General features: G+C 42.0%; 3 protein-coding genes, 1 long non-coding RNA gene and 3 other non-coding genes across 44 annotated transcripts; 4 read left to right on the plus strand and 3 right to left on the minus strand.

Moving 5' to 3' along the window:
* Window positions 1-17,967: 17,967 nt before the first annotated feature.
* LOC125588065 lies at window positions 17,968-18,074 on the plus strand. The gene has a single exon (XR_007324461.1). It is a non-coding gene; the product is annotated as a small nucleolar RNA R71 (small nucleolar RNA).
* A 3,144-nt stretch (window positions 18,075-21,218) lies between these two features.
* Window positions 21,219-26,282, minus strand: LOC125587762. 38 transcript variants are annotated; one of them, XR_007324140.1, is made up of 10 exons: window positions 25,418-26,280; window positions 25,117-25,257; window positions 24,949-25,029; window positions 24,765-24,824; window positions 24,571-24,689; window positions 24,267-24,473; window positions 22,627-24,168; window positions 21,677-21,800; window positions 21,527-21,574; window positions 21,219-21,444 (listed from the first exon to the last, which is right to left on the minus strand). It is a non-coding gene; the product is annotated as an uncharacterized LOC125587762 (long non-coding RNA). The 38 variants fall into 38 exon arrangements; XR_007324142.1 differs by having other exon boundaries at window positions 21,553-21,574; window positions 22,641-24,168; window positions 25,418-26,278; XR_007324141.1 differs by having other exon boundaries at window positions 22,641-24,168; window positions 25,418-26,276.
* A 2,953-nt stretch (window positions 26,283-29,235) lies between these two features.
* LOC125588071 lies at window positions 29,236-29,342 on the plus strand. Its single transcript, XR_007324466.1, has one exon. It is a non-coding gene; the product is annotated as a small nucleolar RNA R71 (small nucleolar RNA).
* Window positions 29,343-34,910: 5,568 nt separating this feature from the next.
* Window positions 34,911-35,017, minus strand: LOC125588078. The gene has a single exon (XR_007324474.1). It is a non-coding gene; the product is annotated as a small nucleolar RNA R71 (small nucleolar RNA).
* A 5,313-nt stretch (window positions 35,018-40,330) lies between these two features.
* Window positions 40,331-43,235, plus strand: LOC125587271. Its single transcript, XM_048757499.1, has 2 exons — window positions 40,331-40,949; window positions 41,344-43,235. Exon 2 carries the CDS (start codon window positions 42,330-42,332, stop codon window positions 43,233-43,235), a length of 906 nt encoding a protein of 301 aa, XP_048613456.1. The 5' UTR covers window positions 40,331-40,949; window positions 41,344-42,329.
* Window positions 40,621-41,748, plus strand: LOC125587270 (RISC-loading complex subunit tarbp2-like). Its single transcript, XM_048757498.1, has 2 exons — window positions 40,621-40,662; window positions 41,344-41,748. Exons 1-2 carry the CDS (start codon window positions 40,621-40,623, stop codon window positions 41,746-41,748), a joined length of 447 nt encoding a protein of 148 aa, XP_048613455.1.
* Window positions 43,236-62,255: 19,020 nt separating the features above from the next.
* On the minus strand, window positions 62,256-64,190 carry LOC106345891 (UPF0725 protein At1g23950). The gene is made up of 6 exons (XM_013785103.3): window positions 64,052-64,190; window positions 63,633-63,785; window positions 63,335-63,527; window positions 63,077-63,231; window positions 62,899-62,985; window positions 62,256-62,802 (listed from the first exon to the last, which is right to left on the minus strand). Exons 1-6 carry the CDS (start codon window positions 64,127-64,129, stop codon window positions 62,470-62,472), a joined length of 999 nt encoding a protein of 332 aa, XP_013640557.1. The 5' UTR covers window positions 64,130-64,190; the 3' UTR covers window positions 62,256-62,469.
* Between the last annotated feature and the right edge of the window lie 7,326 nt (window positions 64,191-71,516).

A 71,516-nucleotide genomic window follows, 5' to 3' on the forward strand; every position in this document is an offset into this window, starting at 1 on the left:
CTGTAAGTTCGGAATTGAGAACTTAGCCTTGAGGGTATTGGGCCCAGAGGTCTTTTGGAGACCCCGAGGTTTTATTTTTGGATCCTGAGATCGTAGTCTGGCCTGGGGGTTAATAAGAACCTGGAGGTTTACTTTTTCCAGGCCCTGAAGAAATTTGTTTTCGGACCCGGAAACTGCATGGGGACCCGAAATTTCTTAATAACCCGGGGTATTCAGTTTCAATTTTAAGGGACCGTATTCTGCCATCCTAGGTGAGGCCACTACCGGTACCTGTTGGGATTTCGCATTCTACCGCTCGGAACCTGGTCACTATCGAGTTCCCGTGCTGCATGCTGGTTTCTGTAGAAAGCCACTATCAGACTTAGAGGGTGCTGGTGTGGGTGAAAACCCAAGTGTCAGGCTTTGCTGCTTTCCACGTATGGAGAAGTAGAGTATTATGTGGTGCTCCCGGACTTTTGCACTTGCTCAAGGGCAATTATACCCCGTTTCCCCTGTATTATTCTAGCCCGTAGCGTTCTAATACAGGTACTTTCACATTTTTGGTATTTTTGTTTGGGACCCCGATATGCCTGAGGCTATACAGGGGTTTTAGGTAGTATTGACGGCATACTCGGGCTTGCGCAGACCCATTCCTACCTTATGTCTCATACCCATTTTGTTTTTGCGTGGCCGTACCACTTGTCATTAAGGGTTGGCCAGGTTCGAAGGTCTTTTGGACCTGATCCAGCTCGTTTGCCCCTTTAAGAATTATGGCATTCTTACTACTCTTTTATAGTCGGAACTATTTTATTATATAAGCTTTGTCCGGAGACGTTTCAGCGTACATAGGATTAGGAAAACATAATGCTTAAATAAAAGGTAAAATAATTAATAGAAATCATGGTCCGGAGACCGTACAAAATATCAGCTTGCGAGGTACCCCGGTGGTTAGGCCATGTTTTACCTCTTGTTGCTAGGTGATCCTCAGGGTTTGACTTGCTTTTGGGACGAGCGTCCTTGCTGGAGGGTTCCTCCTTCTTCTGCAGGGTTCTGCCTCTTTCTTGGGTCTAGGGACCGAAGTCGAGACTCATTTCATGCCCCGGCCCTTAGTGTTCAGGGACCACTGTCTCCTGTTGATGAAGGTTTCCAGCACTTCCATGAAATGTGTAGTCACATTCATCCACCGGAGCGACCAGGTTCGGAGGTCTCTTGCCTGGCTAAATGTTTCCATCATGTGTCTGCGAGGCGCCCTTTGCTCCCGATCCGTCCGATGTACCCTCTGAGGAAGTCTCCTTGAAGTACTCATTCCCCACTTGTTTATCTGCGAGACCACGTGCTGATATCTGATAAAGTTCTCCGCAATTTTGTCTATGTGAGGCAGAGGACGAAGGTCCTGCGAGGACCAGGTCTTGCGAGCAGATGCAACTTTGAAGGACTTCGGAGGAGACCATGCGGAGCGGTCGACATAGGTTCTTTGGGAATCCCTCGGGTTCTTTGAATGATTCAGGGTCCGCCTTCTCTGGAACGATCCCCAATTACCTGTATCATTGACCTCTGATCCCTAGGTTCTCGGTGTCCGAGGTCTTCTCTGTAATTGCTATAAGACATTGGTCTTCCCCTTCAGGGTGGTCTGGTAGCAGGATCGAAAGTTCTCCTAGTCTCCCCTAATTATTCTGATGCCCCAGGGTGTAGGGAACTTCACCATCTGATGAAGGGTTGAAGGGACTGCTCCCATGGCGTGAATCCAGAGTCGTCCCAAGATCATGTTAAATGCCGATTGGCAATCTACGACCAGGAATTTGGTAGACATATTGACCCCTTCAGCGTATACTGGGAGGATAGCCTCTTTGGCGGTTTGCTTGACCTCGCCGCTGAATCCGATGAGTGGGGTTACCTTGCACGTTTGGGTGCTCTCCTCCAGGAATAGATCTTGGTACGCCATCTGGAAGATAATGTTGCTGGACCTTCCGTTGTCTACTAGTATTCTTTTTACCAAGCAGTTTGCTACGGTAAGAGAGATAACTAGAGCATCATGGTGGGGATTTAGGATCTTCTCTTGCTCCTTAGCTGTGAAGCTTATCTCGTCGGTGCCTAGAAGTAGGCGCTTTGGTTCGGTCTTTTCCACACCATGCTTAGCGTTATGGGTGCTTTTCTTTGCGGCTGTGTGGCTCACTCTGCTTACTTCTGAACCTCCGGATATGACATGGATCACCCGATCTTGGCGAGGTGGTGAGGTTGGTGCAGCTCCTTTGGATTACCCTGATGTCTCTTTCTGAGGTGGGCCTTGGATTTCTCTGAGAGGAATTCTCGGAGATGCCCCTTTTGGAGTAGTTCGTTGACCTCGATCCTCAGGGCGATGCAGTCTTCGGTTTTGTGGCCATGATTGCGATGTAAGTCGCACCAAAGTTCCGGGTTCCGGAACGAGTCAAGGGCTTTCATCTTTGGAGGCCACTTAACCTGTTGGCCCATCTGTCTCAGTGCGTTGACTAGCTCTGGTGTTGATACTGAGAGATGGGAGATATCGGGCTAGGTAGATACCGACATCCCTTCTTCCTTCTCTTAAGGCCGGTACTGGAACCTGCCCATGTTCCTACTACCAGAGTCTTTGGATCCTTTCTGGGAAGATCTTTCCTCTCTCCTCTATCTGATCGGGCTGACCATTGGTCCTGCTTTGGCTGAGCCTTGGCACGTCTAGCAACATCTTCCTCCCACTTCACCTGCGCCCAGTCTCGGGATAACACATCTTCCATGGTCTTGCAAGGGTACATGGTCAACTCTTTGTATTGCCCCGCATCTGGAAGTAGACCTGTTTTGAAGGCAGAGATCGCGGTAGGGATGCTGCATTTGGGGACCACCACTTTCTTCTGGTTGAAGCGGGCTATGTAGTCTCGCAAGGGTTCCACTCGATGCTGTAGGATCTCGTAGAAACCATCTGAAATCTTCTTCAGGCTCCTACTGCTTGCGAATTGCTCCACGAATTTGTCGCTCAGGCTTGCGAAGGAAGATATGGACCTGGTAGGGAGATTGATGTACCATTGCAAGGCAGGTTCGATTAGAGTGGAACCGAAACCTTTGCACATCGTGGCTTCGCGGGACTCCTTAGGGAGTGCAACCGCCAACATCCTTTGCTTGTACTGCGCAATGTGATCGTCGGGTTCGCAAGTACCGTCATACATCTTGATGCTAGGGAAGGAGAAATTTCTAGGAATCTTGAATGAGGCGATTTCCTCCACGAAGGGGGTATTGGCGTAGGAATCTGGGTTGCTCCTCCGGAATCGCTCTCTTCCAGATCGTGGATTTGAGGATTCTTGGTCCCTTCCCGAGTTGCCCCAGCTACCCCAGATGGAGGAGGCGTGTCGAAGGTACCTCCTCCGGTGCTGGGTGTGTTCATATTTCCCATAGGTCGAACCCGGGTGTTAAAGCGACGCTTCTTGTTACCTGCCACGTTGAGGGTTTGAGTCTGGTCCTGGAGGACATTGTTCTCCGACTGAAGCTGGCCTAGCTTCTCGACGCTTTGCTCCAGCTGTTTGGAGTGTTCGTCACGTTTCTCCTTCAGATTTTGAACTTCTGAAGAGAGGTCGGGGTTTTCTCCGATAGTCTATCGGTGCATGTCGGTAATTTCGCTTTGCAAGCCGTCTATTTGCTTTTGAAGCTCAGCTGTTGTTTGAGCAGCTTCAGTTGGTTCGCCATGGTCATCCACCGCCATCATCACGTAGTTAGATTACTCCCCTCCTTCTAGTGCCAAACTGTTAGGGGATTTTTGTGTAGGCTCTTTATGAGTACTACAGAACGATGGACAAGCTAGTAAACCGAGGGTGTTGGTATGTATTTCGTGAGGATTTTGATAGGATAATAAAGAGATAGGCTTGAAGAGACTTTTATTAGATAGAACAAGCAAGAAAAAGCGAGGTTACAAGGTATTGGGTAAAAACCCTAATTCTAGCCGTCTAATTCTAGTCTATAAGCCTTGGAGAAGTCGATCCCTTGGTTTAGGGTTTTAGTAGCTCTTATATAGTCGTCCAGGAGTCGGTTCCATTAGGTTAAACTCTTCCAAATTCGAAAATATGGAAGGTTCTCCTTATCAGAAGTTTTCTATTTCTTGGAAGGGAGCTCGGTTCCAGGGACCGAACTTGGGGTTCCTTCTAGCGGGGACCTGGAGAATTCCCTTATCGGAGACCCGAGGGTCTGGGTCCTGCCTGGAGGCTGGAGGAAATGATACCGGGGTATTTTTCCCCAACACCGCCTATCAGAGGGCAGTCCTTCAGGAACCGTGGAAGGTGTTTTGGATTTATAGCTGCATCCTTCAGTGGGGATTGCCTACGTGCCCTTCAGTGGGGGATCAAACCGTTCGTAGTTCATGTATTGATGGAGGCGCGTGGCCGGAACAGATGGTGGAGTAGTGGGCACATGGCCTAAGGAGCACGTGGCTCCGTAGGTGATAGGAATCATCTGTTCTAGGGGGCGCATGGCCAGAACAGTTGGTGGAGTAGTCGATATGCTGCATGGAGCATGGAGCATGGAGCTTCGATATGCTTTGATGAGCATGGAGTGTCCCTGTCGGTGAGCTGGAGATCGTGGCATGGGCCAGTATGTGAAGTTGTAGACGTTCTCCAGAGAGGATAGGATGTCATCTTCATGGTAGTAATCGCCGTGATCAGCCTGTCATAGACCTTCAAAGGAGAAGGTCTTCTCGGGGTGAAATATAAGCCTTGGCGGCTGTCGAACTCGTGAACTCTGGAGCTGGATGTTTTCTCTCATAAATTGACGTGTTCCCCCCCCCCCCTTCTTTTGGTTTAGAAACCTATCTTTATAGTGGAAGTCGTGCCTTTCTCTTAGGGTTTGGAAATATTCCATATCCTTAGATAATAGAATATTTCCATTCTTCTCAAGGGCAGCTTATCATATTGGAATACTTCCTCTTTCTCTTGGATTTAGGAAGTTTCCTTCTTCTCTAAGCTGGTTACCTGATAAGTGGAAGATTTCCATTTTTCTTAAAGCAGGAGAAATCACTTTGCCTTGAAGAAGAAGGAAGGTCCCAGACTCGGGGACAGGGCCCCGTGACCGGAGATAGGACCCAGACCTGGGGGCAAGAACCCGGGACCCAGAGGCAGGAACCCGGACCTGGGGGCAGGGACCTGGGGGCAGGGACCTGGGACCCGGACACTGGGGGCAGGGACCTGGGACCCGGACCCTGGGGGCAGGGACCTGGGACCCGGACCCTGGGGGCAGGGACCTGGGACCCGGACCCTGGGGGCAGGGACCTGGAAGACGGAAGCTGGAGTAATCTCTTCATGAAATATTTTTCCCCAACAGGTAGGACCAGAGTTTATGGACGAAAGAAACTGGATCCTAGATACTTAGGTCCGTTCAGGATCATAGAGAGGGTGGGTGCAGTGGCATACAAGTTGAACTTGCCATCGACAATTGATGCATATCGTAATGTATTCCATGTATCCCAACTCTGGAAGTGCTTGACGGATCAAGATATTGTTTTGCCTGAGATTCCTGCTGATCTGGGTAAGAACCTAACCATAGAAACAAGGCCGGTTCATATCGTAGATCGGTCAGAGAAGGCAATGAGAAAGAAGACTGTTCCCATGATAAAAGTGGTGTGGGATTACAATGGTAAAGACCTCATCACTTGGGAAACGGAAGCAAGGATGAAAGCTGAGTATCCAGAGTGGTACAGACAATTCCTTCCTGAGGAAACACTTAACTCGGATTCGAGGAGGAATCCCACGTTAGTGGGGGAGACTTGTCATGTCCCTGATCGTAGATAGGATCGTCCGGACGGACCATGGTGCGAGGAGACACACCAATCAGGTCGTAAGACCTTCAGACAAGCGTACTATGGTCCAAAATGAAGGTTAAGGGCATCAGGAAGCTGAGACTTAACCAGAATATGAGGGAAACAAGTAATAAGGAACTGGATGAGTGAGCCAGAAGCTGTATGAGGTCCGGATAAAGCTCAGCCAGCTAGGTGCAGCTGGAAACTAGTTCACCAGCTCACATGAGCTGGAATACTAGCTCACTCAGCTGGGAACAGTTGGTGGTCAGCTCATCTCAGCTGGGAGGAGTGTTCCGGTCCGAACCAGTGTGGTCAGGTCCGAGCGGTTACGGACCGAGCAGGTGGTCCATGTGTGACGGTTGGATCAGGAGTATTGGGGATCGAACCAGGGAGTGAGAAGGCTGAGGTTTCGTTTGAAAAGGAAGGAAAAAGAAGAATAACCGCCATGGGCAGTTACTGAGCGATGGTTATGGGAAATTTGCCCCTTTTGGTATCTCTTTGGTTAGTGCTCGTCCATGCAGTTATGGGGGAGGTTATGATCGAATTCTTCTTCATTTTTCCCTTGTCTCTGTCGAAAATATCAGAGGAGAAATGACAGAAAACTCAGAAAAAACTTCCAGAGGGAAAGAGAGACAAACCGATTGTTGAGCGACCGATCTGTGGTGGTTCTTGGTTGTTTCCGGTGGAGTTTTTTTTGTGAGAGCAAGAGGATGAATACTAGGAAGAAAGCAAGGAGAAGGAGATTGATAAGGAGAAGGAGACAGCCCCTGGAGATCGTAACTCTAAGGTGAGAGGTGTGGCCAAGAACCACCGGACATAGCCGGCAGATGAACCATATGTGCCTATGGATCAGTCTGGTTAGTTTGGTTACACCTAACTCTGATCTTATACTCTGACTTTCATCTATTTCTTGTTGTGGTATTGGATGTTGATGTTTCAGATATGGAAGCACATATCCTAGGCCTTGGCCGGATCAAAGAACTGATGAAAGTCCATGGCTTTGTCCGGACTGACCATGATCAGGTTCCATATGTTCTGGGTCGAATCTTTGGATTCTGATTATGGAAATCTCTTAGTTATGCTCTATCATGAGTTTTCATGAATTTTAATCAATTTTTAGAAATTGATTTGATGATGTTCACTTTGGCCCGGTTTGACTGATTTTGGTTGAGATCTATAGGATCGACACTGGTTCTGTAAATTCTGATTTTGGCATTCTCTTAGTTTGGAATTATCATGAATTTTCATGATTAATTAATTTTTGGAGTACTTTTGAAATTGGTCATGTTTTGACCTGATGAGTAATTTTGATGATATATATGATTCCAGCAATGATGTGTGATAGATTCTTGTTTAATAATCTGACCAGGAGTTTGTGTTTTTGCCGTGTTGGTCTCAGGTACAGACTTGGACCGTGGTAAAGGAAAAGCACCATGAGGACTCCAGCCATAGGAATATGTGTGGTGAATGGGTCATACCTAGCTGTGTTGTTATCTTAGTAGTCTATTGTGAAACATGTGAACTTATGCTAGCCTAATGTGCAACTTGTTTATGCTTAACGAATGAATGATGTTTGATTCTGTTTATCTATCTATGAAGTATCTATTTGCCTTATTGATTCTTGTTGGATTTAAGTGTGTAACAATGAACCTCAAATCACTGAGAAATACTTAGAAAATATTGTATTTGAATCGGAGTTAATGGAATCAAACTGGTTAGGATTGTTTGGTGAGACTGCGGTCTGGTTGGATTGAGGAATCCAGGATCGGGTCTTACCGTTCCGGTCCGAACCAGTGTGGTCAGGTCCGAGCGGTTACGGACCGAGCCGGTGATCAATGTCTGACAGTTGAATCAGGAGTATTGGGGATCGAACCAGGGAGTGAGAAGGCTCAGGTTTTGTTTGAAAAGGAAGGAAAAAGAAGAATAACCGCCATGGGCAGTTACTGGGCGGCGGTTATGGGAAAACTGCCCCTTTTGGTATCTTTTTTGTAACTGCTCGTCTAGGCAGTTATGGGGGAGGTTATGATCAAATTCTTCTTCATTTTTCCCTTGCCTCTATCGAAAATATCAGAGGAGAAAAGACAGAAAACTCAGACAAAACTTCCAGAGAGAAAAGAGAGACAAACCGAGTCGGTTAGACAATTCGATCTGTGGTAGTTCCTGGTTGTTTCCGGTGGAGTTTGTCTGTGAGAGCAAGAGGATGGATACTAGGCAGAAAGACAAGGAGAAGTAGATTGAGAAGGAGAAGGAGACAACCCCTGGAGATCGTAACCCTAGGGTGAGAGGTGTCGCCAAGAATCACCTGACATAGCCGGCAGATGAACCATCTGTGCCTATGGATCGGTCTGGTTCGTTTGGTTACACCTTACTCTGATCTTATACTCTGACTTTCATCTATATCTTGTTGTAGTATTGGATGTTGATATTTCGGACATGGAAGCACAGATCCTAGGCCTTGGTCGGATCAAAGAACTGATGAAAGTCCATGGTTTTGGCGGGACTGACCATGATCAGGATCCATATGTTCTGGGTCGAATCTTTGGATTCTGATTATTGGAATCTCTTAGTTTGAATTATCATGAGTATTCATGAATTTTAAACAATTTTTAGTAATTGATTTCATGATGTTCACTTTGGGCCGATTTGACATATTTTGGCCGAGATCTATAGGATCGAGACCGGTTCTGAAAATTCTGATTATGGCATTCTGTTAGTTGGAAATTATCATGAATTGTCATGAATTTTAATTAATTTTTGGAGTACTTTTGAAATTGGTCATGTTTTGACCTGATGAGTGATAGATTCTTGTTTAATAATCTGACCAGGTATTTGTGTTTGTGCCGTGTTGGTCTCATGTACAGACTTGGACCGTGGTAAGGGAAAAGCACCGTGAGGACTCCGGCCATGGGAAGAGGTGTGGTGAATGGGTCATACCTAGCAGTGGTGTTATCTTAGTAGTCTATTGTGAAACCTGTGAACTTATGCTAGCCTAATGTGCAACTTGTTTATGCTGAACGAATGAATGATGTTTGATTCTGTTTATCTATCTATGAAGTATATATTTGCCTTATTGATTCTGGTGGATTTAAGTGTGTAATAATGAACCTTAAATCACTGATAAATACTTAGAAAATACTGTATTTGAATCGGAGTTAATAGAATCAAACTGGTTAGGATTGTTTGGTGAGACTGCGGTCTAGTTGAATTGAGGAATCCAGGATCGGGTCTTACAAGTTGGATTTGTTTGGGTTATTGGTTCACCACACATCGGCTGTTGAGACTCATGGTAGGTTGTTTGTTTACTTGATATGATTGCTTGAAATTTTTAATCTTAGGATTGATTTGAGGTTTGTGTGTTCTGTTATGAACTAACCCTTGCGTGTGTTTTGAACCCTAAGGTTACTAAGAGGACTAAATCTCGGAGAGGAAAGGATGCGGCTGGAGCATCCGGAACCGTGGAACAGGATGGTGCTGTTCAAACCGCAGTGTTACCAGCTGGAACATTGCAACCACAGTGTTACTGACTCAGGAGGGGCTGGGCAACAATGAGACCGGACTTCCAGTGGATCCGATCCTTCCTACTGAGACTCGTGTGAATGCTGAGGATTATCAGCAAGGACAAGTCCAAGAGGATGATGCTGCATTATCCAATGCAGACGATGGGAATAACCTGGGCATTGGTGCAGACAATGCTGGGGTTGATGGTGCGGGGGAGGTAGCTGAGCCGTCTATGAGGGACATACTGGAGGCTATGAAACTCATGGGAGCTCAACTGGTGACCTTGACTCAGGTGTTCACCCCGTTGGTGAATCCGCCTGTGGGACAGGTTACTCCTCCGGTTCGTGTGGTTGCTCAAGTGACTGGTGTCCGTCCGAGGCAGGTAGCTGAGGTGGTGGAAATCGACCGACCACCTAGGCCTGTCCAACGTATGGATTACCTGAACGTTTTGGAGCACATCTCCAAGTTGGGGTCTATACACTTCTCTGGAAGTGTTGATCCTATGGAGGCAGATGAGTGGAGGATTCGGTTGGTTCGCAACTTCCGCTCAACTCGTTGCCCTGAGGATTACCCGAAGGATATTGCAGTGCACTTCTTGGAAGGTGATGCACACAACTGGTGGTTGGCTCTTGATAAGCGTACCAATGACACCATTGAACGCTTTGCTGATTTTTAGGTTGAGTTCAACCACAAGTACCTCCCAGCAGAGGCATAGCAGAAACCCGTTAAAAAAAAAAAATGGTCGAGTATCTTTGTGGTGGTCGAGTCGCGGGCGATAAGGATCGATCGAGAAGCTTTGAATTACGAGGTGGGCGAAGAATTGATCGTGAGTGAACTATGAGTCAAATAGGTTGCTCGGCCATAGTGAGAAGATGTCTTAGATTGATCAGATGGGTGTTTTGGAAGCAAAACATTTTTGGAAGCACGACGGTTTAGAAGCTCGACGTTTTTTAAGAATGACGTTTATTCAGCACAAAGTTTCCGTGAAACTTCGTATCAGCGGAATATTATTTTGAAGACATTGGAAGCAGGACAGGAATTAAGCACGACGGGAAGCAAGCATGACAGGATCGAAGCACGATGGAAAAACCCGAAATTGGACGAAACCAAAATTTTGGGTATTCTGTAATATTTTTCGGAGAAGCCGGAGGCTAGGGAAATATTACCGTCAAGGTTATAATGAAGCCTGGAGTTTATTAAAAATATTCAGAACATCAGAACGGGAGCAGAAAAATATTCGGGATTAATCGTGGATCAGAAATTTACCGGAAGGACCGAAATCAAGCCAATGGACAGAGAAGCTCGAGGTGGCTCACTTCATGGGTTCAGAACATGGTGTCAAGCATCTAACAAGCTGAGTGTCTCCAGAAGCTCGAGGTGTCGCCGTGCATGGAAGCTGTACATGCAGCCTGACATGTAGAAGCACAAAGTGGATCGTCCAAGCACGAGGTGTCTCCGCGCATGCAACCGAAGAATGCTAATCGACATGTGTGTGCTGGTGTGGTGTCTTGCATGCATTCCAGTCATTCAGCCTGACATCTGGTAGGAGTGGTGGCGTCCTGCATGTGTCATGGACATGCAACCAGCCATGTGGAGCATGAGGTGCCGCCGCGCATGCGTCCGAGCCATGCGAAGCGACACACGGGCTGCCACCAACCTGAAGCTGATTGGTTGCTGTCTCCTATAAATACCCCACGATCCCAGCTCATTTATTCACATACATAACTGTCCAAACCAAGTTAAAACCGTGAGAGAAAAGTAGTAAAAGAAAGCAAGTGATTCCGAGCTATTTCGAGAGTTTTAGAGAGTTTTCGAGATCAGTTCTCTATTGATTTCGAGTCAGCGCCTAGGGAAGGTTCTGTCCAACTGAAGGTCAATCAAGTGAATATCAGTTCATATGGGAAGAAAATAAACGTGGCTACAGAGAGAGAGAGAGAGAGAGAAAGTGGTCGGCGTAGAGTGTAGTCGATTCTCACCGTGAAGGCCAGTTTCGTCCAATTGACGATTCTATACGATTGTGACGCGGAAGCTCTGTCCAAATGATTTCGTCCAGGCCAGTCAGTTCCTTTGATGATCAAGTGTACGTGCTGTCAGGAGTTAGTTCAGATCCACGGGTTCAGATCAGTCAAAGTTTTGCTCGATACTCCGCCGGGAAGTCCGAAGAACTGTCCAAAAGCTAAAGGAGGGTCTGTTCAAGTCCAAATCAGTCTGTCGTGGCCTGTCAGTTTCTTCCTGGTGAAGCCGAGGTTCTGTCCAAGTCGAGATCAGTTCAGTCCAGTCAAGTGAAGTCGTACCTTGGGTTTTGGCCAAGTCCTCTCTGTCAACCAGCTGCTTCTCGCCCAGAACCCTGTGAGCTGGCTTGTGTGAATTCCACTTGGAATTTAGGGTACTTGTGAGTTGGTTTGTTTGAATTCCACTTGGAATTTAGGGTAGATCGAGTCTGCATATAGAGTAGAATGCTCACGATGTTGCATGATATAGTCCTTAGGGTTATTTATTAAACCAGACTCAGTTTAGCAAGGGCTAAACTGAGAAGAAATGGAATTAAGACTCAGATAATAACCTTACTAGGGCTAGGATGCATCATGTTTTATATTCTTGCGTGTTGATATGGTTGAGTGCAGGTTCCTATTATCTTTAAAGATAGTGTCGTAGCAGGAGGCCGAACTATCTAGGTAACAGTTTGTTTGAGTAGAATGATTTAGTAGATTTAATTAAATGCTTGCTCGTTTGATTAATCTTGTTGATTGAGGTTAGTCATCTCTTGGTAAGGGAGTGACTTACTGGTTGAGTTGTTTAGTGATGGTATCGTTGTTAGTGTTGTAGAGTTAGAGTGTGATGCTATATAGCTTGTGTGTAACCCACCATGCTAGGCATGTTTAGGGGTTGATTAGTGTTTCCTCAACCTCGTACCCAGCGGGTTTAAGGAAACCTCTTATTCGCTGGATCGAGAGCACTCAGAGAGACGGGGTCATGGCCTATGGCTGAGTGCTTGCACGACAGGGTAGTGACTGGCAGTGACCCGAACGTACTGTGGGCTGTCTTGCGGTGACCTGGACGTACTGTGGGCCGCAATCGTCGCGTGACAATCGACAGTGGCCCGAACGTACTGGGGCTGTCACGCGGTGACCCGAACGTACTGTGGGCCGCGTTCGGTTGAAAGTTCCCTCTCCTAGTCTTTGTGATAGGGAGATAGGATATTGTCGAGGATGATGAGGAGGAACACTAAGTCACCATTTCCCGGGTTTGAGTGTTGTGTTGTTTTAGTCTATCGTAGGGGGTTATGGAACCCTCGAGTTAATGTAGCACCAATATACGATGTTATGGGTTAGATCAAGTCGTAGTTACTCATAATTATTATTGTGATTGTTTTTGTTGTTGATTGATTTGCTTGCATGTTCTGACATTAAGTCCTAAGTCTGGTTTAGATACCGGATTAGATTTGGTGTGTCTTTGGTTAGTGTAGGCCTAACGTTGGCATGTATGTGTTTGAGTGATTGCTTGTGAAGGGTGGAGGATATTAAAGCTATGCGGTATCATTGATTGGCTGATCATGTTCTTGTCTGATTGTTGGTCGACCGGTTAATGATACTTGTATAGTCTAAGTGTTTAACACTACATGAGTACTGAACTCAGGCGTATACATGGTTAATGATGTTAGGAGTTTTCAAGGCTCCTAAAACAAATGTTGTAATATAAGTGAATGTCGAACCAATTCTAAGGGATTCAAATCACCGATACTGCAAGTACGTACTTAATCTAAGTGCAACCGATAATTTGGATGGTTTTAAACTACTACTAATAATAGAATGCAATAACAGAACAATCAAACAATAAAAGAAGTAACTTTCTTTGGTTATGATAAAAGATAACTAATGGGTATAAGAATTAGACCTTGGGTGATCAAGTTTCGAAGTAAGGATGGCAAATGATCAATCAAACTATCAACCTTAAGCTTAGACATAATCTTACACAAACTCTATGTCTAGATGAATGTTCATTTACTAACATATTTCAAACATCAAATGTCTTTGGTTGAATAATATGAAAGCAATCATTACTAACAAGTCTATTGGCTATCTTAACACCTTTAACAACAAATGTCTTTGGTAAAGTATGTTAAAAGCTTAGGAGAGTTGTCTCAGGCATTTCATCAAACACCTTGTGGGTGGAAAATGCCTAAAGATCAACTTTTGAGAGGTCAACTCAGAAGATGCATTATGAATACTCTACTAGCAAGGAATAAGAAGGATCTACACTATAACATCCTAGATCTAGCCTAATCACCCTTAATCTCCCTAACCCATGAATTCAAGAGTGGATTACTCACTACTCTTAATGATTCCTCTTAAACCCATATTGGATTTCAGATTAATCATGTAGAGAAATACAGATAATAGATTAGAAATCAACAGGATAACATATGATCAAATGAATCAAAGAAATGAACTTTTCAAGATGTTTTTGGTGGTTTTCTTAACGATAAAAGATAATCTGCCTCCTTGGCTTACAAAAGGTGCCTAAACTTAGGTTTAGAAAGTGTAAAACGTCAAGACAAATGACCAAAAGGTCCCTGGAAAATCATAAGTTTCAACTGAGTAAATGACGCGCAGAGACTTCGTGGTGTCGCTCCGGAAAGTCGCTCTGGCTTGGGAGCGACCTCAGGTGGTCGCTCCAGGCCTATTTTTTTGCCTCCAAAGTGATGAAAAGGCGAGTGACGTAGGTGGGTCGCTCTGGAGGTCGTTCTGGGTTGGGAGCTACCTTATGGTGTCGCTCTGGAAGGTCACTCTGTGATGCTCGACCAGGATGGATATGCCTCTAGTAAATTGATCATAACTCCTTGATCACATCTCCAAATGACTTGAAACCACTTCCACTACAAAGCTAACTCAATTTGCTGTGTTTCCCCAAAATCTTAGCAACATAAAATTTCTATAAGGCTTCCATCCATGCTCATCTTTCACCCTTTTTTGGATCACAATGCTCCCAAACATCTCAAATCACTCCATGGCACACTCCAACACCTAATAAGGACAATGAATGCAATATGGACTCTAAAGATGCCTAATTCTTAATCTATATGATCAAAATGTACAAGAATTAATGGCTAAAATCATGTAATTATACAAGATATCAACTCCCCCAAACTTGTTCTTTACTTGTCCTCAAGTGAACTTTCAAGAACTCTTGGCGAGGAGAGGTTTGAAGGTGGGAGCTCATAGCCAAACACTTCTTGTTATACTCTAGCTTCTCTAGGCCTATCAATACTCTTATGCCTTTACACAGGTCGCAATGCTCATCAAGCAAGAAATACCTTCAACCAACTCTCACATTTATTCACACGCACACACACAAGGTGAATTCTTACAAATGGGCACATGATCTCAATCATTTGGCTTGGTGAGTGAAATTGGTCTAATGTGAAGCAAAGGGTTTTCAAATGCATATTTTGTGGTGACTCACACTCAAAAATAGGAGTAAGAACATTATGCAAAATTTATCTAAGAAAATGAGCAATTCATGCATACAATAATTTGTTCTCATCATTCTACCCCTTTCCTAAAAATCTTTAAACTCTATCCCTTTTCTTGGTGGTAATCTCAACCCTTTTTCATCCCAAACACCCCAACGACCACACTCTCATCTCTCACCCAATGAACACTTTTCTTTCACTTATCTTAACCAACTAGGAATTCTTTCTTTTCTTATTCACTAAGCTCTTCTTTTTCTTTTCTTTTCCCCACTCTTTTCATGTTTCTTTTCTTTTGATTCTAAAGGGGACTCTACTTATAAACTCTAGAGCTTTTTTAATTATCCCTAGTGGTTTTCTTTCTTTTCCTCACTCTTTTGGTTCATTTCTTTCACTTTCCTCTCATATCCCAATCCCAAGATCAAAATCAAGCTCACAAACCCAACAACCATCCTAAGTGCTAGCTCAAATGAGGTCCTAGTGCTAGCTAAAGATAAGAACAAACCATTGTCGCTCCTGATACTCTCAAGAGTTTGCACATGACCAGCTTTCATAAAAGCCCTCACTCAAGCCAATCAATGTTGGTGTCAAGGAATGGTAAGGGTTCAAGGGCATGGGAGTGTCATTTCGGTTAACAGAGAGTGGTGCAATGAAATAAGATAACCCAAATGTGTATGAAATCCATGACTAAGTATACAAGTGCCCATGTGCAAGAGAGATTAAATTCATTTAGCTCAAGTTCAGCATGGAGTTGGTTTCAAGAACAATGTCAATATCAAGCAAGCAAACAGGTTTCAAGAAGAGTTTTCAAGGCTCAAAACATGCAAGCTTTTACAAGAGATGGATTCCAGACAAGTACCTTAAGGCATTTTTAATCATTGCTCCCTATGCAAGTGAATGCAACCTATATGCATGTTTCTAGACTCAATCTTAAGGATGCAAGATGCAACTACATGCTTATTTTTGTGTTTTTCAAAAACTCTTTTTTTAGTTAATTTTTTTTTGGTTTTTCTATGCAAATATGTATGTACAATGCAATGCATGAGACTAAAAATCATCAAAGAAAACATGATCAAATACTTGGTACCTCCCCCAAACTTAGTTCACACAGTCTCTGTGTTAGTAAGTTGAAAGAGATACCTAAAAGAGGGATAAATGCAAAGAAAAACTGGTATATACAATGGAAAGGTGGTGGAGTGGTACCTCAAGTGGAAAGTTGAGAAGGAGGATCCTTCCCACCTTCAAGAGTGATGGTGAGGACCTGAGAGAGAGAGGCTCTTGAAGCTTTTTTGGATGTTGATGAGTCCTTGTGGCCTTCTTGTCATGAGCAGCCTTTGTGGCTCGACTCACCTCCTCTTTTTTAGCACTTTTTAAGTGCTCATCACACATCTCTTTAGAGGACTCTCCATCAAGACTTTCTTTCTTACTAACAACCACTGCATCCTTGATCTTCTCAATGGAGGGGTCTCCATAAGTGATGGTTCCACAATACTCAACATCTAGTGGAGACTGAATTGGATAAGAGACAGCTTTGTTCACATTGAGGAGTGTGACCTTCTTGTTGGCAAAATCGATGCAAGCACCCACAGTAGTAAGGAATGGTGTGCCCAGGATCAATGGAACTCTCTTCTCAGTTGCCATCTTCAAGACAATGAGGTCTATAGGGATGGTGCAAGATCCAATCTTCAAAGGGAAGTCTTTGATGAGACCAATAGGGGTAGTAGAAGAAGAATTCCCAAACGTGAGAGAGGAAGTATTTAGCTCCATGTGTTCAATCTCAAGACTCTTCACCATCTCCATTGAGATCACATTCACACTTGCACCAGAATCAACAAGAGCATCATCAAAGGTGAGCTTACCAAGGGAGCAAGAAAAGGTGAACTTCCCTTGGGATTCTAGTTTAGGGAGAGACTTTGGTGTGACTGGTGGATCAAGTTTCAAAGTTGAGATGTTGAGATGTTGAGAAGCTCTGCTACTTCTGCTTGGTGGTCTACAATGTCCTTGATGAGCATCATTTGGACATGAGCCTCACGCATACCCAAGATCGCTGGAAGCTTAAGTCCAATATCACTTAGGTCTTTTCTGAACTTGGAAATCACCTTCTTCTGAGCTTTGGTGAGGACCCTTTGTGGAAATGGGAGCTTGTCATAGGGTGACTGCTCAACCTCAGTGGTGTCCTCCAGCTTGACCTCTTTCAGCCTCTGGTCAGCTCTCTTCGCAACTGGTTTCTCAGCCTTGGGTTCATCTCCCTTCAAAATCTTTGCTTCAACCATTTTGTCAGCTTCCTCCACAATCTTTGCCTCAGCTGTTGCTACAATCAGATGCTCAACCTGTTCAATCTCAGTTCCAAACACCAATCTTTCAATTTCATCTACCTCTTTCTTGTGGTTACTCAATTCAATCACTGAAGAAGTAGTAGAGAGGACAACATTGCAATACTCCTTGGGATTTTGCTCAGATTTTCCAGGTAGAGACCCTTGCTGGCGATTCTGGTGAGTGGTCATGAAGCAAACTGGTTTTCCAAAGCCCTGAACTTGTTGTTGAGCTCATTGTAACTTCCATCAATCTTGGAGTGAAGGTTCTTCAACTCATATCCAACCTGCTTCTCACTTCTAGTCTGAGACTCCAAGATCTGTTTCAGTAGAACATCAGTGCTGCTTTCCTGAGGAGTAGAGGTAGAAGGATTAGCTTGTTGTTGAGAAGACTGGTTCCCTTTGTTGGAGAAACCAGGAGGATGGTTTTGCTGAGGCTGATAGTTGCATTGCTGGTTGTTCCTAGGCTGATAACCACTCTGTTGGTTGTTAGGATAGGATTTATGTTTGTAGTTGTTGTACTGAAAGTTGGGCTCTTTCTTGTACCAACTGCCATTGTTGTTGATGAAACACAACTCTTCTTGACCTTCCAAACCCTCAACCTCATTGACCCCAGGTGGTGCTTCTTGGTTTGGGTTACCAACAAAGTGCAGCTACTCTTGGGTAGCTTTATCACAATGAGTATGTCTATCTTATCTTGTAGAGCCTTTAGCTCATTTCTCGTCTGTTTGTCATCATTTCTACTGCCTCTGTCGTGGTCTCTACTGTAGACTGCGTCACTCTTCACCATGTTGTCAACCAGCTCTTTTGCATCTTCCTCAGTTCTTCCCAAGAAGAACCCATTGCTAGCTGTATCTAATCTGGCTCTGTATTTGGGAAGAGCACCCCTGTATAATGTGCTCAGCAAGTTTTCCTTAGAGAAACCATGGTGTGGGCATTAAGCTTGGTAGTCCTTGAATCTCTCCCAGGCTTCACTGAATCCTTCCAAGTTCTTTTGTTGAAAGCTGGAAATCTCATTTCTCAGCTTAGCAGTTCTTGAAGTAGAGAATAACTTCTCCAAAAATTCTTTCTTGCAGTCATCCCAGTGGTGATAGAGTCGCTGGGTAGAGACTTCTCCCACTGACGTGCCTTATCCCCCAAAGAGAAAAGGGAATAACTTGAGCTTTAAGGCGTCCTCTGACACACCATTGGTTTTTGACAACCCACAGTAGCTGTCGAACCTGTCCAAGTGATCAAATGGGTCCTCTAAAGCCAAGCCATGATACTTGTTGTTCATGATCACGTTGAGGAGTCCTGATTTGATCTCAAAGTTGTTAGCTGCCACAGCCGGTGCTCGGATTCCCAGTCTATGACCATGAATGTTGGGGCGGTCATAAGTGCCAATGGGTCGAGCTCCTCGCTGTGGGTGTTCTGGCCCTTGCGGTGGATCTGCCATATCAATATCCAATCTCTGCAAGTGAGCATGTTGCTCTTCTTCTCTTCTCGCTCTAGCACACTCTCTCTCTAAAGCTCTGATGTCCGCAACTCTTGGAACTAGGTTTGATGGACCCCTGCTCCTCAAGTTCATACACCTGAAAGTTAAAGGGAAGTGAAGAAGGAGAATCAATAACAAAAGAAAATAAAAATGACTTAGTCTCAAGCAAGTGACTAAATCTCAATGTTCAAATCTACTCAGAATTAGGCAACGGCGCCAATTTGATGTTAGGAGTTTTCAAGGCTCCTAAAACAAATGTTGTAATATAAGTGAATGTCGAACCAATTCTAAGGGATTCAAATCACCGATACTGCAAGTACGTACTTAATCTAAGTGCAACCGATAATTTGGATGGTTTTAAACTACTACTAATAATAGAATGCAATAACAGAATAATAAAAGAATAAAAGAAGTAACTTTCTTTGGTTATGATAAAAGATAACTAATGGGTATAGAATTAGACCTTGGGTGATCAAGTTTCGAAGTAAGGATGGCAAATGATCAATCAAACTATCAACCTTAAGCTTAGACATAATCTTAAACAAACTCTATGTCTAGATGAATGTTCATTTACTAACATATTTCAAACATCAAATGTCTTTGGTTGAATAATATGAAAGCAATCATTACTAACAAGTCTATTGGCTATCTTAACACTTTTAACAACAAATGTCTTTGGTAAAGTATGTTAAAAGCTTAGGAGAGTTGTCTCAGGCATTTCATCAAACACCTTGTGGGTGGAAAATGCCTAAAGATCAACTTTTGAGAGGCCAACTCAGAAGATGCATTATGAATACTCTACTAGCAAGGAATAAGAAGGATCTACACTATAACATCCTAGATCTAGCCTAATCACCCTTAATCTCCCTAACCCATGAATTCTAGAGTGGATTACTCACTACTCTTAATGATTCCTCTTAAACCCATATTGGATTTCAGATTAATCATGTAGAGAAATACAGATAATAGATTAGAAATCAACAGGATAACATATGATCAAATGAATCAAAGAAATGAACTTTTCAAGATGTTTTTGGTGGTTTTCTTAACGATAAAAGATAATCTGCCTCCTTGGCTTACAAAAGGTGCCTAAACTTAGGTTTAGAAAGTGTAAAACGTCAAGACAAATGACCAAAAGGTCCCTGGAAAATCATAAGTTTCAACTGAGTAAATGACGCGCAGAGACTTCGTGGTGTCGCTCCGGAAAGTCGCTCTGGCTTGGGAGCGACTTCAGGTGGTCGCTCTAGGCCTATTTTTTTGCCTCCAAAGTGATAAAAAGGCGAGTGACATAGGTGGGTCGCTCTGGAGGTCGTTCTGGGTTGGGAGCTACCTTATGGTGTCGCTCTGGAAGGTCACTCTGCGATGCTCGACCAGGATGGATATGCCTCTAGTAAATTGATCATAACTCCTTGATCACATCTCCAAATGACTTGAAACCACTTCCACTACAAAGCTAACTCAATTTGATGTGTTTCTCCAAAATATTACCAACATAAAATTTCTCTAAGGCTTCCATCCATGCTCATCTTTCACCGCTTTTTGGATCACAATGCTCCCAAACATCTCAAATCACTCCATGGCACACTCCAACACCTAATAAGGACAATGAATGAAATATGGATTCTAAAGATGCCTAATTATTAATCTATATGATCAAAATGTACAAGAATTAATGGCTAAAATCATGTAATTATACAAGATATCAACTCCCCCAAACTTGTTCTTTACTTGTCCTCAAGTGAACTTTCAAGAACTCATGGCGAGGAGAGGTTTGAAGGTGGGAGCTCATAGCCAAACACTTCTTGTTATACTCTAGCTTCTCTAGGCCTATCAATACTCTTATGCCTTTACACAGGTCGCAATGCTCATCAAGCAAGAAATACCTTCAACCAACTCTCACATTTATTCACACGCACAAACACAAGGTGAATTCTTACAAATGGGCACATGATCTCAATCATTTGGCTTGGTGAGTGAAATTGGTCTAATGTGAAGCAAAGGGTTTTCAAATGCATATTTTGTGGTGACTCACACTCAAAAATAGGAGCAAGAACATTATGCAAAATTTATCTAAGAAAAGGAGCAATTCATGCATACAATAATTTGTTCTCATCATTCTACCCCTTTCCTAAAAATCTTTAAACTCTATCCCTTTTCTTGGTGGTAATCTCAACCCTTTTTCATCCCAAACACCCCAACGACCACACTCTCATCACTCACCCAATGAACACTTTTCTTTCACTTATCTTAACCAACTAGGAATTCTTTCTTTTCTTATTCACTAAGCTCTTCTTTTTCTTTTCTTTTCCCTACTCTTTTCATGTTTCTTTTCTTTTGATTCTAAAGGGGACTCTACACTACAGGAAATGTGGTTAGTAATAGCGGACGAAAAACGCTATCATTTTGGTTTAATAGCATTTCCTTGGACGCTCTGACATCACCCGTTATAAAAAGTCCAACCCTTTTAATAGCGATTTTCCTCTGTGCTATTACTAAGTGTATAACAATAGCGCTTTTGTGTTCGCAATTGTTAGTATTTATAATAACGTTTAATAAATGTTATTAGAACCAAATAATTTGATTTTTCCTAGTAGCAAAGATAGCAAATGTTTTGTGTTATTAATTAGTTTTTAAATAATCTGAAAATTTGTTAATAATAATTATGAATTGATTTTTTTGTGATAATTAATTTAAAAATTGTAATAAAAAGAATTTAAATTATTAAAATCAGTTTACAAATAAAATCAATTTTACAAAACTAAACCAGTACATATTAAAAAAAACTAATTAAAACACATTAAACCAAAATCTAATTAACCCTTAACCTAAACCTAAGCTGCCGCCTTCCTCAAGCTCCTTGTTTCACTTCGACCTTCCTCAAGGTTCATCTGTCTCTTCCACTTTCCTCTAGCTTCAGCAGTATCTGAAAAGCACACAAAACAAGTGTTGGTAAATACAATGATTGAGAACATACACCCATACTTAAGACTGGAACCAATCAGTACAAGATAACTTATCTCAACACCCATACTTAAGCACGATTGTCTTAAAGTCTGCAGTATAGAGCAATGTTTTAGCTGTATAAACCTTCAAGGCAATGAATCAATAGACATAAGCAAAGAAGAAGAAAGTCTCAGTCTTTACTGTCACAATACCTTCAAAGGCTGCACTTGGCATTCCAGTGAGAGACTGCAACATTCGTGTGAGTCTAGACGGAGACAAGTTCAAGACATCTCCTCTGCACAACACCAGTTCTTGCTCACGAGTCACGACCACCACCTTTACCAGGAACAAAAAAAATATTGATAAGCCTTCGTTGGATGAAAAAAGTAGAAATATGTAAACTTGGTCTTTCAGTGAACCAAATGGTCTCTAACTGAAATTAAAACAAGCAGAGCACATTTCAATAATCAAGCTGAGTCTCTTACGAGCATGTAATGAACAAACACATGAAAATTACAGAATGATGAAAACAAATCAGACAAGTCATCCCTCTTGGATTTCTGCAACACACATAACTAAAGAAACAAACTTTTTTTTTTTTTTTAACTGGCTTTCATATTAAAACAGAGAAGAAGGTTACAGAGTTTAACATGAGAAACAGAAACAATAAAACAAAACAGCTGAGAAATAAGAAAAACAAAGACTCTAAATCCGATTTGAAACAGCCCTAGAAGGGGATAAACAGAGGCTCACAAGAAAGACCCAAGTAAAATGGTACGACAGACAGCAGACAACTCTAAAAACCGCCATGGTCGGACCCCAATTCCGTCTTCAGACGAGAAACCTCAGGACTTCAGTATATCAGCAAGGGAGAGGAGACAGAGAAGCGAAGCAAACATAAAACAAGAGAGGGAAGGAAGAGAAACCGACGCCGGCGGCGAGCCGCCTACGCCGGTGACAACGATGGATTTCTTTTTCTTTTCTAGAGAGAGGCGAGAGGCTTTTCTAGAGAGAGGCTATGTAACAAAAGGTAAAGAAACGAACTTTAACTTCAAATCAAACCATATAAAGCATAAAACTTTACTTCGCCTTATCAATGACCAGTTTCTTACGAACAAGCTTCATGTAACAAGAAAAAAAAAACACAGAGAGAATAAGAGACATAGAGTGAGAGACAGAGAAGTGATCAGTCGTGGTTATGACGAGCGTGACGGTGGTGGTGGCGACTCCGGTGAAGACAGATCTGAGAAGCGATGGTGGTGGTGACGAGCGATTGGGGATGGGAGATATGGCGATGGTGGTGATGGTAACGAGCGATGGTGGTGGTGACGTCGCGTCGCGTCGTGTCTTCTCCTTTCTCTACCTTCTACGAACTTCATCTCTCTCTCTCTCGTTTCTGTGACTCGTAGATCTCAGAAAAAAAAATTAAAAAGGAATAAAAGAATAATTAATCTGAAGCTTCGATTCAATATCATCCAAAGGTGGAGAAGTTGATCCGTGTCATTAAAAACAAGTAAACCAATAGGAACAAAAGGTGAGGATTGACACAAGAATCATTTTAGACCTTTGATCCAAATCAATCAATGGTTCAAAAAAAAAACAATACAAATTGTCTTTTTATTTATCTATAACTATTATAAAAATCATCTAAGCTTTAAATACTTTAGTATCATAACTTAAAACTTGAAATCTAAATTTTGTATTGGAAATTTTAATTTTTGTAGGGAATTATAATTTATTTAAAAGTTAAGATTCAATGTTTTATGATATATTTAAAAATGAGATATATAGTTTAGGGGTTAGTGTTAATATTTGGGATTAAGTATATGATTTGAGTTTTCGAATATAGTCGGAGTTTAAATTTAATGTCTCTATTATAGGTTTGTAAAGATTTGATCTATGATTTTGTACGTATAGTTTAAGTTTGGGGTATAAGTTATTAGATATATGGTGTAGATTTAAGATTTAATGTTTGACTTTTAAAATGAATAAATTTTTAGTTTTGATTAAGGATCAAGTTTAAATTTTAGATTTTGTATTTAAAGTTTAGGGTTTGAAGTATGATATAAGGTTTGAGGTTAAGTTTTGGGGTTTAGGGTTTGAAATACTCTTTGGCAGGCAGGGTTTATGTCATAGAGTGGAAGCTAACGTAGTTTTCTTGATGTATAGTGTCATTGCATATTTGATGATCAATCATTTTTTGTCTGAGAATTATTCTAGATTTTTTTTCACGAAAACACTTTCCATAAACATATTTGAAAACTCAAACCACATCGATTCAATTATTTAATAAGAAACTTAAATCAAATCAAAACATTAAAAGTGTAAAAAACAAATAAGCTAAGAAAGCTTCGAGTTCCAGCTCTCATGACATACGTAAATATAAGTTACATTCTCTCAAACCTAAAGTTCTCTTGATGATATTTTGAAGTACTTCAGGAACTCATCATCATGGAGAATGATACTCGTATTGGCAACACCTAAGAAGAGCCAAACCACATTTTCACCCTGTTGGATATTCACAATAGAGGAAACAATACTGGCTCACCCATGAAAACCTCCGCACAACGATGCTCACATCTCCACCGCACGACCACGCCTTGCCTCCTCTGTCGTCAAGATTCATATTTTCTGATTGTGGAAAAAGGGAAAACCCTGCATCTGGTTGACCTCTCAGAATATCCTAACATTTTAAAAGCATATTCTTTTGTTCGTCGCAAAGCAAAAGACAACAGAAGCATCATCAAGCTTCCAAGCATTACACATGGGAAAACAAAATACTTTAGAGTTTAAGATCTTTACATGTCTGGGAGAGCAGAGATAGCACGGGAACAAACATGTGCATTTGAGGGACTCACCCTGTGATCAAACCATCAAAAACACGTCAACGTTCGGATTCATAACCAAGTAACACAAAATATTTGAGAAAATGGTTTGTTTTTTGGGCCTTATATGTAAAGAGCCAAGAAGCACGCCGCTGCAATTGAGAGTAGTTACTGCACTTTCAGCCTGCTAAAGAGAAAAGAAGGATACTTTAAAACCATGGATACATTGGTAAAGTATATGTACTTCAAACAAGTTTTGATAAAGATCAACACTGCTTTACCATGACAAACTCAACGAAACCGATTCTAGTTGGGGATGATGATAATCTCCCAGAAGCCTCAGACGCTATACCTCTCCACACGCAGCCTCAAAGAGGAGTTTTATGTCCGTTTGAGTGACCTGTAAAGTCATCAAAGTTAGCTACTTTATGTTTCATTATAGAGCTGTGAAGGAAAAAAAATCTTAGAGAATCACCTTAGTGTCGATCTTAGTGTAGTAGATTTTTCTCGCACGCATCTCATGCTCATCTTCAGCCTGAGGACCAAAAACAGGACCAGTACTGACTCTTGAGTCTAAAAAGCACATAACTTTCCACTAAGAATGTGATCAAACAGTCAACAACATAAACAACTAAAACCAGCCATGACAAAGAACACACCACAAACAAATATGAACTTGTAGAAGAGACGTAGACCTGCCCAAAGCCGATGAACAAACAATCAAGCTGCTCCTCAGTGACCTAAACCCAAAAAATTAAGATTATATAAGTGAGAATATTGTAAGCCTGTGGAAGAACCATTGAAGAAAGGTGTAAGCTTTTACAAACCTGTTGGTCAATATCAGACACATAGACAGTTCTTTGAATGACGTCTTCACGCAGAGCTATACTTGTCGGAGGATTCATCTTCTGTTTCTTATAGATTGTTGTGTCCCAGATCTAGGTCAATGACCTCTACAGTTTTAATTTCTGTGCAATTGAAATTGACAAAACGAAGGGATTAAGAAGAAGAAGCTAGAGACGGCAAATGTGATGGTGGTGAAGAGCCACAGAGGAAGACTTTGGTGTTTCTAAGACTTGGAAAAGTATTAAATTATCAAATTGAGATATGGAAGATGAGAGAACAAACCATGATCATTGTCTTCAGGCCAGACTTAGAAACTAGCAAGCTGTTCTTGGAGAATTATTTGTCATCTGAAACTTACAAACATGAGATGTTCTCGATGAATTACGGATCCTTCTTTCTTCTTGTTTTTGTGTGGACCCGTTACAAGTTCACGACCACTCCCAACACTGCTTCTCAGAAATCTACTTTTCCCAATTCCAAGCCTTCACCAAATCGGACAAAACTCGTCAAAACTCGATTGCCCCCGAGAGGATGAATTGGTGAAGTCGAAAGCTCCAGGAACTGCTGCTTCTCTGTAACCAACGGAGGTGACGGCATATCTGACGTTGAGGCGAGGAAGTGAGGAGTGACGGCGGCGAGGCGGAGGAGGATTCGACGGTATAAAGTTCGGCGAGACATGTGTGGACCTAGAAACAGATAGTCAAGGCAAATCTAAACCCAAACCTAAAACCCCCAAATCAAGACAAACTTAAAAAGAGAAAGTGAACGACGAAGATTGGAGGTTTGTCCGGTGGAAGCCATGAAAATACTGACCGACAAACACGACGGAGGAGAGATGGAGATGAAGAGACGATGATTTCGCGAGAGAGATTGGAGAAAGAGACTTCAGTTTATGATTCTGAGAAACCATACAAAGCCTTTTTTTTTGAAACGAGAAACAATACAAAGCCATTTCGGTGAATCTGAAAACTGTTTTGGTGGCAAAATATTTATTTTTTCTAAGTGTTGGAGCCTCACTTAGAAAATTAATGCATCTATTTTTTTTGTTTTCCCGCGATTACAAATATAGCGTTTTAAACAGATAAACGCTATTAAAAAAACAAGTGTTGGCATACAATAGCAGAATTGTCATAAACGCTATAATCTGATGCTATTAATACTCACATTTCCTGTAGTGCTACTTATAAACTCTAGAGCTTTTTTTTTTAATCCCTAGTGGTTTTCTTTCTTTTTCTCACTCTTTTGGTTCATTTCTTTCACTTTCCTCTCATATCCCAATCCCAAGATCAAAATCAAGCTCACAAACCCAACAACCATCCTAAGTGCTAGCTCAAATGAGGTCCTAGTACTAGCTAAAGATAAGAACAAACCATTGTCGCTCCTGATACTCTCAAGAGTTTGCACATGACCAGCTTTCATAAAAGCCCTCACTCAAGCCAATCAATGTTGGTTTCAAGGAATGGTAAGGGTTCAAGGGCATCGGAGTGTCATTTCGGTTAACAGAGAGTGGTGCAATGAAATAAGAAAACCCAAATGTGTATGAAATCCATGACTAAGTATACAAGTGCCCATGTGCAAGAGAGATTAAATTCATTTAGCTCAAGTTCAGCATGGAGTTGGTTTCAAGAACAATGTCAATATCAAGCAAGCAAACAGGTTTCAAGAAGAGTTTTCAAGGCTCAAAACATGCAAGCTTTTATAAGAGATGGATTCCAGACAAGTACCTTAAGGCATTTTTAATCATTGCTCCCTATGCAAGTGAATGCAACCTATATGCATGTTTCTAGACTCAATCTTAAGGATGCAAGATGCAACTACATGCTTATTTTTGTGTTTTTCAAAAACTCTTTTTTTTAGTTAATTTTTTTTTGGTTTTTCTATGCAAATATGTATGTACAATGCAATGCATGAGACTAAAAATCATCAAAGAAAACATGATCAAATACTTGGTACCTCCCCCAAACTTAGTTCACACAGTCTCTGTGTTAGTAAGTTGAAAGAGATACCTAAAAGAGGGATAAATGCAAAGAAAAACTGGTATATACAATGGAAAGGTGGTGGAGTGGTACCTCAAGTGGAAAGTTGAGAAGGAGGATCCTTCCCACCTTCAAGAGTGATGGTGAGGACCTGAGAGAGAGAGGCTCTTGAAGCTTGATTGGATGTTGATGAGTCCTTGTGGCCTTCTTGTCATGAGCAGCCTTTGTGGCTCGACTCACCTCCTCTTTTTTAGCACTTTTTAAGTGCTCATCACACATCTCTTTAGAGGACTCTCCATCAAGACTTTCTTTCTTACTAACAACCACTGCATCCTTGATCTTCTCAATGGAGGGGTCTCCACAAGTGATGGTTCCACAATACTCAACATCCAGTGGAGACTGAATTGGATAAGAGACAGCTTTGTTCACATTGAGGAGTGTGACCTTCTTGTTGGCAAAATCGATGCAAGCACCCACAGTAGTAAGGAATGGTGTGCCCAGGATCAATGGAACTCTCTTCTCAGTTGCCATCTTCAAGACAATGAGGTCTATAGGGATGGTGCAAGATCCAATCTTCAAAGGGAAGTCTTTGATGAGACCTATAGGGGTAGTAGAAGAATAATTCCCAAACGTGAGAGAGGAAGTATTTAGCTCCATGTGTTCAGTCTCAAGACTCTTCACCATCTCCATTGAGATCACATTCACACTTGCACCAGAATCAACAAGAGCATCATCAAAGGTGAGCTTACCAAGGGAGCAAGAAAACGTGAACTTCCCTTGGGATTTTAGTTTAGGGAGAGACTTTGGTATGACTGGTGGATCAAGTTTCAAAGTTGAGATGTTGAGATGTTGAGAAGCTCTACTACTTCTGATTGGTGGTCTACAATGTCCTTGATGAGCATCATTTGGACATGAGCCTCACGCATACCCAAGATCGCTGGAAGCTTAAGTCCAATATCACTTAGGTATTTTCTGAACTTGGAAATCACCTTCTTCTGAGCTTTGGTGAGGACCCTTTGTGGAAATGGGAGCTTGTCATAGGGTGACTGCTCAACCTCAGTTGTGTCCTCCAGCTTGACCTCTTTCAGCTTCTGGTCAGCTCTCTTCGCAACTGGTTTCTCAGCCCTGGGTTAATCTCCCTTCAAAATCTTTGCTTCAACCATTTTGTCAGCTTCCTCCACAATCTTTGCCTCAGCTGTTGCTACAATCAGATGCTCAACCTGTTCAATCTCAGTTCCAAACACCAATCTTTCAATGTCAACTACCTCTTTCTTGTGGTTACTCAATTCAATCCCTGAAGAAGTAGTAGAGAGGACAACATTGCAATACTCCTTGGGATTTTGCTCAGATTTTCCAGGTAGAGACCCTTGCTGGCGATTCTGGTGAGTGGTCAATGAAGCAAACTGGTTTTCCAAAGCCATGAACTTGTTGTTGAGCTCATTGTAACTTCCATCAATCTTGGAGTGAAGGTTCTTCAATTCATATCCAACCTGCTTCTCACTTCTAGTCTGAGACTCCAAGATCTGTTTCAGTAGAACATCAGTGCTGCTTTCCTGAGGAGTAGAGGTAGAAGGATTAGCTTGTTGTTGAGAAGACTGGTTCCCTTTGTTGGAGAAACCAGGAGGATGATTTTGCTGAGGCTGATAGTTGCATTGCTGGTTGTTCCTAGGCTGATAACCACTCTGTTGGTTGTTAGGATAGGATTTATGTTGGTAGTTGTTGTACTGAAAGTTGGGCTCTTTCTTGTACCAACTGCCATTGTTGTTGATGAAACACAACTCTTCTTGACCTTCCAAACCCTCAACCTCATTGACCCCAGGTGGTGCTTCTTGGTTTGGGTTACCAACAAAGTGCAGCTACTCTTGGGTAGCTTTATCACAAATGAGTATGTCTATCTTATCTTGTAGAGCCTTTAGCTCATTTCTCGTCTGTTTGTCATCATTTCTACTGCCTCTGTCGTGGTCTCTACTGTAGACTGCGTCACTCTTCACCATGTTGTCAACCAGCTCTTTTGCATCTTTCTCAGTTCTTCCCAAGAAGAACCCATTGCTAGCTGTATCTAATCTGGCTCTGTATTTGGGAAGAGCACCCCTGTAGAATGTGCTCAGCAAGCTTTCCTTAGAGAAACCATGGTGTGGGCATTAAGCTTGGTAGTCCTTGAATCTCTCTCAGGCTTCACTGAATCCTTCCAAGTTCTTTTGTTGAAAGCTGGAAATCTCATTTCTCAGCTTAGCAGTTCTTGAAGTAGAGAATAACTTCTCCAAAAATTCTTTCTTGCAGTCATCCCAAGTGGTGATAGAGTCGCTGGGTAGATACTTCTCCCACTGACGTGCCTTATCCCCCAAAGAGAAAGAGAATAACTTGAGCTTTAAGGCGTCCTCTGACACACCATTGGTTTTTGACAACCCGCAGTAGCTGTCGAACCTGTCCAAGTGATCAAATGGGTCCTCTAAAGCCAAGCCATGATACTTGTTGTTCATGATCACGTTGAGGAGTCCTGATTTGATCTCAAAGTTGTTAGCTGCCACAGCCGGTGCTCGGATTCCCAGTCTATGACCATGAATGTTGGGGCGGTCATAAGTGCCAATGGGTCGAGCTCCTCGCTGTGGGTGTTCTGGCCCTTGCGGTGGATCTGCCATATCAATATCCAATCTCTGCAAGTGAGCATGTTGCTCTTCTTCGCTTCTCGCTCTAGCACACTCTCTCTCTAAAGCTCTGATGTCCGCAACTCTTGGAACTAGGTTTGATGGAACCCTGCTCCTCAAGTTCATACACCTAAAAGTTAAAGGGAAGTGAAGAAGGAGAATCAATAACAAAAGAAAATAAAAATGACTTAGTCTCAAGCAAGTGACTAAATCTCAATGTTCAAATCTACTCAGAATTAGGCAACGACGCCAATTTGATGTTAGGAGTTTTCAAAGCTCCTAAAACAAATGTTGTAATATAAGTGAATGTCGAACCAATTCTAAGGGATTCAAATCACCGATACTGCAAGTACGTACTTAATCTAAGTGCAACCGATAATTTGGATGGTTTTAACCTACTACTAATAATAGAATGCAATAACAGAACAATAAAACAATAAAAGAAGTAACTTTCTTTGGTTATGATAAAAGATAACTAATGGGTATAAGAATTAGACCTTGGGTGATCAAGTTTCGAAGTAAGGATGGCAAATGATCAATCAAACTATCAACCTTAAGCTTAGACATAATCTTAAACAAACTCTATGTCTAGATGAATGTTCATTTACTAACATATTTCAAACATCAAATGTCTTTGGTTGAATAATATAAAAGCAATCATTACTAACAAGTCTATTGGCTATCTTAACACCTTTAATAACAAATGTCTTTGGTAAAGTATGTTAAAAGCTTAGAAGAGTTGTCTCAGGCATTTCATCAAACACCTTGTGGGTGGGAAATGCCTAAAGATCAACTTTTGAGAGGCCAACTCAGAAGATGCATTATGAATACTCTACTAGCAAGGAATAAGAAGGATCTACACTATAACATCCTAGATCTAGCCTGATCACCCTTAATCTCCCTAACCCATGAATTCAAGAGTGGATTACTCACTACTCTTCATGATTCCTCTTAAACCCATATTGGATTTCAGATTAATCATGTAGAGAAATACAGATTGTAGATTAGAAATCAACAAGATAACATATGATACAACCGTGCTTTCTTAAAAAATCGATACGACACGAATCCATGCATTCTTGTCTACTCTTTAATGCTATCTCACGAAGACCGTAGCCAACCCATTTGATGTTTCTCGTCATTTTCAGTCATCAATCAAACTTTACGATAAAAACCGCGGAAAGTTCATTTTTTATCGAAAGAAGCCGTAAAAAACGTTTCGAGTCAAACAACGGCCCAAAGAGACCTAAGACGTGACTCGAAACCCACTTACGATTTCTTAACCAAAAGCCCATAAACTGTAGGACGGCTTACGCTTGATTCGCAAGGAAAGATAAATGTCAAGTTTCCGCGAATAAATACAAAGTTTTCGAAGATAATTACGAAAATGGAGAAAAACAGAATATCTCCATTTTTAAGCTATGACGGCTTAAGGGCAGAAGAGGAAAAAAGCGTAAACCGACCTAGGATCGAGTATATAAGGATTCCTAGGCGAGAGGCACATGGACGACTTTTTAGACTCAGAATTTTCTTCACTTAGAAACTTTAGGCTTTATTCTCGACAAGTTCGGTTTCTATGACTGGCACCTAATTACTAGACAAACTCGCCCAGGCAGTTTGATCTCTTGCCCAGGTCTATCAATTGAACTACGTTTGGCTTGATCCTCGAAAGGGGTACGTAGGCAGCCTTTAACAAGGTTCAGTCCGAAATCAATCAAAAACCTTTTATGTATCTTTTTCGTCTTTTGTTATCGAGCTGCGACTCAACTAGGTTTGAGCTTTCAGGCCGCTAGAACTAGGTAATTCTCTGACAGCCTTCGCGGCCAAAGCTTTCATGATCTCTTGTAATGATCGCAACACTCTTACACGGACTCGAAATAAGATCTACTGTTTTCCCTAAATTCGTTTGTTATCCTTTCACGATTTCCGCATATATTTGGTCACTTGTCGTTGGCTTTCGCAGAGATCCGGGACCTCTGGGAAATTAGGGTTTTCTTAGTTTCCTAATTTAAACGTAAATCTACAGTGCGAATTTCGGTTCCCCCAGTTTGGCGCTAGAAGGAGGGGGGGGTACGGATTACTCTAACTCATAACCGCAAAACGCTTGATCAAAAAAATGTCTGGAAATATGAAAGACAAAATTGCAGTTCGCAAGAAAGCTGGTAAGAAAACTCCAGCTGCCACTGCGCCTATGGCCAACGCTTACGCAAACGCCATTGTTCTTGAGAAAATCGAAAACCTTGCCGCGACTTTTCGCCACAGAAAGTGCAATGAAACCAGCTCGCGATTTCTCTTTCTAAACATGAAGGGAAACGATAAATCTTATCAAACCCCGTAAGTTTATCTCAATGCGTAATTGTTTTCCTAAAACACGTTTTCCGAAAACAATTCAGAAGGGTAAAACTTGTTCTCCCAAAAACCGCAGAAAACCCCTAGGTTAATCGCGGAAAAAGGAAGCACAACAAATCGATTACACAGCTCGGTCACTACATAGCGATCGAGCACGCAGACGGCTCGGTCGCTACGTAGCGACCGAGCACGCAAACCACTCGGTTGCTACGTAGCGACCGAGAATGCATTAGCGACCGAGCACACACACCGCTCGGTCGCTACCTAGCGACCGATCATGCACACCGCTCGGTCGTTACGTGGCGACCGAGCACGCACACCGCTCGGTCGCTACGTAGCGATCGAGCACGCACACCGCTCGGTTGCTACGTAGCGACCGAGCATGCACACCGCTCGGTCGCTACGTAGCGACCGAGAACGCACACTGCTCGGTCGCTACGTAGCGACCGAGCACGCACACGGCTCGGTCGCTACGTAGCGACCGAGCACACATGATATCTTGCATATTTCTATTGTTTTATCCATTCATCCATGTGCACTTTGATCATATAGATTAGGATTTAGCCATGTTTAGGTTGCATTTTGCATACATGAGTCCTTATCAGGTATTGGAGTACCACATGGAGTTCTTGGAGACACTTGGAGGCATTTGGAGCTCAAAAAGGAGTGTTTAGAGTGGTCATTGGGCGAGCAAGGCATGGGAGCGACCAGTCCGGAGCGACACCACCAAGTCGCTCTGATCACCCTACTGGAGCGACCTTACTAGAGCGACAGGGAAGAGTCGCTCGCGTATTGATCACCCGGAGACAACGAATCCGGAGCGACCTCTCGCAGCGACACAGCGAGGTCGCTCCCGAATCATGGAATTTCAGAGAGTGAAAGATGAACACGGATGAAAGCCTTAAAGATCTTTTCTGAAGCTCAAAATTTGTGGAGACACTGGAAATTGAGTTAGCTTTCCAATGGAAGTGGTTTCAAGTCATTTGGAGCTGTATTGGATAAGTTATAATCGATTTACTACAGGTGTATCAACCCTTGCCGGGGACCACTGGAAAGTTGATGGGATTAACCAACTTCCCACTTTCTTCCACCCACCTTTCCTTTGCACGATTTTTCCTACTTTTCTGTATAATATTTGCTTTCTTTTTATCAAAAGAGTGGGCAAGAAACATCATTATCCAACTTTGTAATAATTTAACTTGTCAAAACTCTCTCTCTTTGAAATATCATTGTTCTTAGTGTTCTTGAGCTGTTCTTCATTGTTCATCATCTGTTCTTGAGTTTTAATTTCGTTTTGCTTGTTTAAATCCTTGTTTATCTTTATTCTCTGTTGTATCTACTTGAATATGCTTCAATCTATTATGAGATTAAGTGTTTTCATGGAGATTAGTGAGTAGTTTCCTTAAGAATTCATGGGTTAGGGAGATTAGAGTAACTTAGTGAAGATCTATGGTGTTATTGTATTAGATCCTTGTATGAACTTGCTTGTTGAGTATTTTTAATGCTTGTTTAGTCTTGATCACTCTAAACCTGATTTCTAAACACTTCTCATCAGACATGATTAGATGAAGTGTTTGAATCAACTCAACTAAGCTCTAGTGAGATTAGCCAAGGACACTTGATGTTAAAATTGCTAGATAGTTATTAAACTTGAACTTAAAGATTGCTTGATTGAATTAAGCCAAAGACATTTGATGTTTAATGATTTCTAAGCAAATGGACATTTACCTAGACATAGGACTTGTCTAAAATTGTGTTTAGACTTAAGAGATTACTTTGATTGAAAGCTTGTCACCTAGATTGGATCTTAGTTACTTGAAGTCAATTCCCAATACCCATGGATTCACTTGTCTAAATTGATTAAAACCTTGTTGTATTGCTCTGTTTGCTATTGTTACTTGTCACACACTCACCACTATTGAATCTGCTTAGCTTAAGAAATGACTTGTATTCTCACTGATTCACATCACTAGGACTGGTTCGACATTCACCCCCCTATACTACAACATTTGCAATAGGCAGAAAAACCTATTATCAAATTGGCGCCGTTGCCAATCCTAGTCTGATTGTGACATTGCGTTTGAGTCTTTGCTTGAGACTGAGTTTTACTTTGTTTTTAAGTTACTAATTATCTATCTTCATATATATTTGGATGACAGGTGCATGAACTTGAGAAGCAAAGGATCAACAAATCTTGCACCAAGAGTGGACAACATCAAAGCCTTAGAAAGAGAGTTGGGAAGACAGAGAAGAGAAAGAGAAAAGCAAGCCCACTTACATAGATTGGGGCTTGAGATGGAGAGAAACCCGAATCAACCGGAAGGTGTCTATGAAGTTGATGATCATAGACAAAATGTCCAAGAAGTTCCTCCTGGAGCTGCTCAAGAGGGCAATGGTCAAGGAGCTGCCAACCTTCGACCTAGACAACCACAACGCCAAGCTAGGGCCATCGGTACATATGATCAACCTAACATAAATGGGAATAGGTTGGGCATTAGGGGACCGCCAGTTGCCAACAACAATTTCGAGATCAAGTCCAGCCTCATCAACATGATTGAAAACAACAAGTACCATGGACTTGCCTTGGAAGACCCACTAGATCACCTTGACAGATTTGATAAATACTGTGGCTTGTCAAAAACAAATGGAGTTTCAGAGGATGCTTTCAAGCTCAGATTGTTTCCCTTCTCTTTGGGAGACAAGGCTCACACTTGGGAGAAAAACATCTCAAGTGATACTATCACCACTTGGGATGAATGCAAGAAGGCCTTCCTCAACAAGTTCTTCTCTGCTACAAGGACTGCAAACCTTAGAAATCAGATCTCTGGTTTTCAACAAAAAGGACTTGAAGGATTTTCAGAGGCATGGGAGAGATTCAGAACCTACTTGTCTCAATGTCCCCACCATGGCTTCAACAATGAGAGCTTGCTAAGCACTTTCTACAGAGGAGTCTTGCCTAAATTCAAAAGCCAGCTTGACACTGCAAGCAATGGAAACTACTTGGGGAGGACTGTCGAAGATGCATTAGAACTCTTGGAGAACATGGCACAGAGTGATTCTGTCTACAATGATGAATATGACAGAAGAGACAGAAGTGGGGGAGGAGAAGATATGACCACAAAAGAGAACTGAAAGCAATACAAGAAAAGATTGACATGCTACTATCAGAAAAGAACAAGAAGGAGGAGTTACATATGGTTTCTGAAGCTGATGGAGTAGAATGCCAAGAAGATATGTACTATGTCAATGCTCAGGGTACATGGTACAAGAAGGAACATGACTATCAAAACCAGAACAACTACCAACAGAAACCCTTCTACAACAACCAACAGAAGCCATTCAACAACTACCAGCCAAAACCATTCTACAACAATCAGCCTAAGCCATTCTACAACAACAACCAAGGTGGTTACCAACCAAAACAGAACTTCCCTCCTGGATTCTCACCAAAACCAAGTCAACCTGCACAAGACCAAGCTGGATCATCAACACAACCTCCACAAGAGAGTAGTACTGAAGCTATGCTGAAACAATTATTGGAGGGACAAGCAAGAAGTGAGAAACAATTAGGGTATGAGCTGAAAAATCTCCACAACAAGATTGATGGGAATTACCATGATCTAAACAACAAGTTCAAAAACTTGGAGAACCAGTTTGTCTCTATGACAGCCAGCTCAAGTCGCCAACAAGGTACACTACCTGGAAAGCCTGAACAAAACCCAAAGGAGACAATGAAGGCAATCACCCTAAGGAGTGGAAGAGAGTTGCCTCCTAAAGTTCTCATTAAGGATAATGAGAAACAAGGTGGGGAGGTGGTCATCAATGTAGATGATGATGTGGTGATTGTGGATGAGAAAACTAATGAGGAAATATTGGAGAAGATAGTTGAAGCTAAGGGCAAGAGAAAGATTGGAGAGGAGAAAGTTGAGAACAAAAATGAGGAGGCTACATCAACAAAGGAGAAATTGTTCACTCCTCCTCCCTATGAGCCAAAGCTTCCCTTTCCTGGAAGATTCAAGAAGCAACTCCTAGAGAAGTACAAAGCCTTGTTTGACAAGCAAATGAGTGAAGTTCAGCTCACCATGCCCATAATTGATGCATTTATGCTGGTTCCACAATACAGCAAGTTCTTGAAAGATGCTGTAGAACAAAAGAAGAAAGAGATGGAAGGGATGGTGATTCTTACTCACGAGTGCAGTGCCATTATTCAGAGACTGACTGTCCCAAGGAAGCTAGAAGACCATGGTAGTTTCACCCAGCCATGCCCCATTGGACCTTTGACATTTGAGAAATGTCTATGTGATTTGGGAGCAAGTGTCAGCCTCATGCCACTATCCATTGCCAAGAAGCTTGGGTTTACACAATATAAAAAGTGCAAGATCTCTTTGGTGCTAGCTGATCGATCTGTCAAGCTCCCCATTGGCATCCTAGAAGATCTTCCTGTCAAGATAGGAAATTGTGAAGTGCCTACTGACTTTGTAGTGCTTGAGATGGATGAAGAGCCTAGAGATCCTTTGATCTTTGGAAGACCTTTCTTGGCAACTGCTGGAGCAATGGTGAATGTGAGAGATGGCACAATTGATCTCCACCTTGGAAAAGATCACATTCTCCATTTTGATATCAAGGAGATGATGAAGAAGCCCACAACTCAAGGAGAAATATTCTACATTGATGAGATGGATGCCTTGGCTGATGATTTCCTTGAGGAGTTAGCGATTGAGGACTCTCTTCAACATGCCCTGACCATTGAAAGAGAGACCCAAATGATTGAAAACAAAGAGAGTGATGAGCTAGTAAGAAGGCTAGATGTTCACCTTGAGGAGGATGGAGAAGATGAGTTCATGGAGTTGCCACAAATGACTCAACATGCTGCCTCAGCAGACATTCAAGAGAACCTCCATGAAGCTGATTGGAGTGAGCTCAAGGCACCAAAAGTGGAGCTTAAACCTCTTCCCCATGGTGTAAGGTACGCTTTCCTTGGACCTAATGAGACATATCCTGTCATTGTGAGTAGTGAGCTGACTGAGAATGAATTGTCTATGCTTTTAAATGAACTTAAAAAGTATAGAAAAGCACTAGGATACTCACTTGATGACATTAAAGGAATCTCACCATCTTTGTGCATGCATAGGATACATCTAGAGGATGAATCTAAAACTTCAATTGAACACCAAAGAAGATTAAATCCTAATTTGAAAGATGTTGTTAAAAAAGAGATAATCAAATTGTTAGATGCTGGTGTGATCTATCCTATCTCTGATAGCAATTGGGTTTCACCTGTGCATGTAGTTCCTAAAAAAGGTGGCATAACAGTTGTTAAGAACGAAAATGATGAGTTAATACCAACAAGAACAATAACTGGACATAGGATGTGCATTGACTATCGAAAACTGAATGCAGCCTCTAGAAAGGATCATTTCCCTTTACCATTCATTGATCAGATGTTAGAGAGGCTAGCTAACCATCCTTATTATTGTTTCCTTGATGGATACTCTGGATTTTTCCAAATCCCTATACACCCAAATGACCAAGAGAAAACGACATTCACTTGTCCTTATGGTACCTTTGCATATCGAAGGATGCCATTTGGACTGTGCAATGCACCAGCAACATTCCAAAGAGCAATGATGTCAATTTTCTCTGATTTTATTGAGGATGTAATGGAGGTGTTTATGGATGATTTTTCTGTATATGGTTCTTCGTTTGCTACTTGTTTGTCAAATCTTTGCAGGGTATTACAGAGATGTGAGGACACTAACCTGGTGCTCAATTGGGAGAAGTGTCACTTCATGGTCAAGGAAGGGATTGTTCTTGGACACAAAGTTTCTGAGAAAGGAATTGAAGTGGACAAAGCCAAGATAGATGTCATGGTTGGTCTAGCTCCACCAAGAACAGTGAAGGATATAAGAAGCTTTCTGGGTCATGCCGGTTTCTATAGAAGATTCATCATGGATTTCTCTAAGATAGCTAGACCATTGACCAGGCTGTTATGCAAAGAAGCTGCATTTCACTTCGATGAGGAGTGTATGGAAGCTTTCAAAAACCTGAAGAATGCACTCATCAGTGCACCCATAGTTCAACCGCCAGATTGGGATCTCCCCTTTGAGATCATGTGTGATGCAAGTGACTTTGCTGTAGGAGCAGTCCTAGGCCAGAAGAGAGACAAGAAGTCACATGTGATCTACTATGCAAGTAGAACACTTGATGAAGCTCAAGCTAAATACTCTACAACTGAGAAGGAGCTATTGGCCATTGTCTTTGCATTTGAGAAGTTCAGAAGCTACTTGGTTGGGTCAAAGGTGACTGTCTACACTGATCATGCTGCATTGAGACACCTCTTAGCCAAGAAAGATGCAAAACCAAGACTGTTGAGATGGATTCTGCTGCTACAAGAGTTTGATCTTGAGATCAAGGACAGGCCTGGAGTTGAGAATGGAGTAGCTGATCACCTGTCCAGGTTGAAGGTGGAGTGTGGAATCCCTATTGATGACAGACTTCCAGAAGAGCAAATGATGGCTATTCATGCAGTGGTAGCTGTTTGTGAGACGGGAAAGAAACTTGAAGAGGTGAAGGCAGCTGATGAGAAGGGTCCTTGGTATGCTGATATAGTCAACTACTTAGCTACTGGAAAAGAGCCATTGAACCTTGAAGGTTATGCCAAGAAGAAGTTCTATAAGGATGTGAAGAGATATTATTGGGATGAGCCTTACCTCTACATACTTTGTAGAGATCAACTCTATAGAAGGGCAGTGGCTGAAGAAGAAATTGATGGGATCCTTACACATTGTCATGGATCATCCTATGGAGGCCACTTTGCTACCTTTAAGACAGTTGCAAAGGTGCTACAAGCTGGATTTTGGTGGCCTCACATGTTTAAAGACACCCAAGACTTTGTCTCAAGGTGTGACTCTTGTCAAAGAAGAGGAAACATCACCAAGAGGAATGAAATGCCTCAAAACCCCATCCTAGAAGTTGAAGTGTTTGATGTCTGGGGTATTGACTTCATGGGGCCTTTTCCTTCATCTTATAGCAACAAGTACATACTGGTGGCTGTAGATTATGTCTCTAAGTGGGTGGAAGCAATTGCAAGTCCAACCAATGATGCAAAGGTGGTTCTAAAAATGTTCAAGAGCATAATCTTTCCAAGGTTTGGGATTCCAAGAGTTGTGATCAGTGATGGAGGGTCTCACTTCATCAACAAACTGTTTGCAAACCTCCTTAAGAAGAATGGTGTGAAGCACAAGGTTGCAACTCCTTACCACCCCCAAACAAGTGGTCAAGTTGAGATTTCCAACAGGGAGATCAAGTCCATTCTGGAGAAGATTGTGGGGGTTACACGGAAAGATTGGTCCATCAAGCTTGATGATGCATTGTGGGCTTATAGGACAGCTTACAAGACACCTTTGGGGACTACACCTTTCAACCTTCTCTATGGAAAATCTTGCCATCTACCAGTTGAGCTTGAGTACAAGGCACTATGGGCAGTCAAGTTGCTGAACTTTGACATCAAGAGTGCCAAGGAGAAGAGATTGATCCAGCTGAATGAACTTGATGAGATAAGACTTGAAGCTTTTGAAAGTTCAAAGATCTACAAAGAGAAAACAAAGGCTCTCCATGACAAACATATCCTGAAAAGAGACTTTAAAGAAGGAGATCAAGTTCTTCTATACAACTCCAGACTGAAGTTGTTTCCAGGCAAGCTCAAGTCAAGGTGGTCTGGTCCTTTCAAGATTAAAGAGGTTAAACCTTATGGAGCAATAGTTTTGTGGACTTCTGATGGAAGAGAGTTCACCATCAATGGACAAAGGGCGAAGCTTTACTTGGGAACCAAATCGGAAGACCTGGGAACTTCAGTTCCACTATCTGATCCTACCCCGGCCTAATCTAAAAGGAGGCAAAGTCAAGCTCGGGACTTAAAACAAGCTCACTTGGGAGGAAGTCCTATGCGTATCCTTGTATATATTGCATTAGTATTTTCATTTTTCATCTTATTGCATAAAAAAAAAAAAAAAAAAAAAAAAAGAGAAGTTGTGTACAGGTGCTTGATCGGTTCAGTTTTGAGCAGGAGTGTGCGTGGGAGCGAGGTCTCACAGCGACACCTCGGTCGCTCCATCTGGGAGCGAGGTTTCTAGAGCGACAGGTCGCTCGCGATTTCGTCGGATGAGAGCAGAGGTCTCACAGCGACACCTCAAGGTCGCTCCATCTGGGAGCGAGGTTTCTAGAGCGACACTCCAAGGTCGCTCGCGATTTCGTCGCCGGATAAAGAAAAATGGACTCAGAGCGAGGTCTCGGAGCGAGGTAGAAAGGTCGCTCCAGCTGGGAGCGACGTTATGGGAGCGACACCTCGGAGTCGCTCGCAGTTTCGACGAAACGGAGCTCAAAAACTGACCCGGAGCGACACCCTAAAGCGACACCTTGACGTCGCTCCAGCTCAGAGCGAGGTTTCTAGAGCGATACTCGAAGGTCGCTCGCGGTATAGTCAAAACACGACACGAGGAAACGACTCGGGAGCGACATGTCCCAGCGACACCCTCACGTCGCTCCCGAACCGGTCCAGGTAAGTTTCCTAACTCTAAACCCCGGTTTAATTCAAGTAAACCGACACTAACCACCCTAGACCGAACCGGACGACCCTAAACCTACCCCAACCCCCGCGACTCCATCTCTATCACTCTCCCCTCCTCTCAAAAACTCACAAACTCTCTCAAACTCACCCACACCAAAATTCCCAAAACCTTCTCAATTCTCACCCAAATCAACTAGTTCTTGTTTCTAAATCCAAGCTTTCGCCCCTGTAGTCTATTCTTCACTACCCATTCACCATTTCCTTTCATCCAGAGCAAGGTATTGAGTTTTAAAATTCAAATTCGTAGGTCCATGAACCCTAGAATTTGAAAGTCGAAATTTGGTTCTTTTCTTGCTAGATTGTGGTGAAATAGACTAGGGAAAGTTTATCTATCAAGTTGGGTTGTTGAATTAATGGTGAAATTGAGTTTAAATTGCACTTTGGCAAAATTAGGATTCATGGATTTGGGGGTTTTTAGAATTTGATCTTAATTGGGTGTGTTTGTGGGTGGACTAGATGCGTTAAGATGTTACATTGTTGCATTGTGTTAAACTTGAGTTTAAACTAAAAAATTAACCTGTTAAGTTCACTTTTGCAAAAATTTTCACTTGCAAAGTCTTGTTTTTCTTTACTTCCATCTACTTATCTCTTTCCAAGTTTGTAATTTTTCAGGTGAAAATGGTTAAGAAGACAAAGGGAAGGTTGGAAGCTGAGAGGCAAGAAGCCGAAAGTCAAGAGTTTGCACTAAGAGGAAAAGCTTTAACCAGCGAGCCAACTGGCTCAGGGACGCAGAGGACTGTGCGACAGCAGACGTTGGCTGCAAAGAAATTGAAAGAACACGAGAAGAGGGCAGGAAAAAGCGTACCAGTTCCCACCCATGAGGAAGGTGAAACTGAGAGTGAAGATGAGCCGGCACCTACGAAGAAAGCCAAAATGTCAAAGGGCAAAGGGGTTGCTGTTGATCGAGACAGAACGAAAACTCCATCTGTGGAGGAGCTATATGATCATTTGAAGAATGGAGTCACTTGGGCTCCAACCAGGTTTGCCGACCTCGATTTGCTGAAGGAGTTGGTCTAGAGTCTGATTTTGAGACGATGCTGGGACATTTGAAGATGCCAAAACTCCTCACCATGGCTTATCCTTTCTACAAGGATGTCACTTGTCAGTTCCTATCCTCTCTTGTGGTCACTTACCATGACACGGCGCATGTGAGACAAGGATGGGGAAAAATCAGGTTCAAGGTCAATGGAAGAGAATTCAACATGAACTTCAAGGACATTGGGAGGGTCATGGGGTTCCAACACCTAGAAGACCACTCACTTCCCAAGTGTGAGAACCTCCCCACAGAGCTCTGGAAGTTGATCACTGGAAACAAGAACTCTACCGGGGCGGACAAGAACTCACACATCCGACACCCGTCTGTACGCTACCTCCACAGATTGCTAGTCCATGCTTTTTACCCACGGAAGCAAGCTGGTACGGTTACTGAGGAAGACATGCGACTGCTCTGTCCGGCTATCCGTCCCTATGCTCAACCTGGAGTGTTACCCCTTCCCAACACTGACATCTATGCTACCTTTGGGATTGTCAGTTTCTTTGTGGGCCGTCTCGAGCACTAAAGAGACTGGGCGTGGTACACCACTGATTCGCGCCCAAAGATGGGGATAGGCGGAATGATCACACCACTGCTCCAATTTCTGAATGTTCCCTTGGGAAAGGATGCAGCGGGGCCTAGGTTCATTGATGGCACCTACTTGAGGATTGCCACCTATTTCAGTGGGATGTATGGGAAGGACTACGTCTACCACTACTACTTGCAGGGCAAGCCAGTCGAGGTGGTTCTTCCAAACCGGAACCTGACGAGTTTAGAGATACCTGGAGCTGTCAGCTTCAACATTCCCCAGGAGTACTTTCTCGGAGAACACGGGCCTCTCGATCCAATTCAAGCAGCTCCATCAAGGAAAAGGAGTGTCCCTACGCAACCTGACTCGCCTGTTGCAGACACATCTGAGCATATCTATGGACCTCCGCGCTACTACTTCAAGCCCCATGACGGAGTCCTTCCACCTGGAGCTCTCCGTGATGCTCATGACCACATTGGTCGTCTCCAGAGGTGGAACAAAGCTCAGGACAGAACGATAGAAAAGCTGAAGGATAAGTGCAAGGCGCTCAGCAAGACTGTGAAGAAGCAGGCAAAGACTTCAGCCAAGTTCATGAAGAAAGTAGCTGATGTCTTAACTAGGGGAGGAATAGCTGGATGTAGCTCAGCCGATTTCGCTTTCGTGAACACCTCAAACCGCCAGCCTCAACCACCGCCTGATGCTCTTGGCTTCCCCCTCACTGCTGCGCAGCTTCAGCGTAAGTGGAGGAACCCACCCACTCAACCTTCCACTTCAGGCAACAAATCCCCATCCCTCGCTTCTTCAGACAGTGAGGACGAGATTGACGAGGTTGAGAGCCAACCATGGTATGGAGGCTCCGGTTCAGCATCCGGTGGTTACTACACCACCTTCCCTCCTGACGACGACGATGCTGGGGCATCTGCCCCCACATACTATCCATAAGAGGTACTTCTTTCTCTCCCTTGTATATACCATTTCATTTTTGCAATTTAGTTTTCTTCTCGGTATCTCTCTCTTTCCTTGAACACACAGAAACTGTGTATCTCAAGTTTGGGGGAGGTACCAAGCATTTGATCATGTTTGCTTTGATTGTGTTTCATTTGAGTCATGCATTGCACACCTATTTGCATAAAAAAAAAAAAAAAAAAAAAAAAAAAAAGATTTTTCATTTAGTTTGCATCATTTGCACCATTAGGAGAGTGTAGAGCATATAGGTTGCATTCACTTGCATTGGGAGCAATGATTTTAAATGCCTTGTAAAGAACACTACGTTGCACCTGAGTAGTCATGCACCTCTCGAAAAGACTTGTATGTTTCGAGCCTTGAAAACTCTTCTTGAAACTTGTTGATTGTAGAAACTCAGTCTTTGAAGCCAGCTACAACCTTATTTGAACCGAATGAACTTAATGCTTCTTGCTTAGGGTCTCTTGTGTACTGAGTCATGGCTATACACACTTGAGTTGTCACATCTTTTATGCCATTCTTTTTGACAAACTCTAGTGGTAGACCACTCCCAAAACCTTTCCTTCCTTTTAAGCTTTCATTGTTTGATGAGTGAGGCCTTCTTCGGAAAGTTTTACATGTGCATAATGTTGAGAGTATCGGGAACGACAATGCTTGATCTTCATTTTTGCTGGATTGGACACTCTATTGTCTAGCTATAGGTGGGAGGGTGAGCGTTGTAATCATGATTTGGGAGAAATAAAAAGGATAGATTCTTGTGCTCAAGTGAATTGATTTATTGGGATAAGTAGAGAACCTCCAGCTCTATTTTTGAAAAGTCTTGGCCCCCAACCTAAAAAAAAAAAAAAAAAAATCGAAAACTAAAAAAAAGAGAGAAAAAGGGGGCTAGCAAAGTGTTAGGAGCTGAGAGACATTTTGAGGTTGTGAAAAATCCCTTATAGATTTCAAGGAGAAAGAGCTGATGTTTTTAGAATCTTTTGGTGAGAGGTGTGAGTTGGGTTTGACATTTGAGAGTGAATGTGTAACTTATATGTTTGGGAAAAGGGTAGAACAATGGAGATTGAGCATTGTATGCATGAGTTGGTCCCTTTCTTAGATATATTATGTGCAATGTCAAGGCTACTTGTTTTGAGAGTAAACCACCTTAAAGATCATATGTTTTGAACCTCTTGAATCACTTGAATAAAAGCCTTCCCTTACCCAACCAAATGACTTGGACCAACTGACCATTTGCAAGAATTCACTTGATATCTTATGCTTAATGAATGTGAGAGTTGGCAGATCTACGTAGCGACCGAGCACGCACACCACTCGGTTGCTACGTAGCGACCGAGAATGCATTAGCGACCGAGCACACACACCGCTCGGTCGCTACCTAGCGACCGATCACGCACACCGCTCGGTCGTTACGTAGCGACCGAGCACGCACACCGCTCGGTCGCTACGTAGCGACCGAGCACGCACACCGCTCGGTTGCTACGTAGCGACCGAGCATGCACACCGCTCGGTCGCTACGTAGCGACCGAGAACGCACACTGCTCGGTCGCTACGTAGCGACCGAGCACGCACACGGCTCGGTCGCTACGTAGCGACCGAGCACACATGATATCTTGCATATTTCTATTGTTTTATCCATTCATCCATGTGCATTTTGATCATATAGATTAGGATTTAGCCATGTTTAGGTTGCATTTTGCATACATGAGTCCTTATCAGGTATTGGAGTACCACATGGAGTTCTTGGAGACACTTGGAGGCATTTGGAGCTCAAAAAGGAGTGTTTAGAGTGGTCATTGGGCGAGCAAGGCACGGGAGCGACCAGTCCGGAGCGACACCACCAAGTCGCTCTGATCACCCTACTGGAGCGACCTTACTAGAGCGACAGGGAAGAGTCGCTCGCGTATTGATCACCCGGAGACAACGAATCCGGAGCGACCTCTCGCAGCGACACAGCGAGGTCGCTCCCGAATCATGGAATTTCAGAGAGTGAAAGATTATCACGGATGAAAGCCTTAAAGATCTTTTCTGAAGCTAAAAATTTGTGGAGACACTGGAAATTGAGTTAGCTTTCCAATGGAAGTGGTTTCAAGTCATTTGGAGCTGTATTGGATAAGTTATAATCGATTTACTACAGGTGTATCAACCCTTGCCGGGGACCACTGGAAAGTTGATGGGATTAACCAACTTCCCACTTTCTTCCACCCACCTTTCCTTTGCACGATTTTTCCTACTTTTCTGTATAATATTTGCTTTCTTTTTATCAAAAGAGTGGGCAAGAAACATCATTATCCAACTTTGTAATAATTTAACTTGTCAAAACTCTCTCTCTTTGAAATATCATTGTTCTTAGTGTTCTTGAGCTGTTCTTCATTGTTCATCATCTGTTCTTGAGTTTTAATTTCGTTTTGCTTGTTTAAATCCTTGTTTATCTTTATTCTCTGTTGTATCTACTTGAATATGCTTCAATCTATTATGAAATTAAGTGTTTTCATGGAGATTAGTGAGTAGTTTCCTTAGGAATTCATGGGTTAGGGAGATTAGAGGAACTTAGTGAAGATCTATGGTGTTATTGTATTAGATCCTTGTATGAACTTGCTTGTTGAGTATTTTTAATGCTTGTTTAGTCTTGATCACTCTAAACCTGATTTCTAAACACTTCTCATCAGACATGATTAGATGAAGTGTTTGAATCAACTCAACTAAGCTCTAGTGAGATTAGCCAAGGACACTTGATGTTAAAATTGGTAGATAGTTATTAAACCCTTGAACTTAAAGATTGCTTGATTGAATTAAGCCAAAGACATTTGATGTTTAATGATTTCTAACCAAATGGACATTTACCTAGACATAGGACTTGTCTAAAATTGTGTTTAAACTTAAGAGATTACTTTGATTGAAAGCTTGTCACCTAGATTGGATCTTAGTTACTTGAAGTCAATTCCCAATACCCATGGATTCACTTGTCTAAATTGATTAAAACCTTGTTGTATTGCTCTGTTTGCCATTGTTACTTGTCACACACTCACCACAATTGAATCTGCTTAGCTTAAGAAATGACTTGTATTCTCACTGATTCACATCACTAGGACTGGTTCGACATTCACCCCCTATACTACAACATTTGCAATAGGCAGAAAAACCTATTATCAACACACACGGCTCGGTCGCTACGTAGCGACCGAGCACGCACACGGCTCGGTCGCTACGTAGCGACCGAGCACGCACACGGCTCTGTCGTTACGTAGCGACCAAGCTCCAGCCAAGTTTGGTCGCTACGTAGCGACCGAGCAAGTACACGGCTCGGTCATTACGTAGCGACCGAGCACGCACACAGCTCGGTCACTACGTAGCGACCGAGCTCAAGCCAACTCTCCACTCGCTATGTAGCGACCTGTCAAGCCAACTCTCCACTCGTTATGTAGCGACCTGCAAGGCCTCAGAAAGGTCCTCCTTTGCGTTCTCTTTTGAATACTCATCGAAACGCTTTTCGTTTCTTCTCAATCAGAGTTTCCGTTGAGATTTTACGACGGAAACAAGTAGGACTCTTCTTGGCTTGCTTCCACTCGCTACGTAGCGACCTGTCAGACCTTCACTCGCTACATAGCGACCTGTCAGGCCTCAGAAAGTTCCTCCTTTGGGTTCTCTTTTGAATCCTTATTGAAACGCTTTTCGTTTCGTCTCAATCGGAGTTTCCGTTGAGATTTTACGACGAAAACAAGTAGGACTCTTCTTGGCTTGCTTCCACTCGCTACGTAGCGACCTGTCAGACCTTCACTCGCTACATAGCGACCTCTCAGGCCTCCGAAAGGTCCTCCTTTGGGTTCTCTTTCGAATCCTCATCGAAACGCTTTTCGTTTCGTCTCAATCGGAGTTTCCGTTGAGATTTTACGACGAAAACAAGTAGGACTCTTCTTGGCTTGCTTCCACTCGCTACGTAGCGACCTGTCAGACCTTCACTCGCTACATAGCGACACGTCAGGTGTCTGAAAGTTCCTCCTTTGGGTTCTCTATTGAATCCTCATCGAAATGCTTTTCGTTTCGTCTCAATACGGAATTTCCGTTGAGATTTTACGACGAAAACAAGAAAGACTCTTCTTGGCTTGCTTCCACTCGCTACGTATTGACCTGTCAGGCCTCAGAAAGGTCCCCTTTTGGGTTTTCTTTTGAATCCTCATCGAAACGCTTTTCGTTTCGTCTCAATCGGAGTTTCCGTTGAGATATTACGACGAAAACAAGTAGGACTCTTCTTGGCTTGCTTCCACTCGCTACGTAGCGACCTGTCAGACCTTTACTCCCTACATTGTGACCTGTCAGGCCTCAGAAAGGTCCTCCTTTGGGTTCTCTTTTGAATCCTCATCGAAACGCTTTTCGTTTCGTCTCAATCGGAGTTTCCGTTGAGATTTTACGACGAAAACAAGTAGAACTCTTCTTGGCTTGCTTCCACTCGCTACGTAGCGACCTGTCAGACCTTCACTTGCTACATAGCGACCTCTCAAGCCTCTGAAAGGTCCTCATTTGGGTTTTGTTTTGAATCCTCATCGAAACGCTTTTCGTTTCGTCTCAATCGGAGTTTCCGTTGAGATTTTACGACGAAAACAAGTAGGACTCTTCTTGGCTTGCTTCCACTCACTATGTAGCGACCTGTCAGACCTTCACTCTCTACATAACGACCTATCAGGCCTCAGAAAGGTCCCCCTTCGGGTTCTCTTTTGAATCCTCATCGAAACGCTTTTCGTTTCGTCTCAATCGGAGTTTCCTTTGAGATTTTACGACGAAAACAAGTAGGACTCTTCTTGACTTGCTTCCATTCGCTACATAGCGACCTGTCAGGCTTCAAAAAGCTCCTCCTTTGTGTTCTCTTTTGAATCCCGATCGAAACGCTATTCGTTTTGTCTCAATTGGAGTTTCCGTCGAGATTTTACGACGAAAATAAGCAAGACTCGTCTAAACTCCTTCGCTTGCTCCTACTCGCCCTTACCTCCATCTTTGTGTTCTCCTTCAAATCCCGATCGAAACGTCTCTTGTTTCGATTGGAGTTACCATTGAAACTTTATGATTAAAAAAAAAAAAACCGCAAAGACTTGTTCTCTCGCATGGATTCAGATTAATCGTATAAAACGGCAACGGTTAACTTAACACCTTAGCCGCCTCAACTATATGATTATGTTGAACCTTTTTATAAAAATTGACGTCGTATCTAAGGAGAAGATAACCGTCAAGTTCGGAAGATAAATGTCAAGTTTCAACGGATAAACACTAATATCGGAAATGGCGAACATACACGAGAAGAGGAAGGGGAAATGATCAAGCAAAACCGAGAAGAGACAAAACTGCATCTTCGAGAGAACTAAGGTATTTCCGACTTGAAATTTTTGAAATCAGACTTGGAATTTTCGTAGGAAATTACTAAGAAATAAAAACGCCTTTAAGGCTGCCATAGAACTTTATGGAATGTAAAACCTAGGCGGATAGTCTAGCGAACTAAGCCTTAAGCGATTTTTCCTGTCAAGATATATTGTTCCATAACTGTTCATCCAGATCTTGCAAACAGATCTAAACTCTCCGAAAATCGAGAAACGATCGCCACGCATATTAAGCTCGCTTCCTAAAAAGAGAAAAAACTATAGACATGAACGTCGTCTTAAAAATGATTCGTTTCTGGCAATTTTCTCGGAACCGACATATTCCAAGTCGTCAACGTGGAAACAACCAAATCACAGTCCAAGCGTCGTCATCCTGAATTATCGATTATTCCAAACCTCAGAAGAAGAAACATACACAACCCTTCAAAGTATCGGTTCAACCCTTTTCTTTCGTAAAAAAAAAGGGGGGGGGGAGTAGGTACGTATACTATACTCGTATACTCCCAAATTTCAAAAACTTCTGCAAATCGTCAAGAAAACAATTTTGTCAAAACAAATCGTCCCAAATAGGCAAACGACAATCTAATTTTCGTCTAAACGCTAGCAACATATCCAGACGATCATGAACATAAATCTCAAAGACTATACATCATTTCTTGTTGCAATCATGCGTACAGAAAACTTGTACCAATATCAAACTGAATCTCGATGATTAGCCAAAGTATTGAAGCCCTTTCCGGCTTTAGAAAGCCAGTTTCGTTTAAAAATTTCTACGAGAAAATCGCCAAAGCATTTCTTTCAGTTTCCGTTGTACCAAGCAAGTCACGGAAAAGCATCGAAAACATTTACGAAGAAGAAAACTCGAGAATAGATGTAGCATCGTGCACATTAAAAGGAGCACTTTCCTCCCGATGGTTAGCTAGATCCACCTCTGGTTGACCAATTCGTTCAAGAAACGAATGTGTCATGAGAATCCTCTAAAAAAACCTATGAAAAATGTTCTGCGACTAGATCGTATTGAAATAAACTTCGGTAACACTCCATGAGTAACTCCAAGCAACTTTCACCTAAGATCAAAATCACAGCAGAAACGTTTCTCGTAAAACCCGCAGAAACAACGCTACTTTGACATATGTATACATATCACCGATTTACAACCTTCGTAAAACCGGTCCCTGTTACTTACGCGAAAAATCCTTCGTACAATCAGACCAAGTCTTACGAAGAAACTTTCTAAAGCTAACATAACAGGCTTTATGAAGAACCCTGCGGCTCGCTGGCTGCTGCTTTTCTTTTCCCTCGGTCACATCCGAGAAGGCAGTAATCCCACCGCTGACTCCACACTGGTTATGTAGCAAACCTCTTGGGCTTCGTCCTCCTCAGACAATAAAGACTTGATTTTCATAAGAATATAGGTCACATTATATGAAATATTTGTCGTATAACTGAAACCTAGAGCGGAGAATCGTTTTCTACGACTATCGGCCATATTAGCAAGGATAACCCCGGCAAACTTGGCATATCAATCTCGACAAGCGCTCTTTGGCCCTCGGTCAATTACGCCTTTCACTAAAGGTCCAAACCAATATTTACCATTCCCTTTAAGGACGATCGTAAACTGACATAACCTTAAATGTTAAAATGTTAAAGTACCATGGTCTAATCATTAACCAACAACATCCTTGGCTATTTGAGAAACCATCGCTCCATCACTTAACGGCTAAACGACAATCTACGATTTGTCTAAAAACTTCGTGAACTTCGTGTGACTATTAAGAGAATAATTATCGTATTGCCCACAGTTGGAAGTCATACGATAAATTTTTCGTAACAAAACTCAGTCCTAACAACCAAACGGTTAACGGAAAATCTAAACTTTTCGAAAATTAACCAAGTTTAATACACTCCACAATTCACTTTAAGCCCACAACGTTTTACCCATAATACGCGGCATGTATGGAAAAATTCGTAACAAAGCTTCTAGAGCTATACGAAACATCCTCAAAAATGCACGAAATAGATCTCGAAAGGCCAACACTTCACAAAGCACTATGAAGGAAAACGCTTCTTCCCATGGACAAATTTACGCGATACCTCAGTCCTAATTCCTCGATCGCAAATCATGTTATTAGCATCCAAACAGGAACAACAATTTTGGCTGCGAACATCCGTAGTCAAACCAGAATGTTTCTCAAACGCAGGGCTAAGACTAAATCCTTGCAACATCGCGAAACATCTTCAAGCCCACGAATATTTCAAGCACGAAACGCGGCATACAGAAGAATAACAAATCTTCAGCATCGCGAGACGTCGCAGACACCTGAAGATTCATTCTTCGACGAAATTTCCTTCCTCGATAAAAACACTTTCTTGGAAGACCAGATAGTCATACGCACTAACTTCTTCTCAAAACAAATCCTTCGCGAAGACTCAAAATGGTAATTTTTACCATTAAGTTTGTTGCTGATCACAACAAACTCTTTACGTCCTAAACAAATTAGCCATCTCGTAGAGATTACTCTCGAACATCTGACACAAGGAAATAGCGCTATAAAAGAAACCCAAAATTTTTGGTCAGCACTTCCAGGTTGCTTAAAAATTGTCCTTGGAGAGATGCTCGGTTCCAACCATACAAGTCGTATAAGCCGAGAACCTATCGCAGACTTTAAATCGGTATGGAATCATGATGAAACTGAAACGGGATACGTAAGTCGTATTAGTCATCGCACCCTCTAAATCCAGGAGTAAACCTAGGTCTTGCCCAAAACCCAGTGCACTCGTCTCTAACATCTCTAGGCATAGTATCAAAAACCTTGATACGAGATCCCAAAATTTGTCTCTTTGTCTCATAGCAGCATCCCTACCGCGATCTCTACCTTTAAAAGAGGTCTACTTCCAGATGGGGGGCTATACAAAGAGTTGACCATGTACCCTTGCAAGACCATGGAAGATGTGTTATCCCGAGCCTGGGCGCAGGTGAAGTGGGAGGAAGATGTGGCTAGTCGTACCAAGTCTCAGCCAAAGCAGGACCAAAGGTCAGCCCGATCAGATCAAGGAGACCGAGAGGAAAGATCCTCCCAGAAAGGTTCCAAAGACTCTGGTAGAAGGAACATGGGCAGGTTCGAGTACCGGCTTCAAGAGAAGGAGGAAGGGATGTTGGTATCTACCTGGCCCGATATCTCCCATCCCTCAGTATCAACACCAGAGCTAGTCAACGCACTGAGACAGATGGGCCAACAGGTTAAGTGGCCTCCAAAGATGAAAGCACCTGACTCGTTCCGGAACCCAGAACTTTGGTGCGACTTCCATCGCGATCATTGCCACAAAACCGAAGACTGCATCGCCCTGATGATCGAGATTAATGAACTACTCCAAAAGGGGCATCTCCGGGAATTCCACTAAGAGAAAGCCAAGGCCCACCTCAGCAAAGAGACAGCAGGGAAATCCAAAGGAGCTGCACCAACCTCACCACCTCACCAAGATCAGGTGATCCATGTCATATCCGGAGGTTCAGAAGTAAGCGGAGTGAGCCACGCAGCCGCAAAGAAAAGCACCCATAACGCTGAGCATGGTCTGGAAACGACCCAACCGAAGCGCCTACTTCTAAGCACCGGCGAGATATGCTTCACAGCTAAGGAGCAAGAGAAGATCCTAGCTCCCCACCATGATGCTCTAGTTATCTCTCTTACCGTTCTGGAGAAGGCGGACCCTGAATCATTCCAAGAACCCAAGGAATCCTCAGAGAACCTATGTCGACCGCTCCGCATGGTCTCCCCTGAAGCCCGTCAAAGTTGCATCTGCTCGCAAGACCTGGTCCTCGCAGGACCCTCGTCCCCGGCCTCACATAGACAAGATCACCAAAAACCTTATCAGGTATCAGCCAGTGGTCTCTCGGATAAACATGTGGGGCACGAGTACTTCAAGGAGACCTCCTCAGAGGGTATATTGGACGGATCCGGAGCAAAGTGCGCCTCGCAAACGCAGGATGGAGACACTTAGCCAGGCGGGAGGCCTCCGAACCTGGTCGCTCCGGTGGATGAATGTGACTACACGTTTCATGGAAGTGCTGAAAACCTTCATCAACAAGAGACAGTGGTCCCCAAACATTAAAGTCCGGGGCATGAAACAAGTCTCGACCGCGGTCCCTAGACCCAAGAAAAAGGCAGAACCCTGCAGAAGAAGGAGGAACCCTCCAGCAAGGACGCTCGTCCCAAAAGCAAGTCAAACCCTGCGGATCACCTATCAACAAGAGGTAAAACATGGCCTAACCATCGGGTACCTCACAAGCTGATATCTTGTACAGTCTCTCGACCATGATATCTATTAATTATTTTATCTATTATTTAAGCATTTTGTTTTCCTACTCCTATGTACGCTGAAACGTCTCCGGACAAAGCTTATATAATAAAATAGTTCTGACTATAAAAGAGTAGTAGGAATGCCATAATACTTAAAGGGGCAAACGAGCTGGATCAGGTCCAAGAGACCTTCGATCCTGGCCAACCCTTAATGACAAGTGGTACGACCACGAAAAAACAAAACGGGTATGAGACATAAGGTAGGAATGGGTCTGCGCAAGCCCGAGTATGCCGTCAATACTACCTAAAACCCCTGTATAGCCTCATGCATATCGGAGTCCCAAACAAAAATACCAAAAATGTGAAAGTACATGTATTAAAACGCTACGTGCTAGAAGAATAAAGGGGACACGAGGTATAATTGCCCTTGAGCAAGTGCAAAAGTCCGAGAGCACCACATAATATTCTACTTCTCCAGACGTGGAATGTAGCAAAGCCTGGCACTTGGGTTTTCACCCACACAAGCACCCTCTAAGTCTGATAGTGGCTTTCTGCAGAAAGCAGCATGCAGCACGGGAACTCGATAGTGACCAGCTTCCGAGTGGTAGAATGCGATACCCCAACAGGTACCGAGAGTGGCCTCACCTAGGGTGGCAGAATGCGGTCCCTTTAAAACCTTAATTCCGGGTTCTGACAAAGAACTCCGGGCTCAGACAGGCCTCAGGGCCAAGAACTTATTGGTTCCCTAAAAATATTTCAGGGTCCAATGACCATGTGTCCAATTCAAGACCTCAGGGTCCAGAACCCACGGGTTCCCTAAAAACGACCTCCGGGTCCTAAGCTTATCAAAAGTCTCCAAGTGACTCCAGGGTCCCAGAGGAGATCCAATTATGCGAGACCCATAGGGTCACCTAATAATTCTAGGGTCTAGAGGTTCCAAGGAACCTTTATACCCAGGATCCGTGGGTCCTCCGACGTTGATGACATCTAGAGCCCATGCGGCCCAGGTCCTGTAAGAGACCCTCAAGCAATCAACGCTTAGCCCACTTGAGCAGTATTCACCAACTATCAAATCCTGACTCATGAGTCAAAGCTTCAAGACTTCAAGGTCACTCAGAAACCTGCAATCTTTCGAAAAAGGGACAATTACAGAAGCAATATCAGTATCACCTACAAAGCTAAATATCCTAAAGACGAAGGACAAGCAAGCAAATGAAAAATGCAAATCCAGAAAGCATAAATCCAAAGGCCAGAACAGGGCCATCGTTTGAAACAGCAAAATAAAAAAGGCACAAAGGCCTGGTCCAGAGTTTTAAGCCTTCATAAACGACAGATACAAAATGAAACCCCTCTGCGGGGTTAGGAGTACAAACAACAAAATATCGGGATCAGTTCGCAGGAGGGTCATCAGCAGCAGGCTCCGGCATCTTCTTCACTTCCTCGTCACCAGGGACCTGAGTCTCATACTCAAAGGAGGGACCTGGGACTCCTAGAAGCTCGGCTTCAGTGGTCTCCACCGTCTTGTACTTCTCTAGGGTATTCACGGGATCCCAGCTATCGGTCTAACCACTAAGCCACTCCCGCAGCAGCTCCCGCCTGGCCAAGACCTTGGCACCATTCACAGCCATGGCCTTCTCAGCCTCAAAGGTTTCTGCGGCATCCTTCAGATCGTTCAGCTCCTCCTCCCTATTCTTCACCTCAGAGAGACGTTCTCTGCTGCCACCAGCTCCCCTGCTTCCTCTTGGTTCGTTACCTTGAGCATCAACGCCTTGATGTCCTTGTCCTTTGCCTCATGCAGCTGGGAGACCAGAGTATCCATCTCGACTTTTGTAGAAGCTGCACTTTCCATCCTCTCCCCGAGATGGTATAGTTGAGAAGCCACCTACGCATAAACTCTGATCAGCAGCCGGAACCAAAAAACCAAAGAATCATATGAGGAATTACCTGAAGCAAGTCACCCTGAAGCGACTGAATGGCCATAGAAGAATCCTCTTCCGATGCAAGAAGCACCGGAGTCGAAGGGAACACCTTCTTGTTGAGGTTGGTGAGCACTGTGGCCCAGTCATAAGAGGCAGAGGGAGAACCTTTAGGAGAAGAGCCCGACGCCTTGGATTTGTTCTTGGAAGAGGAAGGAGCTGCAGCAGCAACCGCCTGGCGTTTTTCTTGCGGACATCACCTCAGTAGCACACGAAAGTAAATCAAGTCAGCACCTACAAGAAGAAGTATGGAAGAAAGTGGAAAGCTGACCCCAAATACTGCAACGCTTTAATGATGCTTTGCTCACGAGAAAAGGAATCTGACGTCTCTCGAGAGGAAGCTTCAACACCTGCTCGATGGTATCCTCCCCCGAAGAATAGTCAACACGAGGCAAATCTGCATCAAAAAGACAAGTGATCGTTAGTATCCCAGTATCTAGATAACCTTCTTGGTTCCTACGACAAGCCTACCCTCCAATCGCCAAATAGACGAAAAGCCCGAGAGATGCATAAAGGCGAATTTGTCCGTCCAGTTTCCCTCATAGGCCGGAAGCCGTTTCTTATCCTTCTTGAGAATTTCCCTAACTGGGGGTCCTTGCTTCGAGGATGAAGGTGGTACCTCCACTCTGCGCCACTTAGAGGAGAGACGGAGTAAGAATACTGACCTCAGCCATTCCAATCACAAGTCCGTTGAGATCACCCAAATTCTGCAGAGCTATTAATGTCCTCCAAGCCGGAGGGTTTAACTGACCTGGAGAAATCCCTAGGGTTTCGGATATCTTAGCTACCAAAGAGGGAAATTGATCCTATAAGCCAGACGCGAAGTAACCCTCGTAGACAGGAACCTCATCCACACCAAAATCAAAAACCCTGTCTTCTGGATCAGGTACTCAAATAACAACATCATCAGGGAGCTTGTACTTCTTCCTCCAAACCGCGACCTCCTCAGCCTCTATCACCGAAGGAGGGTCAATCGGAGGATATCGCCTCCCCCCTGCCGGTGAAGCTCTCTTAGCAACAATAGCTTTGGGATTTTTGCCTTGGCGGGCAGATCCAGAGAAGAATCGGAAGAATCCATTGATTCTGTTGGAGCAACCCTCAATCTACTAGATATAACTCTACTACCTATGGAAGAAGAATCTGGACAGAGACCCGACATGCCTCAGTCCCCATCTCAGGAATAGGAGGAAGAAAGGATCTAAAAGTAAGCGAAAGAGAAGGAGAAGTTACCTGCAGAATGAGGACCCAAGTCGAGATATGGAGTCGCAAGAAATCTTCGAGAGGGAGAGAAAAGGAAACTAAAGGAATCAGGAGGAGAAATCGGAAGGGTAGAATCGAAAACCCTAGAAACACTTTACACGCGTCGAGGGGAAAACCACGTGGGAATACGAATCTCGAGACAAACAACGAGGAGCTTCCCCTTTTCCCGCCAAAATTTTGGACCAAAATACGGGGGCAGCAAGGATCCCCCTTACTATTTCCCCAGTTCAAGGAACCTCAGCCTTAAGAAGCCCCGGTCGTCTCCAATAAGAACTTTCTCATCTGCAGAGTCGAAGCATCAATTCCATAGCACTCCCGCCTTTCCTAAAAGCAAAGGATCATAGCCTCAAAGATCCCTATGTTCTCCCAGCAAGAACTCTATCCAGACCGCGCGTGGATTAAAACTTCAGAGCTCCAGCCTCGTCATCTCCAGAAGATAAGAGAAACTACTACTAGACTCCAGTCAAACACGAAGGAACCGATCCTCACCTGGGTTCAGAATGAGTTCCGGCTTAAGTGGAACCCAGGATAGCAAGATCAATGGAACGGGGTCCTGTCTAAGGGGAGCTTGCTGAAAATGAGCAACCCCGGTTGACTTGAGTGCACAGGTTATTCCCCGACTTCGATGACAAAATCGAGAAATAAGGGGCAAACTGTTGGGAAAAATACCCCGGTATCATTTCCTACAGCCTCCAGGCAGAACCCAGACCCTCGGGTCCCCGATAAGGGAACGCTCCAGGTCCCCGCTAGAAGGACCTCACGCTAGAAGCTCATGGTTCTAACGAGCTGGGGGGGGGGGCTAACTGTTGGGGTCAAAATCGGTCATGACGGAATCAATGTCTGAAAATCCCCTGAAAATATTTCTCGCAATAAAAATTTCATATAATTTTTATTGAAAAAGTTATAAGAGGAGTTCTTGATATATTTTATCGACAACAAGAAGCAAACATTGTTGGGGTCAAAAACGGTTCAAAAACGGTTATCACGAAATAAACGTCCAAAAATTACGTTTCTGTATGAAAGCTTTCTCGACACACTCTTAAAAAAAGTTCCTAAGCAAAAGACTCGAGAGAAATGGATCACGGAACCAAACACGCAGTCCAACTCGTTAGTTCGAACCTTTTGAGGTGCATAACAGCACAGACGCGTCAGATATTTAGCTATATATGAAGACCTTCCCAAGGTTTGATTGAGCCCATCTCTGGACAGAGGCTATAGCTTTGAGTTAGCTTTCCAATGCCACTGGTCTGAGGTCAATCAGCATCTTGTAGCATAAGTTATGCCCGTTTTATTGAAGGGTGGACAGAACACACCGTCCAGGTCGGCGGATGGCCGAGCTGAATCGACATCACGACCAGCTCGGCAATCACCGAGCTGAACCAGTCCAGATCGGCGGATGGCCGAGCTGATCGAACACCCAGATGGCCGAGCTGGACCAGTTAAGTTCGGCGGATGGCCGAGCTGGATTGACAACACGACCAGCTCGGCGGATGGCCGAGCTGGATCGAACACACGACCAGCTCGACAATCAGTCGAGCTGGACCAGCCCAGTTCGGCGGATGGCCGAGCTGGATCAAAAACGTGGCCATCTCGGCCATCCGTCGAGCTGGACCAGTCCAGTTTGGCGGATAGCCGAGCTGGACCGAACACATGACCAGCTCGGTCATCCACCGAGTTGGACCAGTCCAGTTTGGCGGATGGCCGACCTGGACCGAACACGCGACCAGCTCGGCCATCTATCGAGTTGGACTAGTCCAGTTCGGCAGATGGCCGAGCTGGAACGATCGTGCTGTCTTCGTCCCATCCTCGCATCTCCTCCCTTTGGGATTAGAATGAACCTGCTCTTGATTCATCTCGATCGGAGTCACCGTTGGAAATTTACGATTTAAAAACCGCAAGAACTAGTTCTCTCGACTAATATTCGGATTGATCGTATAAAACGGCAACAATTAGCTGAACACCTTGAATTGCCTACGCTATACGAGGAATTTGAATGTTCTTCAAAATCAATATCGTTTCAAAGGCGCTCAGTTTATAAAATCGTAAAACAGCCCGAAAGGGTCCAAAACGCGGCTAAGAACCGACTTACGATTTTATACCAAATCAAGCCAAATCGTTATGACGGTTTATCTTTTGTTATGCGGGAGATTATAAATTTCAAATTTGGAGGATAAATGTGAAGTTTCCAAAGATAAACACGAAGATCAAAGGAAACTGGAATATTTCCACAAAGCGATAAACTTGACCAAATGCATAAAGGGAAAGAGGAAACCGCCTCTAGGAGGAGTATATAAGGACGTCGAGGTTGAAGAGGCAAGGGGACAAGTCTTTCTACTCTGAGAACTCTCTACACTTAGAAACTTCTAGACATTATTCTCGACATGTTCTGTTTCTATGACTGGAACTCGATTACTTGACGAACTCGCCCATGTGGTTCGATCTCTTATTCTACTCTTTCAATCGAACTACGTTCGGCTTGATCCTCGAAAGGGGTACGTAGGCAGCCTTTCATAAGGTTCAGTCCAAAATCAATCAAAACTTTTTTTCGTATCTTTTTCATCTTCTGTTATAGAGCTGCGACTCAACTAGGTTTAAGGTTTTAGGTTGCTAGAATTAAGTAATTCGCTGACAGTTCTTGCGGCCGAAACTTTTATAATCTGTTGTAATGATCGCAACACTCTTACGCGGGTTCGAAATAAGATCTACTTTTTTCTATGAGTTTGTTTTGTTATCTTTTTGTATTTTCCGCATTTGTTTGGTTACTTGTCGTTGGCTCTTGTAGAGAATCTGGGACCTCAGGGAAAGTTAGGGTTTCTTGACTTTCCTCCGATTACGGAAGTAAATCAAGTCAGCAACTATAAGAAGAAGTATGGAAGAAAGTGGAAAGCTGACCCCAAATACTGCAACGCTATAATGATGCTTTGCTCACGAGAAAAGGAATCTGATGTCGCTCGAGAGGAAACTTCAACACCTGCTCGATGGTATCCTTCCCCGAAGAATAGTCAACACGAGGCAAATCTGCATCAAAAAGACAAGAGATCGTTAGTATCCCAGTATCTAGATAACCTTCTTGGTTCCTACGACAAGCCTACCCTCCAATCGTCAAATAGACGAAAAGCCCGAGAGATGCATATAGGCTAATTTTTCCGTCAAGATTCCCTCAAAGGCCGGAAGCCGTTTCCTATCCTTCTTGAGAATTTCCCTAACTGGGGGTCCTTGCTTCGAGGATGAAGGTGGTACCTCCACTCTGCGCCACTTAAAGAAGAGACGGAGTAAGAATACTGACCTCAGCCATTCCAATCACAAGTCCGTTGAGATCACCCAAATTCTGCAGAGCTATTTATGTCCTCCAAGTAGGAGGGTTTAACTGACCTGGGGAAATCCCTAGGGTTTCGGATATCTTAGCTACCAAAGAGGGAATTTGATCCTATAAGCCAGACGCGAAGTAACCCTCGTAGACAGGAACCTCATCCACACCAAAATCAAAAACCCTGTCTTCTGGATCAGGTACTCGAATAACAACATCATCAGGGAGCTCGTACTTCTTCCTCCAAACCGCGACCTCCTCAGCCCCTATCGCCGAAGGAGGGTCAATCGGAGGATATCGCCTCCCCCCTGCCGGTGAAGCTCTCTTAGACACACTAGCTTTGGGATTTTTGCCTTGGCGGTCAGATCCAGAGATGAATCAGAAGAATCCATGGATTCTGTTGGAGCAACCCTCAATCTACTAGATATAACTCTACTACCTATGGAAGAAGAATCTGGACAGAGACCCGACATGCCTCAGTCCCCATCTCAGGAGTAGGAGGAAGAAAGGAATCAGGAGGAGAAATCGGAAGGGTAGAATCAAAAACCCTAGAAACACTTTACACGCGTCGAGGAGAAAACTACGCGGGAATACGAATCTCGAGACAAACATCGAGGAGCTTCCCCTTTTCCCGCCAAAATTTTGGACCAAAATACGGGGGCAGCAAGGATCCCCCTTACTATTTCCCCAGTTCAAGGAACCTCAGCCTTAAGAAGCCCCGGTCCTCTCCAATAGGAACTCTCTCATCTGCAGAGTCGAAGCATCAACTCCGTAGCACTCCCGCCTTTCATCAAAGCAAAGGATCATAGCCTCGAAGATCCCAATGTTCTCCCAGCAAGAACTCTATCCAGACCGCGCGTGGATTAAAACTTCAGAGCTCCAGCCTCGTCATCTCCAGAAGATAAGAGAAACTACTACTAGACTCCGGTCAAACACGAAGGAACCGATCCTAACCTGGGTTCAGAATGAGTTCCGGCTTGAGTGGAACCTAGGATAGCAAGATCAATGGAACGGGGTCCTGTCTAAGGGGAGCTTGCTGAAAATAAGCAACCCCGGTTGACTTGAATGCACAGGTTATTCCCCGACTTCAATGGCAAAATCGAGAAACATAGTAAATAAATCGAGAGCAGAAAACATAATCCTCTTTCGTCATATTATAATCGATATTACCTATCTGGTTTTGGTGATTTGTGTAGCCGCAAAACTTAATTTCCTTGTCTACATATTAAGTTTTAAAAATAATTAAAATGAGTTGTAATATGTTAACTCATCAATAACTATGATACATTTGTATTCGTCATTTTACAATCGAAAAAGATTGTAGTGTTACAAAATGTTCAAACAATTTAATGAACAAATATGAGTATAAAAAAAACTCACCCGCACACGCGCACAGGTTATCATCTTGTGTAATTTTATACAGCGATTGATTATAATCAAATTATAATAACTATCCAAATTGCTATATCGGTTTTAACAAATATATCATATATATATATTAGATTAGATTCAGATCAATATTAAACAAGTAGGTTCTGATACCACTCTAGGAATTCAAACCGGTTTATAACTATTCATAAATCAACATATGAATTCATATGCATAGGATCTCATGCCAGTACTGGAATAATCTAGATCATAGGGTTTCGAGTATAGCTCGTTATTTTGCAGCAGAAAGATGAACAAATTAAGTCGAGATTTCTAGCATTCCAACCGTTGTGCCTCTATCTATATCCATACGTACACAACTTTAACTGGAGCAATTACAAATAATTTTAAGACATTGCCAACAACACGTCGATGTAACAATCTCATAGTAGTGTTCTTCGATCCACCTGCAGCTCCATAAACCGACAGCGTGAAAGCCAACTTGTTTGATCCCGTACTACTCCACCAAATGATCCGGGGGAGTTTTAATCCAATCGACCATTCTTCAACCACAAAAGAGAGCATGAAAACCGGTTTGTGCATACCATCTGTTAAGCTAGACGGGCTTCCAACCTAAAACCAATTGGTGATAAGTGGAGTGACCCATCTATCTTATATATTACTAAAGATCTCTTCCAACTACCGATGTGGGACCTTTGTCCCTAATACGCCCCCTCGAGATGATGGCTCTTTAAGCGTCAATCTCGGAATGTTTGGGCAAGGATCGAGGGCCAACTTTGGGCCGGGTCTATGTGGATCGGGTTGGACAGCGTGGATCGGGCTCTGATACCATGTTAAGCTAGATGAGCTTCCAACCTAAAACCAATTGGTGATAAGTGGAGTGACCCATCTATCTTATATATTACTAAAGATCCCTTCCAACTACCGATGTGAGACCTTTTGTCACTCCACTTATCACCAATTGGTTTTAGGTTGGAAGCCCATCTAGCTTAACATGGTATCAGAGCCCGATCCATGCAGTCCAACCCGATCCACATCGACCCGGCCCAAAGTTGGCCATCGATCCTTGCCCAAACATTCTGAGATTGACGATTAAAGAGCCATCATCTCGAGGGGACGTATTAGGGACAAAAGGTCCCACATCTGTAGTTGGAAGGGATCTTTAGTAATATATAAGATAGATGGGTCACTCCACTTATCACCAATTGGTTTTAAGTTGGAAGCCCATCTAGCTTAACACCCTCCACTACCTTCAAAGATTCCTCACCGGCTCACCCTATCATTATATTTATAGAACCCTGAACGTGGAGAAATTTCAGTGGTTCTGGTAGTAGACTCCTAGGTTGGGTTCCTTTCAAGGGCCTTTGGATGTAAGGATTAGCTTACAAATAGAATGGGAAATGAAAAGGAGAACTAAATCATTCCATTACTAAAGCACAAATATGCTTGCTAACGATTACCAAAAAAAAAAAATGCTTGCTAACATATTTAATAGGTTGTACTTGTATCTGAAAACAGTACTCAATAAAAAGGCCCACAAAATGGCTTAATTTATAATCTGATCCACACATTCAAAATGGATCTTATCATCACGAGGAGGGCCTTACTCCATGAGTTGTACTAGTCTGAGCGAGGTCGCTTTTTACAACTCTGGATTTTCTTTCCATTTTGGAGAGCCACAGAAGGCTGCTTTTGAGTACTTCGACCACCACAAAACTTACCCGAAATAGTCAGGCATCCATACTTATCGAGGACTCTTCTAACCACAGCTTTGCGTTCGACATGCTCACCAATCTCAAAAATCATTCTAGGGGAACAAACATTTGCCAGGCCCTTAAACTTTATGTAGACATTTGCACGTGTAGCCTTGAGTCTCTCATTTGGCGGCTCCACATCTTCAATACCAGTTTCTATGGCCACTTCCAGAATCTCCAATTTGGAAACAACATCCCTCTGTAGCAGAGTCAACAACAACATTGTTGATGTTAGTTGTTATTATTACCATTAGTATCAATCATGATATGTGATTAATTGATATGTAAAATTTACCTCCGCGACCAGCCTAGCATCTGCACAAATTACAAGTTCCAGATACAGAGGAATCCAATCATTGGCTTGCCACTCTGATTCCTTCACCTGCAAAAGCCAAAAGAAAAGGATATCAGTACTTGCTTAATTGATCATGAGAAAAGAAAAGTTAATAGTGTCATCTTACACAAAATCGTACCAAGTAAAACCGTTTTCCATCATTCAAAGCATCATCTGACGGCCAATCAGGTAATTCACCTTTGAAGAAACTATCTGCAAGCAATTCACCTTTGAAGAGACCATCCTCCTTTGCTGCATCATGAAAGTGTGGTACAAAGGGCTTCTTGGGGTTCACTATGCAACAACATGATTAATCATAAAAGAGATATGAAGATTTTATACCAAAAAAGAACAAAAAGCAAAAACAAAAAATGAACAATAGTGCAAAACAAGTCACCTTCATCTTTAACTCTGGAAATGGTGCATATAATATGCAAACAGTGTATTTTTTGGTCACCAACTTTCACCTGGAAGGTTTTCTCCAGTGGGTGAAGAGCTGGATCGTGTGCAAGCAAAGTGATGTAGAAAGAGGACAAACAATGCTGTAACATGTTGAATTTCACTAGGGAATCAAGCTGGAAGTTTGTCTCCTAGCAGATGAAAAAAAGAAGAAGTAAAAGTGAATGAATGTGGTATAAGGGAACAATAGCATGCATGTTGGTAAAGCACAAAGAGAAGAGTAGTTATTAATTTACCTTCAACATATTGTAACGATGTAGCCCCACCTTAGCATAAAGGTTGACCATTACAGGATGAGGATAACTCTTAAAACGTACACAATCGTAGGGCATCAGTCCAGTGATCACTCCAGAATTTGATGGTAATGAAATATTCTCAACATCGAAGCCCTAAGACCAGTCAGCAAAATAATCAGTCCATAAACAACCATAGAAGGGTTCGATTTAGCTTCAATACTGAAACCTAAGACTCATCAGCTAGATAATAATCCGTCCATAAACAATCTAGAAGCGATCGGTTTATTTTAAATACCAGAAATCTAAGATCAATCAGCAAATAATCAACTTCATAAACAACCTAGAACGTTCGATCGATTCTAAGAGCATCATATAGTATAAATTAAATTCAATAAACAATAATAAGTTGGACGATTTACCTCGGATTCTTTCACTTGACGCCAATAATCCCTCTGCACGCTATAAAAATCTACCGACTGATTTTCCAAGGTCGACATATCTCCTCTTGACGGGGATGCGCTTTTTTTCTTTTTTTTTTTTAATATTCTGGCGATTGTTAGTTATATATCAATCGGATGGGATTCACTTATGGGCTTTTAGTTGGGCTTCTCAACCTTTAATGTTTTCTATTTTTACATCTAAAAGAAAACATTCTTTTTCGTTTGTTTAACATTCTAAATAAAACCTTTCTTACTTAACATATATGTTACATGGAAACGAAATCGGATACATAGAAACAGAAGTGAGATTTTAAAAAGATTTAGAAATATATCCATTTATACATATATATATTAAAATAAAATAAAATTTTATGAAATTTAGGACTAAAAACTATATATGATTTAAACTTAAAATTAAGCATTTATTCATTTATAATAATTTTAAAATTATTTCATATTAAAACAGTGAAAATACACATAAATTAAGTGTAAATTATTATATTAATTATTTTAGTACTTCATAAATAATTGACACAATATATTTGAATCTATGATATATCTTTAATAATAACCTCTATGCATAAAGATACTTTATAGTATTAGTTTTAATATTTATATTCTCTTTATTTCAATACTGTTAAATTTGGATTTTATTGAAATTAAAACTATGAATTTTTTTTTGATTTGTGACATTGTGTTATTAAAAAAAATGGAGGCGTGATTCCGCAACGGAATCGTAATCTTCCAACATGTTTTTTAAGAGAATATTTTAGAAGCGTTTTGGAAGCGAGATTCCGTAAGTTTCCACGAGATTCCGACTCTGATTTCGATTCCGAAGCGGAAAGCAGACATCTATTGAAATTTTCATGCATCCTAGGTTAACACTAACGTTGTATTCAGATACTATGTTATCGTACTAATAAAAGTTAAGCTTTTCGAAAAAAATATCTAAATTCTAGAAAAAGGAAAACAACAAAAAGGTTATCATTCAGAGACCGTATTCAAACAAGCCCGTTGCCGTCAAGAGAGGCCAACACGTCGTAGAGGTCAAACCTCAGGTAAGATAAAGACTTCAGGGGCGGATCTACTAAGGTTGTAGGGGGGACCTAAAAATAATCAAATTTATTTGTTTCGTATTAGACTTAATTAACGCCTTGAGTGTTGACAGCAGTACGAGTAATACACACTGCGGGACAGCAAGTATGTTACTATTCAGGTTCCGAATGTTTAAAAACCGTTTCGCTCCGCACCAGTAAAACCTCTATAAATTAATAATGTTGAGACTTTGAAATTTATTAATTTATAAAGATATTAATTTGTTTCCTTATTTAGATTTTTTATTTTAATATATATTTATTCTAAAATAAGAAAAATATTTGATTTTATCTTATAGATATTAACTGTAGTTTTTTGAAATTTGACATTTATTATATTATTTGGTGTATATAATATATATTTTATAGAAATTAAATGTGGTTTTAAATATAATATTACTTACATAAAATATGTATATATAAAGATTATTAATTCATAATTTTAATGGGGCCAAATATTTAAATAGAATTTTCTAAAAAAATATTATCTTATTATTCTATCGATTTGTGTCAAATTATGAACTGACCCAAATTGAGACCGGCGAAATTTATTAATTTATCGAGTATTAATTTATAGAGTTTCTACTGTAATTAATAATAACGAGAATTTCTACGTATATCTATATATCTATATGTTTTTGTTATATTACAATCACACCGTAATTGTTCCGCAGTTTTACTGCACATAGCCGTTCAGAGACCCTCGGTTACTTTTTTCATTAATAATTCATACAAATAAAATAATAATACATTTAAAAGAAAAAGTAAGACAGGCCAAAAGTGTTCTTGGACCGCACAAGAACCAAAAAGAGAGTATTTTGTTCTGGTTGGAGGTATGTTATTAGACAAAAAGACTATTTTTATTATTTCTAATTGCTAAAAATGCAAAAACTCTTACCCAACCATTAATATTTTCCGTATACTATATAGCATGAATGTGTATTATTTAATTAAAAAAATTAATTAAACAAATATTTAGTATTAGATACTAAATATTATGCATCATTTTTAGTTCACTCGCTCATATTCCGCAATATGCGTTTTTTTTACAAAACCATACTTAAACCTTACTGTATCATATTCAATTTTTTTACAATATATAAAATAATTAATATTCAGAACCAAAGAATAATTTAATATTTTATTTTAATTTTTTATGAAACTAATTTATTATTTTTAAAGTTTATCGGTTCATATATATTTATATAATTACATATATAGATTCCATAGTAAATTTTTAATATTGATGTCTACATATTTTTATTTTTAAATAACAAAATTAAATTAATTTTGTTAACAGACAACTAACGCAAAATATAGTTTTTAAATTTTAATAAATATTTATTTATTTTGGTATTTTAATATATATTATTGATTGTTATAGTATTTATAATATTACATAGTAAAGATTCAATAGTAAAATTTTGATATTTATTATGACATTTTTTATTTTTGTATAAAAAACTTTAATTAATTTTATTTAAAGAAAAAAAGAGCAATTTTATTTTTTAAATAAAATATGATATTGGCCATAAAATTTCAATAATAGCATATTAAATATCACATTTCACATATATAAAATATTTTTACAAATATAAATATATATTTATAAAATTATATTGGTGTCACTTATTTTTTAGTTCGTAAAATACAAATATATTTTATGTATCCCGCAGTTACACTATTTATTATACATGTCACCATTTATATTTTATTTTGAACCATTTATTTTAGACAAATTGGAGTATGCATTTTTATTATATAAACCACAGTTAACCTATACCATATTATGCATTCCATGTGATCCGCACCGCTCAACCAGTTGTTACAATTCGGACCCTAAGAATCTCCAGGTCAAGTGGTCTTAGTTGTAGTTATGACCCTCTTAAACTTAGTTTCAATTACCCGAATGGCACATTTCTCAGTATAATTTTGCTTATATTTGTTACTTTACAAATACTACAGTCCATCGTAATATATTATTAAAACAACTAGATGCTTTGTCCGCGTTACGTGCGGATTATGTCTTTTTAATTTATTCTCTATATATTTAAATTGGTTAGCAAAGTCTGAAAGACAAAATTTGACTTTAGATTTTACAGAGAAGTAGAGATTAAAAGAAAAACAATGACAAAATTGTTTAAAATGTAGATAAATCTAGGTATCAAGTCAGGTGGAAAAGAGAATAATAATCCGAATGATGTATGAATTAAAGTCACTCTTTGCTGCATGGTTTTGCATGATCTCTTATTCGTCCTTTGAAATGCTTTATGTAGTCAATTGATCTGTTGAAGTAGAAATTTGTTACTGGTGATGAACTGAGTAGTAATTTGCCTGGAAAATATTGGATATTATTGTTGGGCTTTTTGCAAGATTGACTCAAAACTCAAAGTCAAACCTAAAACTAACTCATGCTTTTCTTGGATTTTTCTTTTGTCCTATTCACCCCACAAGTTCATAATATTCACGAAAATGCCATCAATTTTTTTTTATTTTTTTTTCTTTCCGAAAATGACATTTTTACTCTCTCACCCTCATCATCTTCAAGTAATTATAAGATTGCCATTGTCATCAATACCCCAACCGCCATGAACAACCAATTTGAAGCTCTTAATGCACCTAAAATCAATTTACACTCTCTCTTTCTCACTTGTTATGAACTAAAAACAACATCTCTTTCACTTTGCCTCCATATTCATCCAAAAAACTCAAGCTTTTGATTCAAATTTTTGTATGGTTGATAGAGCCATTCAAGCATACTATTCTTGGTGGGTTACTTTCGTTTGAGATTCTGGGTGGTTGGAGAAGACTCTGTGTGCTAAGGAAGTCATCTCACTATTTTAAGGTATGAAATTGAAATTTTTTCCAGATCTGTTCGTGTAGAAGACTTACCCGTAAGTAGTCTGGCTGTAGAAGACTTACGGGTAAGTCTTCTGGTCAAACGGACGACTTACTTTTAAGTCATCATCTTTGTTTGTTAAAAAAAAATCTAGAGAATATCCTAGACGACTTACTGATAAGTCGTCTAGGATAAATGAGTTAGTTTTGCATTTGACCGAATTGTGTCAGATATTTGACTTTTCCTGGACAACTTACCAGTAAGTCGTCTCCGGAAAAACAAAAATTTCAATATTTTATTAAATCTGGACGACTTATCTGTAAGTCGTCTCAGGTTACTTTTGCAATTGGAAAATAAAACTTAAATATTTAACTTTTCTCAGACGACTTACGCGGAAGTCGTCAAGCAAGACGACCTACTTGAAAGTCGTCCAGGATAAGCAAAGTCGTCCAGGATAAGCAAAGTCGTCCAGATTTATTTCCTAGATTATGGTCAAACCTTGCTTATCTCGGACGACTTTCTCGTACGTCGTCTGCCTGGACGACTTTCAAGTAAGTCGTCTGGGTAAAGTTAAATATTTAAGTTTCTTTTTCGAATTGCAAACTAACCTGAGAAGACTTACAAATAAGTCTTCTAGCTTTAATAAAATATTGAAATTTTTGTTTTCCCGAAGACGACTTACTGGTAAGTCATCCAGAAAAAGTCAAATCTGACACAATTCGGTCAAATGCAAAACTAACTCGTTTATCCTAGACGACTTATTGGTAAGTCGTCTAGGTTTTTTTTTAACAAACAAAGCTGGACGACTTACTTGTAAGTCGTTCTATTTAAAATTCAAATGCAAAAATTACCTGTTTGGACGACTTACTGGTAAGTCTTCCAGACGACTTACTGGTATGTCGTCTGCGTCAATGTTTAGTAAACTTTCATTTTCTCTATGTTTACTAATGTGTTTTATTTTGAATTTTTGTAGATGATGCGTCAGTTACATGCAGTGTATGGAGAATGGTTGTTGAAAGATTACCGTTGGGATTTTGTGGTTGATAATGTCAAAGGTGCGAGAATCATTTTTTTGGGGGAAGGTTCGACACATGCTGAACTTCTTGCAATGGCTCAAGAAGATTATAACCGGGACATGAGCACATAATCTATGGAGGTAACCTACTCATTACCAGCATAAATGATGCAGGCTCCAGACACCCCTCCTATTCATGTTACAAGTGATAGACAAGTTCAAAACTTGCTCGAGATAACCAAAACGCATGGAGTACGGCTTTGTGTATCAAGCCGTAGCAAGGTGGAAACGGTTTCAGAGTTCAGGGAAGAAGATGATGAAGCTGATGAAGCTGATGAATGTTTTGAAGATGATGATGATGATTTGGTTGAAGATGAAAATCATGATGGGGAGGAGGACGATGGGGAGGAGGATGCTAGTATCTCTATTGTTGCTGAAGCGGACGAGAATAGTGAGGATTACAGTGTTTATGGAAAGGTTTAAGATGAGGATGAGGAAGATGATGATATGTGTTTTGAAGATATCAAAAAGATTGAAGGAGGAAGATCGAATGGTAACAGTATCTATGTCAACCAGAGTTTTGTTAGCAAGGATGCACTGCTTTCAGAGCTGCGGTTGACAGCAGTGAGGTTTAGGCTCTCCTTCAGAATATACAAGTCAACGAAAACTCTCCTTGTGACAACATGTCCGGTTAGTGGTTGTCAATGGAAGGTCAGAGCGAGTGTGAAACATGGGACAAACACGTTTTGGGTAACAAAGTATGTGGAAAAACATACATGCTCAGTGGGAGACCGACTCGCTCAGCGGAGACACTGTACTCCGAAGTATGTTGGTAGGCTTTTCATTGATCGTGTTGGAATCATTGATGGGTTGAATCCGCAGCATATCACTGATGCAATGAAGAACATGTTTGGCATGACGCTTGATTACACCACTTCATACAGAGCACTTTTATATGCACAAACATTGGTGAGAGGATCAGCAGAAGATGGGTATTCGCGTCTGCCATCATATCTCGAGCAAATCTCCTTAGCAAATCCCGATTCTATCACGGCTATAGAACTTGATTCTATCAATAGATTTAAGTATCTATTTCTCTCTTTTGGAGCTTCTATCAAAGGTTTTAAGTATCAGAGAAGGGTCATTGTGGTGGATGGGACTCACCTAAATGGGAAGTATGGAGGTGTTATGTTAGTTGCAGCCGCACAAGATGGGAATTTTCAGATATTTCCATTGGCTTTTGGGATCGTAGATGCTGAAGATGAACCTTCTTGGGAATGGTTTTTCACAAAATTGGCTAGTTGTGTATCTGATGAGCAGCCTCTGGTGATAGTCTCTGACCGGCACGCGGCCATTAAAAGTGCGTGTGATAAGGTGTTTCCTTGGGCAACCCGAGGAATATGTTATTATCACCTTCAAGATAACATTGTCAAAAAGTATAAAGGGAAACATCTCTTGTACTTGGTGAAAGGTGCTGCTTATGCTCATACGGTTTCAGATTTTGACCGGTACATGGCTGAGATACGGAGTGCAAACCCGGACCTTGCAACGTATTTGGAGAATGCCGACGTCAGCCTATGGTCAAGGGTTTATTGTCAGGGGGACATGTACAACATAAAGACAAGCAACATCGCTGAATCTATTAATTCCGCTCTGAAGCGAGCTAGAGGATTTCCGGTTCAGTTCCTGTTGGAGTTCATAAGGGAGAAGCTAGGAAAGTGGTTTTGGAAAAGGAGAGAAGATGCTTTGAGTCTCCCAACTCAACATAGTCGAGGTGTTGAGTACTTGCTTGTTGTTCGATCGGAGATAGCGGATACGATGACGGTACAACCAATTGATGGATGGCGATTCTTTGTGAAAGGTGGGAAAATGGACTGTGTGGTTGATTTGGAACATGGAAAGTGTGATTGTGGTGTCTATGCAGTGGAGAAAATACCTTGCTCTCATGCTATAGCTGCTGGAACATCTGCTGGTTTGCATATCTCCACACTTGTATGTCCAGTGTACTCAAAGGATTTTCTGTTTGCAGGATACTCAGAGAATATATATCCTTGTGTTGGACAACAAGTTGAGGAACGCACTTGCTTTCCTCCGGATGTAAAGCGTGGTCTGGGAAGACAGAAGAAATCAAGATGGCAATCTTGGTTGGAGCTATCCAGAATGAGAGGACGCAAACCCCGGAAGCAACACATGGTTTATAGATGCTCAAAATGCAAGGAAACTGGCCATACGAAACCACAATGTAAGTCATCCAGTGATTAGTATTCCAGAAGACCTTCCATTAAGTCGTCCAGAAGGTCATCCAGTTAGTCGTCCAGAGTTTTTTCTTCCAGAAGACCTTCAAGTTAGTCGTCCAGTGATTAGTCTTCCAGAAGACCTTCAATTAAGTCATCCAGAAGGTCGTCCAGTTAGTCGTCCATGGTTTTTCTTCTAGAAGACCTTCAAGTTAGTCATCCAGAAGGTCGTCCAGTTAGTCGTCCAAGGTTTTTTCTTCCA

The sequence above is a fragment of the Brassica napus genome, chromosome C5, assembly GCF_020379485.1.
Source record: "Brassica napus cultivar Da-Ae chromosome C5, Da-Ae, whole genome shotgun sequence".
NCBI lineage: Eukaryota > Viridiplantae > Streptophyta > Magnoliopsida > Brassicales > Brassicaceae > Brassica > Brassica napus.

Coding starts and splice junctions, on each gene's coding strand:
- LOC125587270 (XM_048757498.1), top strand. CDS start 40,621: ATGTCCCAGCGACACCCTCACGTCGCTCCCGAACCGGTCCAG. Junction 40,663..41,343: donor TCGCTCCCGAACCGGTCCAG/GTAAGTTTCCTA, acceptor GTAATTTTTCAG/GTGAAAATGGTTAAGAAGAC.
- LOC125587271 (XM_048757499.1), top strand. CDS start 42,330: ATGGGGATAGGCGGAATGATCACACCACTGCTCCAATTTCTGAATGTT.
- LOC106345891 (XM_013785103.3), bottom strand. CDS start 64,129: ATGTCGACCTTGGAAAATCAGTCGGTAGATTTTTATAGCGTGCAGAGG. Junction 63,786..64,051: donor GTCAAGTGAAAGAATCCGAG/GTAAATCGTCCA, acceptor GACTGGTCTTAG/GGCTTCGATGTTGAGAATAT. Junction 62,986..63,076: donor ATGGAAAACGGTTTTACTTG/GTACGATTTTGT, acceptor TGGCTTTTGCAG/GTGAAGGAATCAGAGTGGCA.